Source organism: Triturus cristatus, chromosome 4_1 (assembly GCF_964204655.1).
Source record: "Triturus cristatus chromosome 4_1, aTriCri1.1, whole genome shotgun sequence".
In the NCBI taxonomy this organism is placed as follows: Eukaryota; Metazoa; Chordata; class Amphibia; order Caudata; family Salamandridae; genus Triturus; species Triturus cristatus.
The window spans coordinates 574,270,876-574,342,964 of NC_140585.1; positions in this window are offsets into that span (position 1 = coordinate 574,270,876).

Here is a 72,089-nt window from a genome sequence, read left to right on the forward strand (position 1 = left end):
TTATTGACGTAGCTGTCCCCGTGCACTCCCACAACCACCTGGCACACTCAGGCAGCAGTCCCACTGTAGCTCGTCGTACCTACTCTTGGACGTTCCAGGCGCCAGGCCCCAGCACCAGTCCACCGTAGCACATACACTGCTCGATATTTTCTCCAAGGTAGGAGGCTTTCTCAAACTCTGCCACGACTCGGAGCCACTCTGGGCTCCAACAGCGCCTCAGGCCCAGAGCCGCCATTTTTACATCTCCATCAGCAGGCTCCAATTCCGGGGGTCCAGCGACAGGCCCAAGCATCCACTGTAGGGCAGCAACAGGATCCAGTTCCCAGCATGGCAACATGTCTCATCACTGACTGCCTTAGCACGGTTCACCCTCCCTCACTCATTAAGCTGCGCAGGAGTGAGCATCACATCAGGCCACGCCGCAAAGGCCCCAGCCAAGGGTTCTCATGCCACTCGCTCTTAGGGTGCCATGATTCAGACAGGGGTTCACAGGCAGCCCCAGTGTTTTCAGTTATGCACACCCTCGAATACACGGGTGCAAAAACCAGCGGCTGCATTAGGATGCAAGAGGATTAGGCTCACCAGGTTGGAAGCTCCTCTAAGGCATGTCTAGGCCACCATCTTGCTTGGCCATGACCCCCTTATGATTTGATTCATATAAGAGGGTGTAGTACTCTGTAAGTACTTTGGGGGATATGTACATTAGAAGTGGTGGAGCATGTCATTAGCCTCATGGGCTTAATGACACGCTCCGCCACTTCGAAAAGCAAGACAGCACCAGATTTACAAGAATGTGGTGCAGCCTTGCGTTTGCCCCTACGATGGTGCTAAGTCTTACAACTTAGCGCCAACGCAGAGACCCTTGCACCCAAGTTCAAGGGTGTCTGTGTGCAGGGGACGATTGGTTATGTGTTGGAAGGTGTCCCCACCTGCACATAAACACTCCTAAAATGCCATTTTGTAACTTTCATGTGTGCTTCTACTTGCAGCACACATGAAAGTAACAAAATTGCATTTTTTTAAAGGGTTTGTTTATGTACAGGAAGGCACACCTTCCTGTACATAAACAAACCATGCCACTTTGCTTTTTCCATGTGTGCTGCACTTGGCAGCACACATGGAAAAAGCAAAAACGAGGAGAAATAATGCTTTTCTCCTCGTTTCGCTAACGTAAAACCAGGGTTATCCCGATCTTAATTTTTGCGCTGCCTCCTCTATACGCCACCCTTGTACATAGGCAACAGCATGAAATACAATGGGAGTTGTGGTAGAACACCCACCACATGCCCCTTTCACTCTAAAAATAAGTACGTTAAGTGGCTTAACGCTGCCTTGTACATAAGGCAAGGCCCCTATCGCCACGGGAACGTCACAAAAAGTGACGTTCCCATGGTGATAGGGGCTTGTACATATGCCCTTCTGTTCATTGTATCCTACATTCATTTGTCCTTTGATCATTCGTAGTAGATATAATGAGGGGACCTCTTCATTCAGGCAATATCAGCTGTGCCAAAAGTATCCCTACCCTAACCGACCTAACTGAATTGTTGGCCAGTATATTTCCTACAGTCTGTGCATCAGACTTTCTCAAGACGTATATCATATGTTGCCTTTCCCTGCCCCAATTCTATGTAAGGCCATTCCATAAAATGCCCTTTAAAGACCCCCAACTGTTTTTTCTATTCCTACTGTCTCATTGTTTGGTACTGTTCTTACTCCATACATCATTTTTGATACATTGGTCCTGTGGCAGTGCTTTGAAAACTTCACATTTAATTACTATGTCCTATTTTGCCTTTGTTAGGAGCAAAGTAAGCCTGCAGTCATTATTTTTACCTGTGAAAGCTGTAATCTCCACGAGGAGATGATAGTCTTCACCCCGCCATAGCAAGTTCATACTAAGAGTTGATTGCCTATGTATTCCTCTGTGTGATGGATATATGAATTAGCAGTACACACAGTATTCTGTCAAGCTAAACATGCCCTCGCTTTCAGCAAGTTTTTGAAACCAAGATAGGTGGCTCTCTGTTCTTGATCACAAGCTACTCGTCCATTCTCATCCTGCTTCTTTCTGCTTAATCCAGTCTTCTTTGGATTTAATGAAAAACAATGTACATTTACCATTTATTATTTTTCCCTTATCTGAGGATATTAGCATATGACACGTCTCAGCTGATGCTTTCTCCTTAGAAAGGAGTTTCACTGATTATAGCAGCTATTGCATAGTCCAGAAATAAGATGACCTTAGTGTTGTCAAGTTCATAACAGCTTCTTGAATGGGAATGCAGAAGAATGAAGTCTCTATCCTCATAGTTCAGAAGCCTGGGCTAGGGTGATGATCCTGGTGCAGGAAGCCTTCAAGAATATAGTGATGCCATTCCAAATAAAATGTTTATTCATCTTCAGATGACCTTTTTTTTAACGTGCCGTTGCTCCAGGTCCAGACTTGTACTGGGACCTTAGACCCTTACAGCAGGCCTACAATTCAAATAATGCTCCTGCGAGAATATACTTCACTATCCGTGACCTAATCTGTCAGGTCTAGACCTTGCTTATGGAGATCATCAGTTGCTTGTTGAAGAACTGCTATGGCTGTTTTGGTTTGCTGTTTGTTAAACTCTGCTCGATCTTTTCTCTGGTCTTCTCACAAAGGTCGCTGTGTCTATTTTCTTCATAAGATCCTCTCCCATGGCCTATCTTACAGCCAGGAGGTCACCATACCATACATGCACTGAGATGACCCTGGTGTTTTCTGATATCTTGTTAATATTCTTAGCAGTATCTCGTTATCACTGTAGGGAGTCAGACATTGCGAATTTGCTTATAAATACACAACTCCAGTTGTGGTACTTCCTTTGGCTGTTTGCTCTAGGCTTGGTACAGGTACACTTTCTTACCCTACCTGCCATCCTCAGCCCCACTACACTGCACTCACACTGTCATTCTTCAATGCAGTTCTAACATCTGGTGTTATATAATGTCTCACTCATATCACTAGGGTACTTTCTCTCTCCTTACTGTCACCCCCTTCATTCATGTCCCAGCTGAAGGTTAAAAGTGCAGCTCCCTGTGGCTGACAGGGATTGGGTCTTGCCCCACAGCTGACTGTATAAACCCACATCTCTGCACCATGTGCACCTTCAGGTGGCCCATCGTACGTCAGCGCTACCATGACACAGTGTGCCCAAAATTGCCGCATCAGTAGTTCTCAAGGTGGTGTTCTGGCTGTGCAACGATCTCTTTCATGGCCAAATCAGTGAACCCTCCATGTACAGCAGTACCCAGTTGCTATGTCTGTTCCTCAGCAGTTGCCAATCGAAGACGTCATGTCATCTCTCTTCATTCCCAGTAGCCATATTACGGAGTCTCACTTCCACTGCAGGCTTTTTTTGCACTTGAGCCTCCAGAGTCCACTTATGTTCCATCTGTCTATGGTACAAATAATTTCCTACAGCAACCAGGACTGAATATTTAGTAGAACTAGTAGTTGGTGCAGTTTCAGAGTTTCTACTTCCTACTCAGTGCTTATCTGGCAATGTCCCAATGGTTTGATGCCTAGAAGAGAGAGGGCTTCTTAACTTGCTGAGTGCTAGCCAATAGATCCCTTGTGGGTGTTCACTCAGCGGTACAGTCTGGACTCATCTCTATTCATGGTTGTGGGAAAAATTGGTGTTTATCAAGTCTGTTACACCCATACGTGCCAGAACCACAAAAATAACTGCTATAACCACAAATAGAAACAAAGGAAACAACAACTGAAAGAACCAAGAGACGAAATTCAAGCACAAATGCCAGAATCACACAAGCATACACTGTTTGTTTGGTTTTTGTACGTGGATCAACTCTCCTCTTTCACTCCTTTCAGCCAAATATTAAAATGCTTCATAAGGCACAATCAGGAGCATGGTATTTGCCAATAATTTATATCTGAAAACATGCCCTGAGATATCAGGATGACTAATATGACAGGTAAAATGAATTACAAGCTTTTCTGAAGGAAGTGCAGCTCCAATCATCCCAGCAGTGGCCTATTGTGGTGGATTTGCAGATATAACATAATTAAAAAACAAGGTAGAAAGGTCTGGTCAAAGGCCGGATTCAATGGCCAACTGCCATTGTACAGGTCTCTAACCAGCAGCCAACTGCCATTGAGCAGGCCATGTGCAAGGGGGGGTTGGATATCCGCAGAGGGTTGTGCACAGGGACCGGCAGTTTGGTTTACAAAACAAAACCTAAAAACTACTGAAACTTGCCAGTTAGAGTTCAGTGAACAAATTATAACTTCCACCACCGCCATGCACTGCTTATGGCTTTACATGCTATATAATGACATGTTAAATGACGGCAGTGATGACATCACTGACATCATCCATGATGCTCTTATTGACAGTACTCTATAAACTCATCATTTTGGAAAACAAATTGCTAGTAAAGTACCTACAGACAAATACAGCTTAAGATTTCTGTGCATACACATGTTGGTGCATTAAATGAATACAACTATTTACCTTGAGCGCACTGTATCGCCAACTCGGCGATGCAGCGCGCGCAAGGTAAATTGTTTTATTTAATTACTTACCTTACTACTGTCCATCGTATGTCAGACTCCACTACCCCCCGCCCCGTCCCACCTCCCCGCAGCACTCCCTCTGCGAGCCACCACTGTGTGTGTTGCATGTTGCAAGGGGGCCTGAGTTTGTGCTTGGCAGTCAAAACGGTGCCAGTGCAGGAGCAAAGGTGGGAGGAATGCATCGTATTCCTTTAAATACAGCGCATTCCTGCCTTTCCTCAGTCATGCAGCGCAGCAAGGTGGCCTGCTGCGTGACTTTGCCATAAATATGCCGCAAATTTCTAACTAAACAATTTGATACTGACTGTTCTACAACTAAGAGAGAGCCACTTGTGTCTTGATATGTTCTTGGACCTCTTGACGACTTGCCCTACCTTTGTAACTACGGTGTAGAAAAAGAATTCTGTTTTATCAAGAGCTATTTCCTCTAAGCAGGATTCTTTTTTCAAGGAACAACATATCTGAAAACAGCAAATCTGAGAAAACATTGTTAGCCAATTTACTTTTCTGGTTGGCCATTGTGGATGTGAACTAGAATATATGGAAATGTCGCTTTGCTTTCATGAATAGGAACCATTCTATGGGATGTAAATCTTCGACTCTTGCTGCTCTGTGCTGGGAGGTCGCACCCCTCCACGCATCTAGCTGCTAAGATTCCTCGATGAGTTAACATTCGGAAGCGGTATACGTGCCACTTCCACTGGTAGGCTTACTGCTAGTAGGCTATCACTGTCATTCATCCACGATCCTGAAATAGTAAGTACTAGCAACAGCTTTTATTAACTGCAGCGTCCCTGTGAAATCATGCAGAGAAAGCAATGGCCATCAGGTTGCAATGTGATCAATTTTAGAAAACTGTTCTTGCATGTCTCCCTGGTGGAATCTTGCTTGAATGGTCTGTTCTTAGGGATGTCACTTGGCATTGGGGGTTACAGCGTGATTTGCTAACAGCAGGCACCCTAATGACATCCAGCTAATAATTCCTTCATTGAGGGCTTTGCTTGGACATCATCAATCACTTCTTTTGACTTCTCTTGTCATGCCACTTCATGTAGTCTCCGTTTTTTCTGTTTCCGGACAAACAGGCTCAGTTCTCGCTAATTGTTGGCAGGCCTCTTGTCACGGTGTAATGAGGTAAGTCTGTTGATGAGGAAAGGCTATGAGCCTCTCACACCGTCCACTGGCACACAACAACTGCGTGGCGTAGTTTCTGCAGCTTTGTGCCAGACTTACCCTGAGTTACCATTTCTGCTCCTAAAAGTCAACCCTCCGGCCATTTCAAATGTCTACTGTAATTACAGAATGTTTTAAATCACTTTTCATTTTGGTAGATGTTCTGCTGCTAATTATTTCGACCGCGCTTGCTGCTTGCGGTTCATTTATGTGCACATAAATATAAAGTTGAATGAAAATGTATGCAATTGTGTAAGTAGTTTATAAACAGAGCCACTTGAAGGTTTGCATCTTAGGAGATTTACCTTAAGGCATGGGTATATATACTGCCCGTTACCAAATTGTGTGATCCTAGACATCTATTTTTTTTCACTTTCCCTCCTTTTTCTCATCATTATATGGAAGCGGACCTCTAAAACTTCAGTATGTGCGCTGTACACAACCTTCTCCTGTGTTTGATTTAATTACCTATAATGTTGTTTATCTATAAGAAGAATCCAGGCCACCCAGAGGGTGCACGTAACAACAGACTTACCTCTTAGTTCTCTATTGGTATTGTTGTCAGAGTGGGTGCAAGAATGAATCTTTCTAAATTCATGTTTGAAAACTATTATTTTTAAAATAATACTTCTCAATGCTCTGATTTAATCTCACATACTTAGGAGAAATGGTACTGCATGTTAATAAAATATCCTTTTTGAATTTAAAAAAGACTATCGTATTTTTACAGGTTTGTTGCAAGACGTCTTCACTTTACCTTTAAATAAATGCTTGCCTGTTTATTTAACATTTTTTTAACGTACCTGTTGAGTTGAGTAAACAGCAGCCCAGGTCTGCTGTTGACCCTGGGGGCAACATGTACAGGTCAAAAGGGCCGCATGTGGCCCCGTGCCATTCTTTGGGAGCTTAGACAGTTACTGGTGCATTTGTGTAAAAATGGGAATGTCAGGCAAAGAGGTAGCACTTCAAGGATGGACAAAAGGAGGAGCATGTAATGCACACCCCCAGCGACTGCTTTTACTTAGACCAGACCAAGACTAGCTTAAAACAATGCACTCTTTCTTCATTCCATTTCAAAAGTGCAGATACGGCCACGTCTAGCTTCAATACAACAGCAGCATACTTACCTTATAATTAACTTTTGAACAGCGAGTTTTGTCTGCATAGATGCTCTCAGTGAAAATGTCATTGTCCTTATTGGGTATACATTTCTGCATAACAGTCTAAGAGCCTGCATATTGCAATTTTAGTTTACAATTAAGTGTATATTTCAAATTTTAAAATCCTTTACTTACTTATTTCTAAAGATCAAGAGACTCATTTATGAGGCCACTGGTGCTGCTGGAAAGTCACTTTTTGTGACGTTCCGTGGCGCAGGAGCCTACTCCATATTTACGAGGCAGCACTAAGCCACTTTTTTGGCTTAATGCTACCTCTTAGATATCGTTCTGTTAACACCGTTTTCTGTGTTAAATGAGCATGCAATGGGTGTTGCTGGGGGCTTTCCCAGCAACATCCATGGCTTTTTGACACTGCCCCAGATTTACGAGCAATTGTAAATCTGAAGCAGTTGTATGTTGAATGTAGGGAAGGCACAGCGAGGAGAAATATCTTTATTTCTCCTTGTTTTTCCTTTTTCTTTCTGTGCTGCATCCTGATTGTTTTTGTGCAGAAAGGTTTCCTGTCCTGCACAAAAATAAACATTCCTGCCATGCGTTGGCGCATGGCAGCCCATTGTGCACCAGCGCAGGAGGAAAAGTACAGGAATGCACCGTATCTGGTAGATACGGCATATTCCTGTCCTTTTCTTTTGCCGGACGGCAGTGCAACAGGAAGGCTTGTGGTGCTGCCCTATGGCAAAACCTCATAAATGAGGCCCCAAGCTTCTTGGCCTGATTGCTCCTTCAGTTCCAAGTCCCTCTACCTACTCTGGCACTGGAAGAAAATACATAATTAACCCATATAATGCCCATGTACATGGGACTGGGTAGCACCACAGAATAGAGTTAATTTGGGAGTAATGGACCGCAGGTTTTGTTGCCCTCCTCTATATTCTGCTGCACACATTGTGCCTATCCCTTACTTAAGACCAAGGCTTTGTGAAAAGGGTCTAGATTGTTTTGTATCTGGAGTGGGATGCAGTGGTGACAGCCTCGGAACGAGGGTGGTGAGGATTGGGGGAAGAAAAATAAATTGAATAAACTTACCTTCAGCTGCCGCTGCAGCTGCGTCTCCTCCGCCCTCACTCGGCACTGCAGCAGGAATAGAATCACCCAGGCGCCTAAACTCTCCTAGGCAATTATGACTCTGCATGACCAGGATTGTGATTGGTCTGAGCGGCCAGTGGGGCCTGCAACCCAGCCATTTGAAGAACATGTTAATTGTGCATGACTGTTTGGCTGGTATAAGAGGGCCGTCCTTACAGTCATGCACATTTAGGAAGTGCAAACTACTTGTCACTCTGGTGAGCTCAGCCCTGCTCCAACCCCACCTGACTCCGAGTCCCGCAAGGAAAAAATAAAATGATAATAACGTCTTGTTATTATCATTTTATTTTTTCAACTGCTCAAAGAGCAGTGAAGCGATGTTCCTCTGCCTTAGTGGATAAGCCGCCACTAGTGGGATTCATTGATAATAATAATGAAATGAAAGCCGAAATATTGTGTTATTGTTTCGTATTCTGTGGATTTCCATGAATAATCCTTCATCCGTGCATTTCTTCTGATGCTATGTGTTCTGGTAAGAGGAAGGGCACAGAGGCGCACTACAACGAAGCTGAGGCTGAATGAGTAAAATGATACGGCCATATGTAAAAATGATTTTTGCATGCAGAAATGTATGTTCCAAGCATAAATTGCAATTCGGTAAGACGTTACTGATCGCAATTTGTGTTTGTGATTCGGAATTTGGAAGGGGCTTGTTTTGGGCGTCTCTTCCAAATACCGAATCTGAATGGGGTTTATATATATATGTTTTGACCCAATTTTGATCACAAAACATGACTCATTGAAGGAGGGGGTAACCCATTCGCAGTCCCAATGGGACTGCTTCCCCTTTGAGAATGGAAAGAAAAAACAAGCACTGCTCCCATGGACCACTGCCTGCTCTTAAAAGATGAAACTTAACTTCAAAGTTTAATTTTATGTGTTTGAAATACATCCCATTTTCCTTAAAAGAGAACAGGCTGCATTTAGCAAAAAAAGATTGCTTTACTAAAAAGCAATCACAGACATGGTGGTCTGATGACCCCAGCAGGCCACCATCCCTTTGATACTTATCATTACTAATGGGTCGCAAACTGCAATCTACCTCATTAATATTCCTAAGGTAGGTGAATTTGCGACCCACTAAGAATTGCTATTTTAAAGATGTAGGTTTTCTTACATCACATCAGGAATTGCGATTTCCTAATTGCAGTTTGATAAGAATCGGAAATAGGAAATCACAATTCTAGAGCTTTCTACATGTGGCCCAAAGTCAGCAATAAAAAACAATCTTTTTAGTTATTTGTTCAGTTCCACATAGTGTGGCCCAGGCACAAAGGGCATCATAGCATATGGTTAGAGTTGAAGATTACAGGAGAAGTCTACAACAACAAATTATCTCAGTAAAACGTATGAAGGAGAAATGAGTTAAAGTTACATTCATAAGGAATAATTGCAGGATGTAAACAAAGTATACAAGGCAATCTGGAGGCAGAAGTTGATGTTATGCATGCCTAATCAAGGCAGCATCTAATCAGTAGGTATTAAAAGAGATGCACTGGTATATTATGGAAGTAGAGAAAGAAAAACAGCTCACATATAAGAGGAGTAGGGGCACTAGAGAGTTGGGCGTACGTCCGTAGGTGGAAATACCTGTCGATCAGGATAGTAATATTGGTGATTGCCTGGGAATAACTGTAGCACTGATATCAATGTGTTTCTGGTTTCACTGTGTCTGAGCAGGATTCAAGACAAAATTTGGGTTTAGTGATTGTAAGTATATTTTACCAGAGCTTCTCCGGGTGCTTATTTGTACTGTGTGTATGTGTGTTTGAGTCTAAATATGCCTTTGGTGAGCAGAAAGTCACAGAACCAGTCAAAGCTGAAGCCCCAGTGATTGGAATGTTGGGGCTAGGGCTGAGGTGAAGAAGAATGGCTGTGTCTTCAGAGAGAAGTGAACAAGTGAGACCCATATTAGCAGCACTGAATGGCTCAGGCCAGACACTGTCACTTTTTTCCAGCGTACCTGAAGAAGCCTTACACATGTGCCTCTGGGTGCACTTCATGTTTGCCTGTCTTCTCTTGTGGGATTATTCCAAGAGACTCCAGCCACCAGTCACTAGACTATGTGTTTTGTCCCTCAGTTAAAATGCAATGACAGAGAGATAGGTCCTGTGGTGGTAAGTAATGGTAATTAGTGCCCACACGAACCATTGGTGTTTCCTATTTTGACAGCACTGAGATAAGTAGTCTGATTCCTGAGTGAAACAGACTGCATAAAGATAGGGCTGCCAGCAAGTTTATATCAATCATTTCGGTGGTTCAATGCTCTTATTCCATTCAGTAAATAACAACATGATGTTATGTACCCCGCCCGGATGGTTGGAGTAACTAGGAAGAAAATTGGCTTACCCTAAGCCTATGTTTGGCATATGTTTAACATGTATGCTAGCAAGCGGTTGAGCAGAGTCCTTCACCCAATCTGTCAAATTGTTAAAAGACATAACTTCTTGAGTGATAGTTTGTAGTTATTATTCTGCATTGTTCTGTAAGATGTTTACCTTACTAAATATCGTAATTGAAACAGAAAAAATGCTGTGTTGATATAAGTTGTTAAAAACGAAAAATAACAGAAGGCTGTACAGCCACATTTTTGAGTGGAAGATCTTTTGTTGCTAAAGAATGCATACTTATGTTTTTGACCATCATTAACATTTGAAACTCATTAGTGCACTTTGAGGCAAAGTGGCGGCACTTAATCGTACAACAAATATGCATTTACTCAGTATCCTTACAGCCCATTTCATGTATTACTTTTCAAAGGGTCCAGTTGAATCAGCCTCAGACTTCTGAGATAGCAAGACCCTATCTTCCGTTCTTCAGCTCTGAGTGTCATATATTTAAACAGGAATGACCTTCGTGTCATTTAATCACGCATTTCACAGTAGGGTGCATTTGGTAGGAAACAAAAGTGACAGGATCTGGGAGAAGAGTGCGTAAAAATATGCTTTAACTACATTTTGAATCCAGAAAACATGGTATTGATTCAGAGTTGGAGGAATGGAATTCAAGATCTTGGGAGAGCAAGTGGGAAAAGGCTGAGTCATGGTTAGGTGTACCTTGACTGTCGGGGTCCACCAGAAGCGTCTCTGTGCTTCAGAGAAGTCTTAATATACTTGCAGTTTTCTGTTTCTCTGAAACAATGGGAGGAACATGCTAGTCTGAAAATACTCCTTGACTCAATAGCTGACCATTAGAGTGGGATGACAACTGTGGAGATGTGTTGGAGACAAAAGGATAGATAAAAAACATTTGTATTGGCACTAATACATGTTCTTGGTGGTAAGTAAAGCGGCACTCGATTTAAACATCTTTAACACTGTAATATGAAGGCAGATTTGTGGAAGTTATAATGTGCAACCTGAATGGTGTAAAAAATTGCGTTGTATTTTGTTGTGGAGTTGATTTGTTCTGGCGTTGTTTGTTCTGCTGTGTTTTTGTGCTGATATTTAGCATTGCGTTTAAATGTGATCGTTGTTTTCTTTGTTGTTTTTATTTAGTTGTGTTGTGCCTTGTTATGTTTTTGATTTGCTTTGTTTTATGGATTTGTGCAGTGTTCTGTCTGTTGCTTGCTTTAGAGAGTTATGCAGATTCTGCACAATTTCCATTCTAAAGCAGCAAAATATAGTAAAGTTCCAATAACAAACAACCATATACAAGTAACTGAAGTAGTAAAATACCTCGCTGGAGCACTTCGAATATATATTTTGTATAACCAATTATATTGATGCACTTCAAATATTAACAAGTCATGCACAACTGTGACAGAGACATATCTTAAGACAGCGTGACAAATATACCAATGTAAATAGAGCTAGTTTCAGGAGTGGGAGATGAATTTTGGGTATTCCATCAAGAGGAGAGTTCCCATAATCCATTCACGACTGGACTACACTTTTAGGTTTATTGGCAGACATGAAGTATTTTAGAACTTTCAATGATCACCCCAAGTGAATCGCCAGTGAATGAGCCCAAGGCTATTCTAAGATTCATTCGATCAGTTTGAGTCTCACTTTATAACAATTGAAAAGCAGCAAATAAATAAGTTTATGGTTCAATAAACAAAGACACTTAAATCAATCAAAATGAACCTCAACAATATTTATGGCTGCTCATGTGGTAAAATTATTAAAATACCACAAAGTACAAAGATGCTTGTGTAAAGTAAGAGTACACTTCACATTGTACTCCTTTGGAAAAAAGAGACAGTGCTATCAGGGTGTGTGAGATTTACAACCAACGATCTTAAAGGACAGTCATAGTGGGTTTCTGCCAAACGGCAGTATGCCATTCAGCCTGGTATTATTGTGTGTAGCCATCATAATCACCAGAGCAGAATATATTCTGAATATGGAACTAAATATACTGCACCACATGACCACATGCAGCACACATGGCTCCACCATCACAAACGTCCCCGCACACAATTGCATCTGTCCAAAATATGGGAATCCAAATCAACTGAACAATGGCTACTGGCCAACAGCACTAATTCACTCAAGAAAACGTAGGAACAAAGATGTACTTCTATGATGTTTTAGGCAGATCTTTCACTGCACTTCATTTGGGAAAGATTGAGTATATAGACAAAATTCAGGAGACTAAACCCAGTGTCAGGACAGGCTTCATGGAGGTGCAACCGATGCAGCCCCCACATGGTGCTAAGCTGGGGGGGGGGGGTGCTGTGTTTAGAAATAATTTAAGGGTTTAAAAGCATGTGCTGCAAAGTTCCTTGTATGTCCACCAGTTTTCAGGCAGCAATACAAATGTCAAGATTACTCTAGTTATTAAAGTATCTGCTGGTGAGAGATCTTTTGTCTAGAGGCAGTGTAGATTCATCATAAAGTAGCTCAGAATGTTCATACACCTGCTGCAAAAAACGTGTACCATGCAGATCAAAAAAACGTATTTAATGTGGATAGTTCAGTGGGTTACTGCATTTGTCTCAGGAATCCTTTTATTACTTACATATGGTAAGGTACAATCCTTAAATAGTACATTGACCTATGAACTGTCATCAAAGAGCTGCATGCAAACTGCATGGCATAGGTTAGAACAATATTTTATTTCCCAGTCTTTAATTATCCTAATGTTGCTAAAAGGGTTTGTTTGGTGAGAAATACATTCTTATTAGTAAAGCCAACCGTAACTACTGTGGTATGCTTTAAATCCTGAGTTTGTGTTACTCCAGACCATACGCTATTAAAATAATCTACCTACTTGTGTTGATGGCATGTGATTTCCACATCGTGTAATCCTCACTGCTTTATTTAACATTTCGTTTAGACTGATTTACACACCTATGATATATTGTCTCTGTATAACATATGTGTTACGTAAAGCGTTTTGACACCCCCACACTGTTATGAGTAGCGCTATAAAACAAAGTAAATGCATATGAGAGGGGCAATGGAGAGATGAGTGGTACTGTTAAGGCTGGTAGTGAGGAAATCCATGGAGAAGGAGTTCATTTTTTGGGGGGGAAAAAAAGATAGGCACTCCGTGTGCCAATAGCGCTAAAGATGGCCCTGCAGGGGTTGATGTAACAGTAACAAGGTGATGGGTGGAAGGCTTGCACGGGTCTCAGCCACTTGATATTGCTCAGGGCTGCAATCCCAATCCCACATGTTTCACCGATCATGCTACCTCAGTTTAGACCCAGCCATATGCAAATAAGTCTTGACCCCACACCAATAGGAACATTCTATCTGCATGAACTGCCAAATAAGGTCCTGCCTGAACTAGAATATAAGCAACTTGGGACCGGTTTTACCCTGCTCATTAGCCAGGCATAGCTGGATTCCAGTGGCACAGTGAGCATGGGGTCCATGTCTGGGCATACCCGTTGCACTTGTGGCATCAACTGAGACAACAACAAGGTGATGGATTGAAACTGTGATTTAATCTCAGCCACTGGAAATCGCTCAGGCAACATCTCAATCCATCATGTTTCACCCAGCATCTCACCTCAGATTGTGCCCAGGCCCAGGGTTGATGCAAGGCAGGCCTTATAGCAGAATGTAACAAACATCATGAACAGGAGCTAGGGTTAGGAGCACTGTCCATGAGGTCATTGAAATGTGGTAGGATGCAAGATGCTATGCTAAGGAGAGGCTGCAATGCACACAGGAAACCTGTCAAAGGACAGCTGGGAAACCCCCATACAAGACAGAGAAGGTAATATCAACCCCATTCAAATGCAAGCTCTTGTAGGTCTTGTTGCAGCATATGTAGCATCCACAAAAGAAATTCATTAACAATTGCTAATGACTGGCCCTGGAACTAAGTTTGCTTGGGGCGTTATTACCTGAATTTATTAGGCTGCGTAAAGCCAAGCTTTTCCCACCCAGACATGGTTACTTGTAAAATTGGTTACAAACATAATTAGTCATACATAGAATCAACCGATACATTTCGGTGATTATTATTATAGAAAGAAAAACACCTCCTTTATTCATATCTAGGACTTTGACAAGTGTGGCCATGGTATGCATAGCAATATTCTGAAAACAACTATCCACTAGACAGCGAAAAAGCAAACATGGAAAAGTCAATGGTTCCCATGATAAATATAATCAATAGATATGTGCCATGTAGGAGTGCAGGAATCTGTAACGGGAAGTTGATAAACCATTACACTAAACTAACACATTATCGATGCATTTGGCATTCAGCAATACGCACGGGGGAAGCAACAATTCTAATTTTGATGGTGCTACAATTGGTCATTCGGCAGCATATCCAATAATCAGTATATTGAGGTGCACTTTTTGTTTTCACTCTACCACCCTCAACACCCTACTTATAAATCATACAAGAAATGATTCCCGCATATCATATATTACTGACCTACTACTATACGAAAGACAATCGTAACATAAGAAACACAACATGATTCATTCTTCCAGTTTCTGTAACAACTCCCTCCCTCGATTCCCACTTGACCTTATTCTGCTTTGAGCAGTAAAATATCTCTGTATCTTTCTCCCTCTCAGGATTCAGCAGATATGTCAATGCCCAGCTAAACAACAAATGCCCCATCCAGCACACAGCTATGTAATGTAATTCTGGGTCCTTTTATCCTTTGTACTTGGACATTTCCAAGGCTGCAGTTGTGCTAAAGATGCTTTCCATTGCCCCTATTTTTTTTTAATAATGTAAAAATGATGCCTAAGTTACCATTGACATCTGGTTCCTCTCTCCCTCTCCCAGACAAAACAGAGAACTGTAATGTCAGGGTGGTAGTTGTATCCGAGGAGAGAAGGGAGATGGCAAAGTCCATTGATAGAAACCCCCAAGGGGAGAACAAAAAATGGATACATTAGTAACGTTTCTCTACATACACCTCTTATGATTTAGGATTCTAATTTGCACAGTGAATATTATTGATTATTCATCAAAATTGTTTTTTTCGGATAGAGAAAATCCACATAACAATATACATCAAAAATGCAAACTTTGAGAACAAAAGCAGGATAAAAACATGAGTAAGAGTTAGTAGCGGTGAATACCAGCCAGTGCATGCAAAGTGTTGATGCAACAAAACTACATTATTACATAGAAAATAGGAAACAAAGCAGCGCAGAATCCAAGTCATAGACAAATAATGTTAAAAAGAATAAAAGAATTAGATACAAATAAAAATGCACCATAATTGACACACAAGAATTAATACTTCATTACTAAGCACCACGAATATGGGAAAGTCAGGCAGCGTTCAAAAACGTAGTCCCTGCTACCACAATCCCCTCACTGTTGTCGAAACGCAAAATGTGAGGTGAAGGTGCATTTTGCCAGAAACCCAAAAGTTTGCACAAAGGTTTTAGCCATTGCTTAAGTTGTTTGGCATAAGCTGGACAAAAGAAAGCTTTGTGGTGGAGGGTTTCTTCACTAGATTACAGGAGGGGCTACAATAATGCTTGCCCTACTTCACACAAAAATTGCTCACTGGCAGGATCCCATACCTCCATTTTGGATGGTCTAACTGGAGCCGCTCCAGGACGGAGTACTGCTACACAACATGCTGTGTATGTTGAGCATGACCGCGAGTCGGCGGACCATCAGTGGTGACGGGGCAGAGTGAGGCACCCGCGAGACCGGACTAAACCGCACCTAATCGACCTCTCATAGCAGCCCCTGGAAGGGGGTGCTCCAGTTGCCATGGCAGCAGGAGAGAAAGAAACAGCAGGACGTCCTGTGTATCACGGTGCGTACCAGCTTAGCCTGCGCTTCCAAGTTCCTGCCTCAGGTCTATCAGGCCGAATGTAGAGCACCAGCAGAAGGAGCGGGTGAGTGTGCTCCGCATTTTAAGCCCTGGGCCTAGCTGGCCCAGCGGGGGGCTCGTATCCAAGCCCAGAGACTGCACCTGACCCTCGAGGTTCCAACTGGACATCTAACAGGGTCCTTGCCCACTGATCTGGCCCCTGGAGTTTGTTTATGCCCCTGGTGGGTGGGTGGCCGCTTACCTGCTGCCTACTTGTTTGCCTGTCGTGTTGGGCACTGCAGCAGGGTCCTGATTAGCCGTAGGTGTAAGGGATAAGCTGTTAGAACTTGTTTGTGGCCATGGGAGCCATTAGAGACCCATGAGGTGGTTTTGACTGTACTTTACCCAACCTCAGCCACCCACTGAGATCATTATGATATCTGGGCACGGCTGCAGGAGTGGTGGCAGATACCTTTGCACCTGGTAGTGAGAGGTCAAATGCCTAGGGTTGAAGAGTCCCTATGAAAGGAGCAAAAACTAGCAGAGTGCCTGATTATGGAGTGGGCCGCTGATTAGAATCCAGTGGATCAAAGCTGAAAGATGGCATGAAGTCAGGCGAACAGTTGAGCAAGGATTGAAGCGACCTAGTTGTGGTGGCCAGTAGGGCTACCACTGACAGAGGGAAGATAGCGGTGTGTGGCAGGAGTGGCCACTCTAGGGTGTGGTGCAGTTTTCTGCCCGCTACTCTCTGCGCTACTATTTCTACGTTCAAATCACTGGTTTAAGTCACTGGTTATCAGTTGCCAGTTGCTACTCTCCATCTGGCTCCTCTGATAATCCGGAGGTTGCTCTGCAACACCTCAGTGGTATCTAAACCAGAGCCTCAAAAGTGCCAACAAAAGAGAGGCCGAGACCATAGGACCATAAAGATCCAAAGGAGAATATTTATGCAAAATTCAAATCTAATCCTCTTTGGAACAAAGACTCCTCCTCTATGATGTTGAAAGGAAAGATACAAATATTTATCCTCTGGGAAAAGAGAAGCCATCACAGGAGAAATAGAATTTGAACATGTGGCCAAGTGGATAGTCAAACGAAAACATGTGGCCCGAGGGTACAGATAGGCCTGGATCCAAGGGGGATAGGTTGATCTTGTTGCAGCTTGGGAGAGCGATGTCAAGCTAGAGCCCTGGTGTGGACTCTCTTCAGAAGGATGTCTTAAAACCTCACAGGGTACTTCTAGTTCACCCCCATTCTTCCTCTTCCCCATCATCCCTCCTCAGAGCCTCCTTTACCAGTCTCTGGTTGGTGGACAACTCCCACATAAACCCCTTGTGAGGACGCTTCTCAACAAATGACTGTAAAGGCCCGGGACAATGATAGAACTCTGCAAGATTTGGATCTAGATTTATGCATGAGATATGGTTTACAAGACAAGGGTGAGAATTTCCAGTATGTGGGCACTCCCCTTCTAAAGGCATCTACAGGGCAGCAACACTTTAGCATTACTCCATCAAACCATCCTTCCTTGATTTCTCACCTGTCTGCAACCCCAAACTTTGATGTAAGCAGTATACAGCTTTTCCATTCCCCAGATCAAGAGGTAAAGGTGTCAGCTTCTCTGCTGTGCTTGGTAAGACTTTTATCCTCAATTTACAGCTGCTAGAAGAATGTCTCGGTGGATCAGATTGCATTTTGGGGTACTAAAATGGCAGTATTGAAGGAACTGATCAGCAGCAAGAAGGACAAGGATACCGGCCTTGGAGAGTCAATTTGAAACGGAAGGGCCCTCGCTACCAGGTAGAAAGGTCTACCACATAGATGTTTGCTGTCAAAGTGTCTTTGGTTCCTAGGCAGGAAATCCACAATGTAGGAAGCTCACCAAAAAAGCCCCTCATATTGATAGTGCAGTTGACTCTACACGATTTGTTTTTGATACTACCCCAAACGAGAAGAGTTTGAATTAAAATCTCCAGGCTGTTGAGCAGGATCTTTTTCTGTTTTTAAATCTCGGTCCAAGCAGGAGTCACTTGCTGGTGCACCAAATACATCCCAGGCAAAGTCCGGGGAGAAGAAGAAAAGTCAATGAGGAAAGAAAAAACCTCACCACTGATCTTCGAACAAAAGACGAAGGAGATTACGCTTTAAAGAGATCATTGATACTTCACAAAGCACAGAGAGCATAACACAAATTCCTCAATCAGTCCAACTAGCTTTTGATTCCATCTATGGCCCTGCTAATGCATCGGATGAGAGACCTGTAGTGGTAACAGTAGGAGATCATGCAGCGCAACCTCCCTATATACCATCTTCTCTGAATGCAATGGCTGCTCCATTCTTGGAATAAAGAGGGGTCATCCAGATTTAGAATGGACACATACTATACAGTGTATTGTGGACACTTGCATGTTGGATTCCATTCCTCTTTTCGATGTAGATTTAATTTTAAATAGTTAGATCCATGCTGCTTACATTTATTTTGGAGTTTGGGATTTTGAAGCTAACCCAAGGTATTGAAATCAATTTGGTTTCCCCAGTGCCCTCAGTGTCTGATTTCAAATCAAGGGTGACTTTTTATTCTAAATTCATGGCAAATATGATATTAAAAATGTTTACAATGTACGGGGATCAATGGCATCTCAGTTTTAGAAGGAGAGGAGAGGCAAAATGTCAGTATGATCCCACATTTGAATAATGTTGTAGGCTATGGACAGTTGCCCCCCACCTCCGTCTCTGTCTCCTAGTGTAGGGACTCCAACTGATTACAAGGGGTTAAAAATTCACCTAAGCAAACATGGCAGGCAGGTATCCATCAATGAATCTCCCATCCAAGCAATACACGAAAATGACCCCTTTAGATGGAATGGGTTACCTAGTGCATTATCCAGTGCCTCCCCAAAGCAGCCATCTACAACAACAACAGGAATAAAGAGCAGCACAGAGAAGATGCATTTCTTGAGCTCACTAAAAGCAGATGTGATTTGTCTCAAGGAGACAGGGTGTGTGGGGGAGCTGGTGTGTGAAGATTACATCACTTTAGATTGTAAAGCGACACCATCAAGGAGATGGTATGCACAGGGGTGAATGGAACGTCTGCTGTCCAAAAGGCTTAATTGGATGTTATAAAGACTCAAGTAATCTATTTATGTCAGTAACTTTGTTTAATTCAGGAAGAGAACAAGGCACTCCCCCCTACAATTGATAAATGCTTATATCCCTCCAGAGGCCACTTATGATGGGCTCTTATGCAAGGCCTTTTACTATAATAAAAAAGCCTCGGGTCAGGATCGGCCTTCATATAATCTTGGCAGTGGACTTAAATTGCAAAATATCCAACTCTGCGCTAGAACAATTGCGTGATGTTGAAAAAGAGGAAATTTGGGGGGTTCCTCGAGCTCTAACAATTAATAAGGGAGGGAAAGATTGATTGCGTCAATGCTAATGGAAGGTTACCTTCGGACTCCCCAGCAGAGTATACTCATAAAGCACCGGGGGGGGCATCCATTCTGGATTATGTGGCACTTAATTTTGTTTATTGGGTGACCTAAAGGTCACAGAGCCCCTAGTTAGTGATCATAGCCTGTTAACCATTTCCTGGAGTTTTAATATGACTCCTATTAGCTCTTGGAAGTTGGATGGAGCCGCTTCCAGGTTCAACAAGAAAATAGGGAGAACACATTGGAACAATAGGATGATTGTGGCTTTGAAAGGTAAATTAGAGGCTACCCTTGATAATCTGGATGGTTGGATGGGAAATACAATAGAATAATTTAAAATTTATGAATCAGTTAGTATAATGTTAATTCAAAGAACTCTACAGGTAGGCCTAAGGTGATCCCAGTCCTCTCCTTATGTTAAATAGGGAAATTAATGTCCTAATTAGGAAACAATATTTAGATTATGACCTTGAAAGGAAAACTAGGGTGTTGTTATTAAAAAGGGGAAGGGGTCGACTGAACACCCACTTGAAGAGAGAGAAGAGTGGGTTAGGATCTGGATTAAACAAAGGGAAGCAGCAGTAAAAGGCCAGATGTACAACCCTTACAATTTGTGAGTTGCAAATTGCGTTGTTTTGCAACTCGCAATTTGCGACTCGCAAATTGTAATTTACGACAGTGTCTCAGACACTGTTTGCAATTCCTAATGGGGTTGCAATTTGCATGCCTCATTAATATTCATGAGGCAGGTGGAATTTGCTACTCCATTCAAAATGGCTAGCACTCCTGGGGATGGTGGCCTGCTGGGGTCAGCAGATCCCCATGTCTGTGACTGCTTTTTAAATAATGCAGTTTTTTTACGCAGCCCGTTTTCCTTAAAGGAAAACAGGATGCATTTAACAGAGAAAAATTAAATGTTTGTTTCATTTTTTAAGAGCAGGCAGTGGTCTGTGGGACCACTGGCCACTCTTAAAAAATATTTTCGCATCCATTCATTAAGGAGAAGGGGTCCCCAGACCCTTCCTTTTTGCGAGTGGCTTACCACCTACTTGAAGTAGGTGGTAAACTGTGAGAGTTTTGCAACCAGAATTGTGGTTGCAAAACAATTGTACATTGAAGTGCGAGTCGCTATTAGGAAGGGATACACTTGGCACGCTCCTTCCTAATAGCGAGTCACAAACCCTATTTGCGAGTCGATAATAGGTTACCGACTTGCAAAAAGGAGGGTTTGTACATGGGGCAGACCAATTTTGCTTTGCCAAACTGGCTGATTTCCTATTTGGGAACACATAAAACGGTGGTACTTTTAGATGCTAGTCATGGAGGGTTGTGGACCAAGAGCTAGATCTTTATCCTCAGCTATAGCGGAATCAAGATGGGTTAACTTTATTAAGTGCTTATACGCAGCAAAGGAGGTAGAGGTTAATAGACATACAGCAAATGGGCACTTCCATTTGTATGGGCCACCCTCTAAAAAAGAGATTGAGTCCATAATCTGAGGAATGTGCTACTTGATGTTGATGGGGCAAGAGGAAATTCCAATTTCTGCAAAAAATCAAAATGCAAACCTGTGGAGTAAAGTCCTTTAGCTGTTTTTTAAAAGCTTGTAGATGGGAAGTGTTATAGTCCCACTTTTGAAGAAGAGAGATTGTAATCTGCCAGAAAATTATCATCAGATCATCCTTCTTAATGCAGCAGGTAAAGGCTTTGACAAATGTTTACTGACCTAGATCTATGAATGGGTGGAAGAAAATAAAATCATCCTCATAGAGCAAACAGGGTTCAAGTGTAAACATCGAACGATTGACGATATAACTGCCCTTCAGGTGATGAATGAAAAATATGCTGTAACAAGAGGAGGAGTGATGTATGCAGCTTTTGTAGATTTCACCACAACTTTTGAGAAAGTAGATTATCCTTTACAATGGAGTAAGCTTTAAAGTTTGGGTATGCCAGGTACCCTTTTAGATTTAGTTATCTCCCTCAACTCCGACACTTGGCTTAGAGATCTCCTGGGTGGTGATAGGGGTCTGTTTCAAGCTATCCCAAATCTAAATGGGTACAAACAAGGGTGCCACCTAGCCCCACTTCTTTTTTCCTGTATATCTCTGATCTACCTGATCATTTGGCTTGGAGCAAGGGTATCGCTCCGTTAATTGAGGGAAAGTCTATTGTTTGCTTATTATACGCAGACGACAAAAAATATTTTTGATCCTACCCTCAAAAGGGTTAAATAGTCTTCTGCAGGTACAATTTGCTGATACCCACTACCTGAAGATGAACACAACTAAAAGTAAAATCATGTACTTTCATGGGAGCAAGATGTCGAAATATGGAAACTTTGCATTGTCCTTTGGAGCCCAAAGCTAGAAATTGTGAAATTGTATACTTTCTTGGGGAAGATAATGTGTGGGAATCTAAGTGTAAAAGCACATATTGAAAATAACATGACCAAAGCCCATTCTCAGGGTAAATGTTTGGGTGCTTTTTTTCAGGGCTACTAGGAGAAGACACTTTTTTTAAATATGATGTAAGGCTGAGTCTTCAGAAGCTTAGCTTCATTTAACACAGCTCTCCCAGTGGTGGACTTAAAGCTGGAATTTGGTGTGAGAAGTGAATCTTTCTAGGGTCTCACAGGGTGGTTCACCGGTCTGTGTGTCTAGCAAAGACTGATGATGGCTCATTACGGTTCTTTATAAATACATTTTGAGTGGCGTAAAAGAGAATTCTCTAATCCAAAGAAATGTTGCTGTTGCAGTTGTATACTGCAACTAGATCCTCTTTTTGTTTTCACTTTAACAACGCAGCAACTAAAAGTTAGATTGAAACAAGCTATATGGTCCTTAAGTTTTTGCCTAGACATGGAGGCTTGTATTAGGAAAAGGGGTTGTTAAAATGCAATAGACTCCTGCATGGTATATTAAGTGCATTGCCTCATGGAATAAGATGTTTTTGGATTCTCTTGAGGCGAGGTATGCTCCAGCTAAATCCTCTTTTGGCTAAATGGAATGGTTCTTCGATGGCCTGAAATCTGTGCCAAAATAGCTCCCAGGATCTCAGTCACTTCCTTTTTATCTGCCCTGCTCTATTGTTATGTCAGTGGAATTAGCTGAGGCCTACATGTTAGCCACTGTCCATTCTATCTGTCTCAACAGTTTTATAGTCTTTATCCACCACAGAAGGAAATGTTCTTCCATAGACAGTTTAATTTTTTGAAGCATTTTCAAATTTGTATTAACGTTGCTCTGGTTCAAATGAAACCAAGGATGAAAGTGATAACTAAGCTGGAACCCTGCTACTTCCATCTGTTTTATACACCTGCCTGCTGTTGCTAATGGATAAGGACGATTTTATGTTGAGACTTTTGTGCATTTTGCACTGGAGGCACTATAGTCATGTTATGTACTTTTAGGTGCAATGTTTTGTCGTGTACTGTGAAACTGCCTAATATGTATTTTAAATTTTGTTTACTTTTAATGTGATTTTCAGGTTTAATGTTTCTGTGGTTTTAATGTACTATTGGGAACAAAAGATGCACATTTAATTTGCATTCTTGTGAATATATGTATTTTGAAAAAAATGTATGTGGACCTTTTTGGAGTTCTGTGACATAAATAAAATTAAATTTGAAACTTGAAACCTCTATTTTAAATAGAGTTGTAATGGGGTAGAACCAGGCTGAGTGTTGAAACTCAATTCATAGGCAGCTTTAATCTTTATATCCAAAAACGAACCAGTCCTGCTCCCTGCTTTGACACTTTTCAGTTCCCTCAGCCACAAATGCTCCTTTAAACGTTTTTCAATCAAGGAGAGGGAAACAGACTTAGCTGTACCCGGTGAATCCCAAAGAAAGGACATATCTTGTTGGTAAAGCATGGACTTAATATAAGCAAATCAGGTGATCTTCTCATAACCCAGGGAATGTAAAGGTGCCTTAATCGAAGCTCTGTAGGATTCCAGTTCCACCATAATATGTCTGGCCGTGATCGTGTGATTAATAGGGTAAAAGCCCATGTCTAGTAGCTGGGGAAGACGGGGGGCACTCTTTGGAAGATTAAGGACACTCCTCACAAACCTTTTTCTATTTTACAGAGTTCAACAGACCCTGCGTGTCCCCAGAGTTTTGTGCCATACATAGCTGAGCTTTCCACTTTAAGATTATAAATCTCCACCACTGGAGCAAGAGACGTGGGCATTCTTGCACAGTTTAGAAACAACCCCAGCTGGGGGCATGGCTTGGCGCCCGAGGAGTATGGGGGCACACGGGTGAGGCTCTACGGCTCACCTGGAAGACTCTGCGTTTTCGGGCAGCTTTCCTTTCTGCTGGGGACGTGTGCGGATATCTGAACATTCAGGGCAAGATTTGAGACCCTCGGAGATTCTCCATGTGACATTTAGGCAGCTTTATTGATCGCAGCAAGTTCTCTCGTGGCTCTGTTTCTACCGCTGCCGCCATTTTGAATTTATCGCGCGATCACGAGTCTCCTCACAACAATGCCATAATGAAACCCCAATTTATAAGACTCGCCTGCCTTCACTCCTAGCATGCCTTGACTGGAAATTTGATGTTTTTCATGTTGAAGTTGTGGCATTCAGCGTTGCGCCTTACTAATTGAATCCTGCTTAGGCACCTACAATGCAATGTGCAGAGCAGCCATTTTATGTTCAATAATAAACCTTTATAGCATTTCTTCAAAATACTGCCACAATGTTACCGCAACTTACAATAATCGCTTGCCTCTGCTCCTAGTACATCCAGGAATGGAAAGTTGCTGTTTTTCATGCTAGAACTTTGTCACTCAGTGCTGCATCTCACTAATTGAATTATGCTTGAGCACCTGTGATGCAATGTGCAGAGCAGCCATTCTGTGATTATCAATAAGCCTCTACAGCGTGTATCTTTATTTATTCCCATATTACTGTTTTGGAGGAGGCACGAAGTCTGTTTCAATGATTGTTCTGTTCAAATAAAAAGAGACTTCCTTGCTCAAACATTGAAGGTACATTCATATGTCGTTGCATTGATTCTCTTCCTCACGGATCCTCCTCCTTCTGTGTGATTTTTACTTCACTGTGCTTTATTTTCAGTGCATCCGCATCAGTAAGGGGTGTTTTGAGCGTGATTTATGGGCAGAATAAAGGCACCACACCCCTCACTTTCTAAACCAAAGCACATTTTTGTAAATAATTCTAAGATTTTCTCTGAGTTCTCCAAATTAGAGGATTTTCTAGCATCTTCTCCTCAAAGTTTGGAGATAACAATGGAGCCTTCCCCTGCAGTTCTAGGGAAATCTAATACTAAACAACTAAAAAAGGACCCTCCATCACCACCTAAATCAACATCGCTAGTGTCCATGGAGTTATTGTTGGAGGAAATTAGAGCTCTTCGACCCTTCATGGAAGATACTAATACCAAATTGCAAATCTTAACGGGCAAATGGTCTCAACTTGAAACAAGGGTGTCTTCAGTTGAACAAAGCGTTGCTTCCTTAAAGGAAACCTGTGTCAATGTTTCTCAACTCCATTCTCAAATCTCTACACTTCAAAGACAGGCTGAAGACCTGGAAAACCGCAACAGACGAAACAATTTACATATTTATGGCTTGAGAGAAAGACTTGAAGGATCTGATCCTCTTACCTTTTTCAAATCATTCCTCCCAAATTACTTCACATGCCAGAAGGAACGATGCTCAACATTCACCAAGCACATCGGCTGGGACGTATTCCATCTCATGCTTCACCTTCGCAAAGACCAAGAGGAGTCATTTTATACTTCTTGGAATACACAGACTTATTGAAGGTATTATCAGTGGTCAAAGCTTCTCCAATAATTACATTGTCAGGCTCATCTTTGTTTTTTGCACAGGATTACGCCAAAACTACTGCTAACCAACGTAAGGCTTTTCTAAACATGAGAGTTGATCTTCGTTCAATAGGAGCCAGATACGGTCTTTTTCACCCCTGTCTCTTTAAAATTACATACAATAACAGAACAATAACGTATGAAGATCCGCTGCATTTACAAAGCTTCATAAACTCGTGCAAAATGACTGCTATGGATTCCTCTGGCCCTTCTTCTTCATTTAATGCTTGACACTGCATTTTTTCCAAATAGATTGTTTGGGGTTCGTTCTCTTCCTTATAATATTTGGTAGTTCAAGAATTGAATGTCCTTGTGTACATTACATTTATTGCTGTTCTCACCAAGGTTCACATTTTGCAAATTTGTTCATTGTCATTTTTGGTTATTCCTGTTATCGTCCGTTCTAGCACTTTTTCCTAACTTTTATTATTTTTCGTCTCCACAGATTTTTTACCCTTGTTTCGTGGTGTCTTCTTGGTCTTCCATTTAGCCGACCCTGGGTGTGTAGTCTATTCCATGTGGTTCCACCCCCCTCCCCGTGTCTACCTGATCTCTCCTTATGTAGGTATGTTATCTTCCTACATTTTTACCCTACTTTTGTTCCTAATATTCTTCTTATTCTTTTTCTAGGTGTCGTTGACTTCTTTATTCCCTATGACATTTTTCACCTTGTTATCTTTCTTTCTTCGGTTAAATTCAATATTGATGTTGTTAATCTCCAGCTCTTATTTTTAATCACTTCTGTTATCTTACAATCACTTTCCTATGTTTTCCCTTTTAATCACAGCTCAGCTATGTATCCTTCCATTTTATTGCTTTTTCTAATCAAACATGCTGTCTCCCTTTACCATTTTCTATGCATCTTTCTCTCCTTATTCTAGTCATGGTATTTATGTATATGATATTTACCTTCTCTCATATTTACTCTAATTGCTTCATTGGATAATTATTGTTTATTTTCCTCATTTACTATTCTTCTTAACCTGCTATGCCGCTGAAGTTGATATCGTGGAATGTTAGAGGACTAAATTCCCACATAAAAACGACAGAGAGTCCTAAATCATTTGGCTAAATTTTTACAAGAGACTCATCTCACGGAAAATGAGTCATCAAACTTAAAAAGAGGTTGGGGGGGAAATATTCTATTCCAAGGGTGATGGCAAACATAATGGAGTCATGATGCTTTGTCGTAAATCACTTCAGTTCAAATTTATTTCACAAGATTCTGACGCAGATGGTCGGTGGCTTGATGTTAAACTGATGTTGAAGGATGCTCCAGTCTCTTTTTTCAACGTTTACACCCCTACTGGTGGTGACTCCTCTTTTTGGTCTTCAGTAGCTGAGAAAATCACTCTTTGCATGGAAGACAATTTTATACTAGCAGGTGACTGCAATCTGATTTTTGATCCTTTTATAGATTGAAATTCTAAAATTTCATTCATTCCCAATAAATCACACAAAACTTTTAGATGCACGGAGATTGTGTAACCCAGTCACAACAGAACATACTTTTTATTCCCCAGTGCATCACTCTCAATCACAAATAGATTACTTTTTTGTATCTCATAACATATCGCAAGCACTTATGAGCGTGGAAATAGGACCTATACTATTATCAGATTATGCTCCTATTTCATTCTACCTAGACATTTTACCTATAGCCAATGCTTCCAGAAGATGGCGATTTAATAATTCTCTTCTTCTGAACCCAGCATTTTCCTCCTCATTTATCACCTTTTTTGATTAACTGAATTTCTACCTTTCTCAACTATTTGGGATGCCTTTAAGGCCTCAGCGAGAGATTTTATTATAAATTGTGTGGCCAGAAAACGTAATATCGCTCGCAACGATACGCGCACCCTATTCCAAGACATTAAGGGACTGGAGCATTCTTTTTATACATCTAACTCAAAGGACGTTCTCAATGCCCTTATAAAAGCAAAACTACAGTTCAACAAGGAATCAACAGATAATGCCTCATTATATCTATTGAAATCTAGCGCAAAATGTTATGGTGGTAAAAATAAGGCACGTAAAATTTTGGCCAACTATTTGAAAACCAAACACAACAAATTGAATGTTGATTCTATTTATGATGAACATTCTACCTTAGAATTCAAGGATGCGGAAATTTTGAATGAATTTGCATTGCTTTACAAGTCATTATACTCTTCCGAAACGAATCCCACAGACCTCATGCTGTCACAATTTTTTTCAACCATACAAACAACCTTGTAAACAGATGTAACACAACAAGAACTATTGGCTGCACTCCAACACCTCAAAAAAGATAATGCACCCGGACCAGATGGATTCACTGTCAAATTCTTTCTCCATGTTTCCAAACTATTACTACCCAAATTACACCTTTTGATTAACTCCTTTTACTCTCTAGGGAAATCTGAAGGCTCCTTCTCAGAAGCACACATATGTCTAATACCCAAAGAAGGCAAAAATTTGAAGTATTGTAAAAATTATAGACCCATATCACTTGTCAATATAGATTACAAAATGTTTTCCAAAGCACTAGCCCAACGTTTAGACTTTCATCTACCAAATATATTAGTCAAGGAATAATCCGGCTTTTTGAAAGGACGAGTAATCATAGATAATACAAGAATCTTTTTTAATATCTTACCTAAAGTTCCACATTTAAAACACTCCCTTGCAGCTATAGCGCTAGACACAGAAAACACATTTGACAGAGTTGAATGGCAATACTTATTTTAAACCCTCAAATGGTTTGGTTTTGGCCCAAAATTTACATCCCTAATCTCACCATTATTTTCTTATCCACGCGCTGCTGTATGTGCTAATTGTCTAAATATCATCAATTTTTGATCTTGGCAGAGGAGTGCGTCAAGGTTGCCCTTTATCCCCTTTTCTTTTTAATTTGGCCCATGAACACTTTATCTAAAAAATTAGTCAAAATGCACACATACAGGGTTTTGAAACACCTACAACTCATGTTAAACTTGCAGCGTATGCTGATGATATTTTGCTTTTTATTTCAAACCCTAGTGAGTCGCTCCCTGCCTTCCTAAAAGAGGTTCAATCCTTTTCATTAATCGCAGGGTACAAATTAAACAGTGATAAATGTAAGATCTTACCCTTGACTAAGTATACTTTTAAAGCAGATTTCAGTTCATGCATTCAAAATTCTTTGGAGCTTGCAACTAAATGGCATCCCCTTTATCTATCCTGGTGGGGCCGCCTTGATATATAAAGATGATGCTTTCTCCTATAGTTGTATATACCATTTCCAATATTCCAGTTCTCATCTCTGCTAAACTATTCAAATCTGGTACTTTAATACTTTCTTCCTTTTGATGGAACAATAAGAAACCCTGAATGTCTATTTCTAAGCTAACACGTCCTAAAGCTGAAGGGGGAGTTAATTTTCCCAACTTCTCTGCTTATCAAAAAGCATTTTTATTATGACAGGCCTCATATTGGCTGATTGATTCTACAGCAGAATATCCCTTAGGGACATCAGTTGAAAATCTATTTCTGTCCCTGTGAGCCAGAACGCGAGACAGACCGGAAGTGGAGCGGGACTGTGCCGCGGAACATCGCACAGGAAACGGGAGACGGTCTAGCCTCGAGGCCGCCCTTAGAGGAGGAGCCAGCCAAGGAAGAGGAAGCGGGACGCTTGAAAAGGACAGAGAAGGACGAGGAAGGACGTCGGATGCGAGGAGTAGCGGGAGGAGCAGTGGCGAGCGGAGGAGCAGCGGTGAGCAGAGGAGCAGCGGCGAGCGGAGGAGCAGCGGCGAGCGGAGGAGCAGCGGTGAGCGGAGGAAAAGCGGTGATCGGAGGAGCAGCGGCGAGCAGAGGAGCAGCGGTGAGCGGAGGAGGAGGATGACGAGCGAGAGGAGAGACAGCAGCGGGGGAAGACAACGGAGCCGGACGCACCAGCGACATCCTTACTGCGATCAAACCCGGTGGGCTGCAAGGAGGAGAAACCACCCCGGGTCCCAGCGCCGCGGTCTGGAGAACGGGCCGTGGCTCGAGGCAAGTGGCTCTTCGGGGACCTTTTGGGTGGGGGCGGTGGGGAGGTTGTGAAGGGCTGTGAAGCACGAGAAAGGTGTAGAACATCCCCGACCCCGCACTTCCCTTCCTACACGTCCCTTTGGTGAAGGTAGCTCCGTAGGACACCCTGGTAGCAGTGACTCAGACCTGTTTTCTTTTCTTTCTTTTTCCCTTCACCCCCGAGTATATCAAGACTGAGGACCCTGAAACGAGGAGGCGCCAAGAAAGCACCCTACACATCCAGGGAGGAACCTCGGGGAATACCTATTTTGTTTTGTTCTACACTGCTACAGATAGGAGACTCTCATACCAGTGCTTGGTTCTACTATGCCTAACCGCATATCTGTAAATAAACCAGAGTCAAAAACCTATTTAGTAGTATACACGTCTTATTACTGACCATAAACCCCCCATTAGGGACCGCAGACTACCACAACTTGGTGTCAGAAGTGGGATATTCGCCGGGTGTCGACAATGACCCAACCCGTGCCTAACACGATAGAGAGCATAATAAACCAATTGGCGGAAGGACAGAGGCACCTACAGTTGGCACTAGAGGAACAAGCACTGGCAGCCCGAAAAGATAGGGAGGTGTTGCATGGCGCTTTACGGGATCAGGCCGTGATTCTTACATCGAACCAGCAAGTTCAGGACACCGCAATTCTAAGATTAACTGACGCCATCATCAGTGCTCGAGTCCGCCCTAATGTCCCCGGGTCGGTCCTCCAAAAGTTCCAGGAAGGAGACGACCCCGACTACTTTTTTGTAAACTTCGAAAGGGTGGCCACAACAGCGGCGTGGCCCCCGGAACGCTGGAGTCAATACATAGCTCCCCTGTTGGCGGGAGAGCTAAAAGCTGCCTATCAGGCCGCCAACCCCGCTGGAACAACATCCTATGAAGATGTGAAAAAAGCCATCTTGGAAAGACTCGGTTGTGATCAGGAATACTATAGAAACAAGTTTAGGAGGGAGAAATGGAACTCTGGGGATAACCCACGTGCACTGTACTATAGGATCAGGGATATGGGGAACCGCTGGCTAACACCCCATGTGTCCACAATGGAGGAAGTGACGGAAAAGATATTCTTGGAACAATTCCTGGACGCTCTGCCCCTCACTACTCGTTCTTGGATAAAACAGCACCCAAATCTCAACACCGCCACGGCAGTCGACCTAGCCTGTGCCTTCCACAGGTCACCTGAGTTTAAGGCAGGAACATCCCGGAACCCATCTATTCCCCCTAGAAACCTCCCCAGGCCTGAGATCAAACCCCGTGCCCAGAATAGACCGCTTCCCCCTCTCCCGAGCTTAGGAAATCAGGGACCACAGTGTTTTCATTGCTCCGAGTGGGGCCACATAGCTCGACAATGTCCACACAGACCCTCAACCGTAGAACCCATGGAGGTAGGATATACAAGGGGGCGGATATGTGTGGGAGGTCAGGGGGCTCCTAGATATAAAAAAGAGATACTCTTAAACGGAAAGAAGCAACGAGCGCTGTTAGACACTGGGTGCCACGTGTCCGTGGTGGATAGGTCACTAGTACCCCAGCTTCAGTTACGAGAGACAGACACAGTACAAGTCACCTGTGTACACGGAGACACAAAGACCTATCCGGTCGCAGAGGTACTACTGGACATATCTCATGACCCACAAATACGGCGAGTAGGGGTAATACCGTCCTTACCAGAGGCAGTCATAATAGGAACAGACCACCCCAAGTTTGAGCAGTATCTAAATGAGATACGAAACGAGGGTACTTCATGGTTACAGGAAGCACCCTTTAGCGAATGCGGTCTAGAAACAAGGGCAGGTAAAGACATAAAGAGCAAGACAGAGAAAAGGAAAGCAAAACACCAGTATGCAGAGGCGCATGACCCATATCACGCATTTCCTATCTCCCTTACAGAACCAGTGAAGACGGTCCCGATTAGCTTCCGTTCAGCACAAAAGAGACGATCAGACCCTTATCCATGCTTGGGAAGAAGCACAGGAGCAGAATGATGAGAAGGCAGGACCTTATTTCTTTGTGTCTAAGGGACTTCTGTACCGTTCAGTAAAGGATGGGGACAGGGTCAGAACGCAGCTCCTGGTGCCTTCTGTTTTTAGGCCTCATGTCATGCAGTTAGCACACAACCATACAGGGGGTGGGCACTACGGGAAAGAGAGTACCCTGAAGTATCTACTGGGCAGATTCTACTGGCCAGGGGTCTATAAGGATGTAGCAAAGCACTGTGCGTCCTGTGTTAGGTGCCAATACTCAAACCCCGAAGGGATTAGAAAGGCCCCACTTCGTCCTTTGCCCATAATAGACATCCCCTTTCAGCGTGTCGGGATGGACTTGGTAGGCCCACTCCCGCCCTCTGCCAGAGGACATAAATACATCTTAGTCATTGTTGACTACGCCAGCAAGTATCCGGAGGCCTTCCCATTGACATCCATGACTTCACCTGTCGTAGCTAGGGCCATGATTAGTTTCTTCACCCGGGTGGGATTTCCGGCAGAAATCCTCACGGACCAAGGAACTCCTTTCATGTCATGATTAATGGCCGAAGTATGCAAAGTGTTGGGCATCCACCAGGACGTCGGTCTATCACCCCCAGATGGACGGTCTGGTGGAACGTTATAATAAGACCATTAAAAGCATGCTTCGCAAGGCCATATCCGAGACAGGAAGGGATTGGGACCAGCAATTACCGCTAGTCCTATTCGCCATTAGAACACATGAACAAAAATCAACGGGGTTCTCCCCGTTTGAGTTGCTATTTGGTAGAAAGCCAAGAACCCTGCTAGACATGGCAGCCGAGCAATGGGAGTCAGAGGAGGAGGAGGGACAACCCCTACCCAAATATGCAGCCGATTTAAAGTCTGCTGTTGAGAAAATATGGGGTCTAGTACATGAAAACATGGAAAAAGCACAAACCACCCAAAAGCTCTTTTATGACCGAAATAGCAGACTAAGAGAATTCCTCCCCGGAGATAAGGTACTCCTATTACTCCCCTCTACAGACAACAAACTCCTGTCCAAGTGGCAAGGCCCCTATGTGATCGAGAAAAAAATCACTCCAGTGACATATAGCGTCCTTCAACCGCTCAGAACAGGGGGCAAACAAATATACCATGTCAATCTGTTAAAAAAATGGGAGGAGTCCACAAACCCAGACGGACCTGGGCCATCGGTTCTCACGATACACACAGAGAGGCCTCTAGAGATAACCACCGCCAACACACACCCGACCACGAGCACTAAGGCCCCTGAGGGCAACATCATGTCACCTGACCAGAAAACCCAATTAGCTTCCCTACTAGACCGTTTCCCTGGTCTTTTCTCCACCACCCCGGGGCTGACTTCCATAACCCAGCATGACATTGTGTCCTTGGACGACCAGGTGGTGAAGCTAAAACCATACCGAATACCCGAAGCACGAAGAGAAGCGGTAGAACAAGAGGTCACAGACATGTTGCAGGCGAACATAATAGAGCCCTCTACAAGCAACTGGTGTTCACCAATAGTGCTTGTACCGAAACCTGATGGAAGTATACGTTTCTGTATGGACTTCCGTCAAGTAAACAGTGTCACTAAATTCGACTCCTCTCCAATGCCTCGTATAGACGAATTAATCGAGAAAATAGGGAATGCCAAATACTTGACAACCCTTAACCTGACTAAAGGTTATTGGCAGATACCCCTAACACCACAAGCCAAAGAGAAGACAGCCTTCTCAACGCCATCAGGGCTCTATCAGTTCCGGGTACTCCCTTTCGGCCTCCACGGGGCACCCGCGACATTTCAACGTCTCATGGATCGCATACTGAAACCACACACAGGTTACGCAGCAGCGTATTTGGACGATATATTCATCTTCAGCCCATCATGGACAGAACATCTGAGACATTTAGCAGAAGTGTTTTCAGCCATTCAGGATGCCGGGCTAAAAATAAACCCAAAGAAATCACTGCTAGTGACTGATACAATCCAATACCTCGGATATACGATAAAAGGGGGCCTGATTAATGAAAATAGAAGCAATAAAAACCCTGCCTCAACCAAAAACCAAAAGGGATGTCCGCTCCTTCCTCGGGTTCCTTGGGTACTACAGACGGTTCGTCCCTAACTTCTCTAACTTGGCAAGCCCCCTCACGGATCTACTAACTAAGACATATCCCTCCCGAATACAAAACTGGACAGAGGTACACGAACGCAGCTACCAAGCTCTAAAAGAAGCCATATGCACAGCCCCTGTGTTACGCTGCCCAGACTTCAGCAAACACTTCGTCCTACAAACAGATGCATCCGGTATTGGTCTGGGGGCTGTGCTACAGCAGCTGGACTCACGGGGGGATCTCAAGCCGACCCTCTATATCAGTAGGAAATTGTTTCCTAGGGAGTGTCATTATTCAACAATAGAGAAAGAGTGCTTAGCAATCAAATGGGCGGTGGAAGCGCTACAATACTATCTATTAGGGCGTCGCTTCACCATACTCACCGATCATGCCCCCTTAACCTGGCTTGTGAAACATAAGGATTCCAATCAACGAATACTCAGATTGTTCATGTCCTTACAACCTTTCTCTTTCCAGACATTTCATATACCCGGAACTCGGCAAGGCTGCGCCGACTACCTGTCCCGGAATCCCTCCACTGAATGGCCCCAACGTCCATTCCTAGCGGGGGAGATCTGTGAGCCAGAACGCGAGTGGAGCAGGACTGTGCCGCGGAACATCGCACAGGAAACGGGAGACGGTCTAGCCTTGAGGCCGCCCTTAGAGGAGGAGCCAGCCAAGGAAGAGGAAGCGGGACGCTTGAAAAGGACAGAGAAGGACGAGGAAGGACGTCGGATGCGAGGAGTAGCGGGAGGAGCAGCGGCGAGCGGAGGAGCAGCGGAGAGCGGAGGAGCAGCGGTGAGCAGAGGAGCAGCGGCGAGCGGAGGAGCAGCGGTGAGCGGAGGAACAGCGGTGTTTGGAGGAGCAGCGGCGAGCAGAGGAGCAGCGGTGAGCGGAGGAGGAGGACGACGAGCGAGAGGAGAGACAGCAGTGGGGGAAGACGACGGAGCCGGACGCACCAGCGACATCCTTACTGCGATCAAACCCGGTGGGCTGCAAGGAGGAGAAACCACCCCGGGTCCCAGCGCCACGGTCTGGAGAACGGGCCGTGGCTCGAGGCAAGTGGCTCTTCGGGGACCTTTTGGGTGGAGGCGGTGGGGAGGTTGTGAAGGGCTGTGAAGCACGAGAAAGGTGTAGAACATCCCCGACCCCGCACTTCCCTTCCTACACGTCCCTTTGGTGAAGGTAGCACCGTAAGACACCCTGGTAGCAGTGACTCAGACCTGTTTTCTTTTCTTTCTTTTTCCCTTCACCCCCGAGTATATCAAGACTGAGGACCCTGAAACGAAGAGGCGCCAAGAAAGCACCCTACACATCCAGGGAGGAACCTGCTACAGATAGGAGACTCTCATACCAGTGCTTGGTTCTACTATGCCTAACCGCATATCTGTAAATAAATCAGAGTCAAAAACCTATTTGGTAGTATACACGTCTTATTACTGACCATAAACCCCCCCATTAGGGACCGCAGACTACCAGAGTCCCCTTTTTCTTTTCAAGAATATCTCTCCTTTTCCCGTAAACCCCAAGCATTGTCCACTCCTTTATTGAAGCTCACTTCCAAACTTCTTGTACCTCTCTAACCCTCAATTCATGACACTCTTGATTCTTTTCTTGCCTCAACCATATGGCACAATAAAACTTTATTGATACGCAATAGACCCTTTTATTGGAAAACATGGAGACAACATGATTTAATATGGGTCCACCAATTATTCTCAAACTCAGAATTTATTTCTTTTTTTTCGCTTTGGCAGCTATATAATCTACCCACCTCATTCATTTCTAAATACTATACTCTTCGAAAAGCTGCGCTTGACACATACACTCAGTTAGCTAGCAAATCTTCCACGACTCATACTGATGATTTGCTTTGAGATAAGTTCACTCTTTTACACACTCAACTTAAGGCATCCACTATATATACTTTTTTACAATCTACAGGTCTGATAAGGCAAACATCCAGCATTGAAATCGCTCGGGAGAAAGATTTTAATACAGTATGGTCTTTACCAATGTGGAATAATATTTGGACTAAAATACGTAAGTCCTCATGGACAGCTAGCCTAATACAAACACTGTTTTACATATATAACAGGCTTTTATAATGTCAGCATATCTTAAATAAAAGATTCTTCACTGTACCAGATACTTGCTGGTCCTGCACATCTCCAAACGCTGATTTGTTTCACATGCTATTTTCATGTTCACCAGTGCAAAAGTTTTGGAAACGTGTCTGGTGTCAAATTAATTTATTTTCGGCACCAACACCTCATTTTCTGTAATAAACATCTTTTTGGGACGCCTTTTACAAATTTGGAATAATTGCGCAATTACTATCAAAATTATCGACTTATTAATAGCGGTTGCTTTTCAACAAATAACAAGAAATTGGAAAGATTCCACGAAAATTTCCTACAAAGCCTGGTGGTATAATGTTTACCATAATCATAGAATAGATACAATTTTCACCTTTCCTATACATATGGCTACAAAGCGAAAACAACTATGGTCACCTCTTACAACGTTCCTTGGTACTTGTGCCAAGCAACATTCCTTACCGCATCCTTCCCAACAAGAAGTAGTTAAACCCCCATAATGTTTCTAGCTGTTCTCCTAATTTCTACTTGAATATGTATTATATTATTCCTTATCATTTCAATGTTGTGGTTTTTATCTTTTCATCCCACTCATGTATTTATGCTGGATTACATATGTGATGTATTGATTCATGATTAATTATATGTACTGTATATTGACACCTCTTTACCTTTAATAAAATTCTCTTTTGAAACTCAAAAAAAAACAACCCCAGCTTCTTGTTAGAGTTTCAGTGCACTTTTTCTTATGTGTGTTGACCAGTTCATTTCATGATTTAAACATTCATCCAAGGGGAAACAGCCTTTACCATAAAGTTTTTACTTTGTATACCATTTACCACGCATGTTTTACATCATAAAGACTGTTGTCATGCATGTCTTTACAACGCAAGACATTTACCACGCATTTTAACAGTAGGTGGCAGTGATGCACCTCCTAAAGCTTTAGAGACATGTTTTGTGGTAAATCTCGCTGCCTCAGTAATCCACAGTTTGGAAATCTCCTCCTAGAAAATGAGGCTTGAGTCAGCCAGACAGAAGTTCACAAAAGCTCTCAGAGTGTATTGAATGCGCTCCTGTTCCTGTTTACATTTGGAAGCTAAACATAGGGAATACGTACTACCAACATTAAACTGCTTCCTCGCTCCTCCCTCTCTGAGCTATAGAACAACAACAGGGTGCCACAACATACAAATATAAATACATTCAGTGAAAAATAACTACAATTACACTCTCTAATGAATTCTGAAATCGTATCTTAATCAGTTAAATTATGATCTTTTCAAGAACAAACCTAGGTAGCATTCTAATCCCATCCGCACACAAACCTGGCAAACTTCCATTTGGCATCCATTGAAGATGTACGCTGGCAGTGCCCTAGTCCTTTCCTAGAAAAACAGGTGTTTCCAGAAAGCACTAGCTTTAAACCACAATTATACTTTTTTAGGGATGCAGTAATAGATGTGAGTAATTGAAGAGTGATTGGGGAGAGGATTTAGCCTAACGGGTAGGGCGGTCGACCTCAAATCTGGAGAATCAGGTTCGCGTCTCGGCAATGATGCTGAACATCCTGTGATTCTGGGCAAATCACTTAATCTCCCCGTGCCTAGCAAAAAAAAATAAAAAAAATGTATGTGTCCTCATGTAAAGCAACTGGTGCTCGTGTAAAGCCCGAAGTGATACCTTCGGGCAAGTTCACACTATATAAAACTCCGTAAAATAAAAAATATGAATGATAACATGGACACTTCTAATATTTGCAGCTCAAAATGCTTTTAAGATACTGATGTAGATGCTGGTTGTTTGTTTGTATAGTGTCAATTGACCTTCTGTGGCTGAATCAGAGTACTATAGTGTACCGATTATTTAGTAATGTAAAGAATTTATAATTGTCAACGGTGTTAAAGACAGAAAAGAAATGTGCCTTAACCAAGTGTGAAGGGAAGGTTTCAGTGCAAACACAGACCACCAACGTGACTGCTAATAGATGACTTATAGGAAGAGAGAGGAATAATATGCATGGTGAAAGCGTTTGAGCTAGATGTTTGCATGGCAAGTGTACTTTTAATGCTAACAGATGTACATGGGTGGTTAATGGTATGCGTGGTTAAATATGTAATGTAAAGACTTGTGTGGTAAAACCACGCTTTGTAATGTCATACAACCACTCCCAAGTACACAAACTCCTGCACTTGTTCGAATGCCTGCAGACCACGTAAAGTTTTGGATATTAACAGTGTTTCATCTGCAAAAAACCGTGTTGCGATTTCATGGGGGCCCAATTTAGGTGTATCATTGCCAGGGAAATCAAATGTTTCAATTAAGTCAATAATGTATAGCATAAACAGTGTAGGGGTCAACACACAGCCATGGCGAACACCAGGTTAAATTTTAAAAGGTACGTTCTACCTAAAACGTTTTTTTTTGTGTTTAATATGGAAAAGTAATCCTTTATAAGGACGAGTACCCTCACTCACCCGAGGGTGACATACTTCATCATGGGGCTCCCTCCTCACATCGGGGCCGCAGGGTCCCCACCAAGAGCAGTGGGTGGAGAGGAGCTGAGGTGTTTTATATGGGGGATATCACAATGAAGTATTTGTGGGTGAGGGGCAGAGTGCAAAACTAAACTGAGTGAGACGTTAAAACTATCTCAAGGGGGGGAGTCGCGCGCACCTGACGACGGAGCTCCACATCTCACCGGACTTCCCGGTTTCTTTTGAAGCGGTTCTAGCGTCTTCCCTCTCATCATGTCGGCATATTCCTAAATTGGAATGTTTGCTCTTCAGGAAGAGACTTTCTTCATCCCTCATTCTCATGGAGAAATGACAGAATTTACAGATGACTCTCTCTAGCTGCCTAGCGGCCTGCCATTTTATTTCTCTCCCTGTCATTTTTTTCTTCAATTCTCCTCAGATGGCACCCTGGAAGTCAATCTTTTCGATGTTTCCTGTATGTTATATACATTTTCTTTGAATGAGCACTTTTTCAACATTGGAGACCCCACTATCTGTCGAAATTGCTGTTGTTTGTGAAGTAGTTTTGCCCACTCTTGGATATGATGCCTGCCTTCACAGCCTCTTCCTGAGCTTTTCATTCCTCATTTCATTGGTAGGAGCAAATACTTACTTCATCATACCAAGAGACTGAAGTCAAACGCTCCTGCAACTTGTTGCACCAACAGTACTACCCCTAACAATTCCTCATACTCACTTGAGGTATCGTCGCACGGGACTTGTTCTACTAACACAATAAATCTTACAGCCATGGCACATAAATCACAATTACCTTCAGCTACTGGTAAGAGCCTTAAACAAGATCCTCCCTCGCCTCCTAAGTCTGTTTCTCCGGTTTCTTTGGATATTGTCTTGGAGGAAATCCGCGACCTCCGACCCTTCGTTGAGGAAACTAACTCCTGCCTACAAACCTTGGACAATAAATGGTCATCTATGGAGTCCCGTCTCACTGTGGTGAAGCAACAGCTTAATGAGGTACAGGATTCATCTTCTAGAATTTCCTCTTTGGAGAAGGAAGTCTTACAGTTGAGAAGATGGGCTGAAGACTTGAAAAAATAGAAATCGTTGCAATAATCTACGCATATACGGTCTTCCTGAGGGCCTTGAAGGGGACGACCCCGTTGTGTACTTTACTTCCTTCTTGCCACAGTTTTTGGGTCTTCCTCCTTCAACCAAACTGAATATACAACAAGCACATAGACTGGGTCCACGTTTATCCTCCTCAGCTGCTCTATCTAAACCTCGTGGAATAATTATTTTATTTCTACAATTCTACAGGTGCTAAATGCCGCTAAATCCAAAAAGCAAATATCTTGGAATGGTACAAAAGTATTTATTTCTCAGGATGTATCTTCAACAAGTGCCAAACGACAAAAAGAATTCCTGGATCTTCGTCCGACTCTTCGCTCCTTGGGTGCAAGATATGGTTTGTTCCACCCATACCTGTTTAAGGTCACCTTCTTAAACAAGACTACCCCTTTGAGGACCTCAGAAGATTTATTCAATCTCATTCTACTGCCTCAATGGAGATGGCTCCTCCTCTTTCTGGAACTTGACTGTAGTGCTCCTTTTGTTATACTACTGCATTGAATTTGCTGTTATAGTTCATGCTACTTTGACTCCATTCTTCTTCTTGCTTTTATACGCATAACTCTTGTTTCCTTTTACAGGCTCATTGAAAGTTTCCTATGTTCCTCTCCATGTTCCCGCTCCAGTTCATGTTTAATTGATGTCCTGGTGTGGTGTGTTCCCCTTTGTTGGGTGTGCTGTTTCCGTTGTCCGTTGTCACCTCTCATCCTTCACTCTTGTTCCTCGTAAGGAACGTATTACAGTCGTTATCTTGGCATGTACTGTCTCCTCTTATTCTTTCTCCCCTTCCTCTCTTTCTTCTTTTTCGTATCTTTCCCCTTTCTTTTCTTGATTGCTTCGCATCCTTCTTCTTATGTTTCTTTCCTCATGTGACTTCTTACTATCTCTCCCTTTTCTCTTCTTTTATCTCTTACTCCATAATTTTATTGCTGCATATATTGTTCTTTATGTATTATTGATGGTTTTGCATTCAGAGTTATTTCCTGGAATATGAAAGGTTTTATTAGCCCAATTAAGAGACAGGGAATGCTATCCCATCTTGCCTCTTTTAACCCTGATTTGGTTCTCTTAAAAGAGACCCACCATACAGAATCCAAAGCATTAAAATTGAAAAAAAGTTGGGTGGGTTCAGTTTTAGTTTCCCCTACTTCCACTTAGAAAAAACGGTGTTATAATTTTATGTCACAAGAAATTTAATTTTAAAGTTGTATCGCAAGAGATCGATACAGATGGAAAATGATTGTCAGCTAAGTTGTTAATTAATAACATTTATTTGACCGTATTCAATGTTTATGCCCCTACCCAACCTGATTGTTCCTTATGGCCTCTGATTACACAGAAATGTATTCAGTTTAGAGATGATTTCTTTAAACTAGGAGGTGACTGCAATCAAGTTGTTGACCCCTTTCGTGACCACCAATCTCAGGTATGCTTCATTCCTCATAAGACACATAAATACTTTCTCAACACTATCTCCCAAACACACCTGGTAGATGCTTGGAGACTCTCTCACCCCGATACTCTTGACTTCTCTTTGTAATCTCCTCCTCACAACTCTCTCTCCCGTTTAGACTATATTTTTCTCTCTCAATCTTTATCTCAAAATCTATTATCTTCCTCTATTGAACCTATTGTCATTTCTGATCATGCCCCAATTGTAGCTGATCTTGATCTGCTCCCTCCACATCCCAGGTCCTCCAGTGGCGTTTTAATAATTCTCTTCTCCTTGACCCACTTTTTTCTTCCTCTTTCACTCTATTCACGAATGAATTTTTCATCCTAAACAGTGACCCCAAATCCCCCCCATATATTATGAGACTCCTTTAAGGCTACAGCGAGGGGTTTTATTATTGACTTTGTCTAAAAAAAAAAGGAACGTTTTCTTCAGCAACAAAAAGCTACCCTGCACATATTAAAGCCTTAGAACATAAATTCTATGCCTCCTCGGTGGACTCGGTCTTACCAGCTCTTATCCATGCCAAATTAGCCTTTAACAAGACCACAACTAATAATGCGTCTTCCATACTTCTCCGTAGCAGTGCTCGATAGGTGGACGGAATAAAAGTGGGTAGACTTTTAGCGAACTATCTCAAGTCCCGTAAAGACCGTACTCTAAAGATACTCTCTATTCCTCAGAGGGCACTCCCATTAACAAGGATCAGGACAATCTTAATGAATTTATGCTATTTTACAAAAATCTCTATACCCCAGAGTATTCAATATTATCTTAATAAACTTCCAACCCGGTCTAATGATCACCTTAATCTTTCTGAACTTGAATAAGATTTATCCCCTAACGAATTATCCACTGCTTTAAATGCTTTAAAGAAAGGGAAAAACTCCGGTCCAGATGGTTTTTCAGTTGGATTTTATTTGCATTTCTCTAACTTATTACTCCCTAAACTCTTAGGTCTTTTTCATTCATTCTTTCTTTCCGGTAACACAAACAGCACTTTTCAGGAGGCCTCGATTTGCCTCATACATAAAGAAGGCCGGGATCCTATGTTTTGTAAAAATTATCGCCCAATTTCCCTGGTTAATGTAGACTACAAACTATTTGCCAAAATACTTGCTTTGCATCTAGACCCTCTTATGCCTTATCTGGTGGGTAAGGAGCAGTGTGGCTTTGTCAAGGGCAGATTAACTTCGAACAACTTTCACCTTTTTCTTAACGTTTTGAACAAAATCTCTTCCCTCTCTACATCCTTAGCGGCCATTTCTGTTGAGATGAAAAAGCATTTGATAGGATTGATTGGTCATTTTCCTTTGCATATTTGAAGTGGCATGGTTTTGGGCCCAGGTTGATTTCACTTATTTCTTTATTATATTCTGCCCCCAGAGCCTCTGTGTTAGTCAATGGCTGTGTTTCTTCTTATTTTCCCCTGCAACGTGGAGTCCGTCAAGGCTGACCTCTCTCCCCCTTCTCTTTATCTTAGCTCTCAAACCCTTCTTATCCTCAATTCACAATAATGCTTCTATATCTGGTTTCTAATATGGTGAGCAACATTTGAAGATTTCCGCTTATGCGGATGGCATTCTACTCTTTATTTCTGATCCTCAAGTTTCTATTCCTCCTTTATTACATGAATTCTCTTCATTTTCCCTTGTCTCTGGTTACAAAATCAATTCAGATAAAACAGAGATTCTCCCTCTCACAAAATGTTGTCTTTCACATTCCTTCTCTTCCACCGGTTTTGCATGGAATAGTTCCAAAATCAAATATTTAGGTATGTGCTTCTCCAACTCCATTGCCTCTTCTGTTAAATTAAATATGACTGAGGCTCTATCTCGGATTGACAAACTACTCTCTTCTCGGAATCCTCTCTTTCTTTTGTGGGGGAGTTGGGTAGACTCAATTAAGATGATGATTACTCCTATATTGATTTATGCTCTTTGCATGCTTCCTGTCCATATTCCTGCCTGTTATTTCAAAAAGATTGAGTCTTGCCTTTCTAAATTTCTTTGGAAAAACAAAAATGCCAGGATCTCCTCATCCTTTCTTCGCAAGCCAAAATCTAATAGGGGTGTGAATTTTCCGGATTTTCGTATTTATCATAAATCCTTTTGCCTCTGTTAGGCCTCAAAATGGCTCCTTTCCGAGCCTTCCCCTTTCACCCCCTATGGCTTTCCATTGAATGTACTTTGCTATTACCCATCTCTTTAAAGGAAGTTCTAGCCTTTTCTGCCAAAACCCCTCATACCTCTCTCCCCTTGTTTAAACACATTTGTTCCCTGTTCAAGCCTTTGACCCAACCAAAATTTGTCTCTAGACAATCCTTTTTAGAATTTCCAATTTGGCACAACTCCCTTATTACTATTACTAATAGAACCATCTTTTGGAAATCCTGGAGGTTAAGGGAGATAATCTGGGTTAAAAATGTATTTGATGGCTTGTCTCCACGCTCATTTCCCTAATTTCAAGCTACCTTCGATTGTCCTCACTCCTTCCTACAGAAATTCTCTATTCTAATGGCGAATATTCTTGATACCTTCTACTCTCTTCCCTCTCTCCCTCCTCTCTCTGACCGAAATTCTCTTCTCAAGGTTCTCCTCTCTTTACCCAAGGCTTCTCTCATTTATAAACTCTCCTTAGCTCCTAATCCTGATCGTACTAAAACTAAATTGGAACGTGCATGAGAATCAGATTTGGGATGTGTATGGACCATCAACGTTTGGGACAAACTCTGGGCCCACTCTCTCAAAATCTCTTGTTCTGCTTCTCTACTCAATCTATGTTTTTCCTTTTCCATAGACTGTACTTCACTCCTACTTCTATTGCTAGGTTTGCCCAATCTACTGATACAAATTGCTGGACCTGTGGCTCTTCTAATGCTGATTTCATGCACCTTCTCTTTCTTTGTCCTTCAGTTTCTCACTTTTGGGGGAAAATCTGGTCCTACATTTCTCGCATGTTTAACATTCTCATTCCTTATTCTATTCCTCTTCTTTTCTCTGGGAGTCTGTTTGATTCCTTAGATCTACCCACTCACAAACATGGTCTTCTTGACCTTATGTTAGCTTTAGCTTTTCAGCACATAACTCTTAATTGGAAAATGCTTAAAAAAGCTTTCTGTCCAACACTGGTGGAATAGTCTCTGCCATTTACACCGACTTGACATTGCTTTCACCTCCTCTTGCAAGCCGTTAGTTAATAGGGAACTCTTCTGGTTGCCACTCACTACTTATTTAGATAAACTGGCGTTAACAGATAAATCTTGTTTAAATGCTGAAAATTTCAAACCTCTTTAAACATTTATTTTCTCTGTTCTTTTTCTTCTAATCCTTGTTGTCTTATTGTATTTATTAATTATATTATAACTATTGTTCACATTCTTTTGTAGATATACAATGTCACATTTTACCACTTTGTATGAGTTGCTCCTTCCCCCTCCCCCTTTCTCTCCCCTCCCTCCCCCACTTCCTTATAAAATTTAAGCAGCTTTCTTTTTTCTCTGTATTGCTGGCCTTTTGTGTTTTCTGTTATTATTCAAATAAAGCTTTTTAAACATAAAGAAAAAAACTATCTCAAGGGACTCAATATCTTTATTCAATAGTACCCTTTGATAGGATTAAAAAGTGAGAAGACTGGGGGTTCAGAGCAGATATTCTCTTCTTAATGGTCAAACTGTTTCTGTCTTTTTAGACTCCAACCGGAGTTCTTACGCATGTTTCAAGACCAGAAAACAGCTCACGTCACTCTGCATACAGTAAATAAAATTATGAAATTATGAAACCCCCACGTCCAACTTGGCAATTGGAACACAGTACTCGTCCGAGTTGTCTGTGTGTAAGGGGTCCAGACAAGAGGCCATTATAAGGGGGTATATCTGCTCTGAACCCCTAGTCATCTCACTTTTTAATCCTATCTAAGGGTATTATTGAATAAAGATACAGTCCCTTGCGATAGTTTTAACGTCTCACTCAGTTTAGTTTTGCACTCTGCCCCTCACGAACTTATACTTCATAGAGGTATCCCCCATCTAAAACACCTCAGCTCCTCTCCACCCACTGCTCTTTTTGGGTAGTTGTAGCCCACATCTGGGACCCTGCGGCCCAAAGTGAGGAGGGAGCCGCTTGATGAAGCATGTCACCCTTGGTGAATGAGGGTGCTCGTCCTTATAAAGGATTAATTTTCCTTATTAAACACAAAAAAAAGCTTTTAAGTAGAACGTATCTATTGTGGGTTTTATATGTAGATAGGGAGTGATACATTCTTAGGTAGGGTTATCTCCCTTGCATCCCTAGTGTGAGTTTGATTCAATGTTAAAAGGGTCAGTGAGTTCACCATTGGTACCATAGCTAACCCTGACTCTATAATGTGTATGAAGCCTGATTAGAACAGACAGAAGGTTCAGAGATGCCCATCTCCTTCAGAACCTCCCACAACTTGCCTCTGGGAATGGAATTAAAGGCTGATTTTAAATCGGCAAAAAACTCATATAAGTGGTCTATGTTTAGCATTATGGTTTTCCATCAGAGACAACAAAAGCAGAGAACTCGGTCCACCATGCTGACCCTCTTTCTAAAGCCTGCCTGGAACTCAGAAAGAATTAAACTTTCCATGATCCAGTCCGATAACTGCCCCAGAATGAGATGGGAAAAGAGTCCCTCAAGTCATCTCGACTGCCTTTTTTGTAAATAGGTAATATCTCAGTGGTTTGAAAAGACCCTTGGATAGGGCTACCTTCCAAAAAAGTGCAGAAGAACAGCTGGAAATATGAGGCCCAAATCTGAGGTTCTGCCCTAAATAAGCCCCAAGGCATAGGATCAGGATCCGGTGTTTTGTGAGAGGGAAGAGCCATAATTGTCTCCACAGAATCCTTATAATCAAAGGTCAAAGGGGCACTTTCGCCACCAGGACAGGGAGTACAATTTTTCGTTTCTCTATTCCCACAGATCGACTTGGCTGCATAGATGTTCAAGAAATGGGCCACACAATTCTGCGGTTGGAGATTGTAATCATTACTGGTAACAGCAACGCGGTTACCATGGGCAACTATCCCCCAGAATGACTTTGTATCCCGTGTACTAGTGGCTGCAACAAGGTCCTGGCACAGCTCACGTTCCCAATCCAGTTTAGCCTGGGAGAGGGCTTCCTTATAATCCCTTCTAGCACTAGGGATGGCTTGCCTGTTTCAAGCTTTCAGACTTTGAATAAGAGTGTGTCTTAATCTCCTACAGTTAATCCATACACAATCATGTACACACTAGAAGCTGGTACTGATAATTCATTTTCATCCTTTCTTATCCTTGTCCATACAAGAATTTTACTTTCTGTGCTGCTATATCATTTACTGTTTTTGACGGCTTTAGGAGGTATATGGCCTATTTCAAAAAAGCAAAAAAACAAACAGCTAAGTGAAGACTACTGGAAGCAGAACTGAGCTACGTAATGGTTCAAGAGATATTGCTTTACCTGTATTCTACCTTTGTTCTGCTATGTGCTTTGAGTATTGTATTGAATACATCTATCACAATAGTGCCTCTTTCAGCAAACAGATTTGTGAATATGTGTCAGACTCCGTTGTTGTTTCCATGGGAGAAAGGAGCTAATGGGGATCAACCGTGGGTTTTTGAGTTTATTTGCACTGGTGTCCTGGGATCTGTCTTACTATGGCTTTACAAACTGGGTCAAGTGCAACCCTTTCTTCTCTCAACTCTCACGATAGCGGGAGAGCAGTCACAGGCTTCTTGTGGAGGCGGTGGAAGGGGGTGAGAAGAGCTCAAACTTTAACCATCAACCAACTAACTTAAAGATGTTATGTGCAGTCCAGTGCTTATCTTTAATGGAAAAATATGTTAAGTTTACAGCAGAACTAAACACTATGCAATTCATTTTGTAAATCCTACAGGGTTGCAAGATGAGGTACATCTAACAGTGAGTCACTACAGCTCCTTTCTTCTCGGTGCCCACTCTTCCTCCTGCTGTGGTCAACATCCCCTATTTACTGTTTGAAACACACCACATGGTTAGACAAGGATGATGCAGATGACTCAAGTTGTCTCACAGGTTAAATGATCAACTCAGTTTTCATCGCTTCAGCATAAGTGTTAAGCAGATAAATCTATGTGTGTGAGTGTCTTGATTCCAGATGCAGGCTAAGCCTTGCGGTTTATCTGCTATTTAATTGTTGCAGAGCGGGCAGGTTGGCAGATATTCACTCTCCTGTCCTCTCTGAGTCAGCCATAATGGCAGCCTCACTCAGAACAATGTACGCAAGGGCAGAATCTATGATGAAGGCCTGCGCAGCAACATTCATTTTTGGCAGTGGCTTTTCTTCTTTACCAATGCAGTCAGGTACACAGATTTTGTAGTTGCAGCATCCAGACCCATCTCATTATCTCTTTATAGCAGTTGTGACCTCCGGGCCATCCGTGGCTTTCTCCGTCAGTGATGATGCAACTTTCACTCTCCTGATCGGCAGCACCAATCTGTCGAGCCATGAGGATGCCGTGTGACGCAGGAATGCTTGTTCTGGTACACTCAAGGGGACTCCTTCATGGCAAGGGGTAACATCTGGCTACACTCTCTGGAATCATTTCTTTCTGGTCCTCACATCAGGAACACACTGGATCTTTCCACCTGCTCAGACAACCCCCCTGCGCAACTAGGTGCACTCCTGTTCTCTCTCAGCAGACAGAGAGGCTTCAAGGCAGATTCTCAGCTCCTCTTGCAGAAAGTGCAGACTTCAAATAATGTCCGCTCTCACCTCTGGGACACTGGCTGTCAGGCAGACACTAGCTCTAGTGGCACCGTAGCTCTTTGCATCTTTTGAAGAGCGCTCCCTTTCTTGGTCAAGAAAAATTATGGACATAAATAAAGTGATGTGATTTCGAACCCACTTTTATACATATTTGCCAGACAGGGGACACAGACCTATTGTCTAAGGGCTCAGAATCGGTTGGGTTGGTTCTCTTTCAAATGTCATTTTAAAGCCACTTCTCAGACACAGCCTTTGTGCACAGTGATGGATGTCACAGCAGGTACCAATAGGGCTGACTCCAGGCAGGAGCATCCAGAACAGGAGAGAATGAGATATCTGCACCTGGATGTCATAAGCCTTTCTCAAGCAGCAATCAGGGATAGATAAAAAAGGAAGGCAATGCCTAGATTCTTCTTTACTGTGAAAAACAGCAACTGTAGTCTCACGCATACTACCTTCTACCAAAAGTAGAGCTCCGGAAAAATTAGCAGCCCTCTTTTACCAAGGTCCTCAATGAATTTCTTCTAAAGGTAGCCTTGTCTCCCTCAATTTAGTGTCTGGGTCCCCACCCTGCTGCCACTGGAATAAAGGCAGTACATTTATCCTCTGGAGAAAGATGTCCTCATTCTCCATCTTGTATAATCTTAAACTAGGGGCAGATTTATACCACAGAGTCCTACTATCATGCATGTGTTCCACACTCACTGCACGTATGTGAACTCAACACACACATGGAATGTCTGTGGAAGGTTCTGGGTTTCAAATAACAGAAGAACTTTACATGAGAGGAGCCAGCAAGGTTCTCTCTCCTTAATACAGCAAAAAAGGTCTGGTTACACTGTAGGTTTAAGAATACACTATGCCACCACCTCTGCTGCATGTGATGTATCCAGGGCACTGAGAATAGTCCATTGTCTCCTAAGAGTGCAGTGCTTGGTGCAACTCTGTAGGTCACAGAACGGGCTCTGGACCTCTCATTACAAGGGACAAGCCTCAGCCTCTGTGCACAAGCTATATTAACAAGACACCTGAGCCAAAGTAAAAAAAAGTCAGGGTTCACATGCAGTTGGGCTATCAGGGCCCCAACTGCATGTGAAATCTGCCCTGCATGGGGAATGCCAGTTCCCCATGCAGGGTACATTTTCATACCAACAATAGGTATGTCACACTCACAACAGTAAATGCATCAAATGTATTCAGGTATGAGTAATGTAGACTGTTCAGTATTCTACTGCCCACAATATAGGTGTACACTTAATTCTAATGTGGCCGGTAGCAGTAGTAGAGCAATTTTGCGATCCTCTGGAACACTGCATATTTGTTCAAAGTCACTCGTAGTTATTAGTATTAAAAATATATATTTGCAATGAGGACACATTTGTTTTCAACAATGAAGAGAACTAACAATTTGAAATGCCGCCCTTGCATTGTTATAATTTGAGAGGAAAGGACCCTTTAATTTTTGGCACATATTAACTTAAAGAGGAAATGAATTTCGTAAAATTATATTTTAGTTGTCAAACCCAAGTGAGTCATATAATGAGGTGAAACATTACCAGCTCTTGAGCTGGCTACCCCGCACAGGTCCTGCAGCCCATGAGGGTGGTCCATCTCACTCTGCGGTCTAGGCAGATCCCTTCATCTGAAATATGAACTTTTATGAGGCTTGAGTTCTTCAGCGTTTGCAAGTCTTGAGAAGGCCAAAAATATTATTGCTGGTTTGGAATATAGCAAAAAACTTTAATAAACAGCAGGTTAGATTTCACGTCAATTCTTGCCTGTGGCTATTCACGGGAAGCAATTGCAGTCTCGAGGGATTGCAGATACACTTTTGCATAAAGCAAAAACAAATTGACGCAATCCTATAAACGTATCTATTTTCTTTCAACGTGCAACAAAGAATCACTTAGATCACCCAGTGGGAGAAGCATTCATTGCCCAGACCGGAGTTTAATCTGCAATTGGTCCAGCATTTATGTTACTCTTAGAACTGCCTTCTCGAAGTGCCAAGTATAAGTGCATTGACATTGAGCAATACTTAGTCCGGCAATCCCCTCTCCACAGAGCTCATACTGTATTGTACTGGCTCTGCATTCAGCTGAGAATGGTACATGAAAAGTATGTGTCTGGTTGTCTACCTCTGTGCTTTCATCGAATACAAACTAAAGAGTTCTAGCTTCGTTTTTCAGATGTTGGCTTCACCTATTTTGATGGTTTCATTATTGTCTTGGGTCTTTCGTCAGTTACACTGGAGCTAGATAGAGAGTTTCAGATTATAAACGTCACTCTACCTGCGGCTGCCGTCAGTAATCAGCAAACTGCATGCACTCATCATTTGAATTATACTCACTGCACCCACAGAGTTTCGACACACTCGGTTGATACATCAGTCGGGTAACCGGGTCCCATCTCTCTCCAAGGAAAAGTTCTCCAAGCAAGGGGGCCCATCCCTGCAGGGTGGCTTCACGGACACGGGCATGGAGCACCAAAAGCAAACAAAGAAGTGAAGCCCAAGTAGAAATCTCTGGCTTTATTGCATTGCATGGGTAGCAGGACATCTCCTTACGCGTTTCCGGCGTTATTTCTGGCCTTGCTCACAGGTGAGGTGAATCTTTCATTAGGTAAACCCGCACGTTTTAAACCACAATGGTCACGACCCGGTGCAAACCTACAATGTCCATAATGCACCCTGAGGTAAGTATATAATACAGCTTGCTAGCGTCAAAGAACCACAGTTTGCTGACATCATTGCATATATAAATATATATATATATGCTTTTATTTCCTTCTTCTAAGCTTTTCAGTTAGTCAGCATTTCTGAACCATCTACCATTGTAACACAGAAAGATACAGCTTTGTCACAAATAAGCAGCTGCAATTAAGCAGTACTTTGCATTTCCGAACATAATAAATTGGGCTTCGAATATGATCCGCTGCTCAAGCAAGTAGCTCCGCCTTCAATTGAGTAAAGCTTTGCAGGGTCCATTACCTCATTCACGTGAGCATATCCCCTTTCTACCTTTTCTGACCCAGACAATTTGAGACAGAATTAGGTCCATGTTACAATGTGTAATCATATTTATTGGTTGATCTTTCCATAAGTCCACAAGTTCAGACGCGGGCGTGCGTGTGTAAAGAGGTTGCGCGAGAACGGATATTGTAACCTAATCCTTGAAACACTCCCTCTTTGATTGTCCTGTGGGGATGCTCCTTCATAAGACCCTCATAGATTTTACCACGTGAGTCTGGCTTCTGCTAGCTTCCTAACTTGCCTACTACACGTACCTCACACGCAAGGCTCGTGTAAAGGCAGGTGTTGATGGGGAATTATTTTTAAATGAGCATTTATACAAATACTAGAATAGGAACATTCCCCAGTCAGGTGTCTGCAGCATTTCCAACAAAAAAAGGGAGTCAAGTAAAAAGGATGGCCCAACTTCTTGAACCTGAACAATGTCAACTAATGCATCCCCTGCCACACGAGTTCGAGTTCCCTAATTGCATTCAGTAGTGAGTTGTGGCCTCAGCGTTCCAAAGAATCTCATCTTTTAAAATGTGGTCACCTGCATTTCTACTACCCTCTGGAGCACAGAGATGGGTGTTACTGTGCACTTCCCCTCACAGCAGAAACCAGCAAACCAATGGCGGCAAGCCATTCCGCACCATGGCAAATGTTGACATGTGTCACTTAGGGATCTCTATTCATTCAAGTTGGCCCTCTAGCCTCCCTACTGTAACTCCAATGCTTGTGCTGTAATGACCTTCATTACATTTGCAGTGCAATTTCACCTGTAAAAATGGTTTCATGAGGTCCATTTTGTGTTGTTTTTGGGTTGATAGGTCGTGCCATGTTAAGATACATGTTGTCTCCAATGAGTCAGAGGGTATGTAGAGTTGCTTGCAATGTCGCATCTGAGCTTAGGTTGGGAGGATTCCAGGAAGACAGTAGCAATGTAATAAGACCCAACCACATCCTTAGCCATATACTGTAGAAGAGGCCCTGCAAACGAGCAAAAGAAGAAGGTGAAAAAGGCAAATGGCTCAGGATATTTGAGTTGTTGCAAAGTCTGATGTACAAGCCTACTGAAGATCTCCAGGCTGAAAAGACAACTGAGTGTAGTAACCGGAAGAAGATGTAGGACTCATGACCAGGAGTCTCAATTACCTTAAAAGGAAATTACCAAAGGCATATTCGAGAGAAAGAGGGACGCAGAGAAATAAGGAATACGTTCCTGTAACACTTCTAGAATTATGCCAATCTATACACTCAAAAATTAACCAATCACAAGTGTACTATGCCTTAGAGGCAAGGCCTCAACCACAGTCCATGGATAAGATTGTAACCTCATTCTACAAATACATAAATAATCCAAACCTATATGATAAAATACGAAGGCTGAGGAGATAATGTGTCTGGAGATTGAAACTACAGGAAGCAACAAAATAAACCCACCTGGAGGCAGAGCAGGGTACAGGAAGGTGACAAAATGTTATAGCCGGAGAATCTAGAATTGCAAGAAGAGAAACAGGGATTTATCATGTAAGACTCCAGCATACTCAGCCTGGCTATGGACCAGGGAGTGAAATGGCATCTTGTTGCCTTTTATAAACTAGGTCAATGAAAGACAGCTACACTGTGCACTGCCCTAAGCACGTCCCCTTTGTGTACTCTTCTGAATGATCATGTCATTGGTTAATGCAGAGCTGGGAAGCTAAAGGGATACCCTGAGGTAGAGGAGGGGGTATCCACATGCTGCACGGAGACACCCACCTACCTTTGGCAGAGAGGGGTAGAAATGTGCAGCACCCCTTCACACCGAGAAATGAGCCCTTGGTGTGGCAACTGATGCTCCTCGCACCATTGCAGCCCCTTCACTCAGTCATTGGCCAAAATGGCAAGTGCAGGGGGAGGCCTAGGGAATGTGTGGCTGTTGCAGTGGGGACTGGGGTGGGTCCACAGCAAAAATACCTATTATTCTTGAAGAGGGTTCAGTTAGCTTGGAGGAACCCGGAGGCATTTGAGCTCTAAATATTAGGAGTTCGAGCATGTAATACAGAAGTGATTAAACGTATCACATAAAAGTCTCTATATTTCACAATAGCGAGGGCAGAATAAAACAATGATATTCTAAAGCATAGCACATAGTTGGCAGCTGCTAAAAATAACCTGAAACATAAAAGGTAGGAGCAAAAATAGGGATGAGGTAGAGACTCATGATGAAGTATTGGTAACACTTGGGTTTACTGAACAGGGATTAAGGATTTCATTCTAGTTCAGCAGAACAACGGCTTTGGGGTGGAAACGTTGGCCAAACAGATGGTTGTTTACAATCTTTTCTCAAATGCCGGTGATAGGGCATCAAGTGGATCTCCATGGAGGAAAGAGAACTCCTGCTTTCTCTATAGGTGGATATGCCTTGATTCTTGAAGATTTTGGTGAAATATTAACACCAGTGCAGCCTTCACGTTAAAGTCCCCACATGAAAGTTATTGGAATGTTATTGTATTGTAATTGCATTTATATAGCACTTTCTACCCCTGACAAGGCATCGAAGCAATTTTTTGGTGAGTAGCACACTACTCCGGAACCCATAAAGGATTAGTGGTGAATTAGTATAGTGAAATATGAAACTAATTTGAGTGGTGGATATGTTAGTCAGTTATTTGGATTGAGAAGTATAGCAGAATAATAGAAGAGGGGAAAATGTTTGCATTTATATAGCGCTTGCTGACCCTGGTGAGGTTTTGAAGTGTTTTCTCGGCAAGCAGCATGCTACTCCGGAACCCATAAAGGATTAGTGGTGAATTAGTATAGTGAAATACAAAATTAATTTAAGTGGTGAACATGTTAGTCAGTTATTTGGATTGCAAAGGATAGTGGAGGGATGTTTTGGAGTGCATAGCAGTAGGAGGAGGCTTGGGATGACTAAAAGGGAGGTGGAGGAGGAAGAGTCAGAGGGAAGGGTTTAGAAAGGCTTGTTTTGGGTGATCGGAATAGGACAAGGGGTATAATAGGGAAAAGTCTAGAAAGGGTTATTTTGGGGATCATAGTAGTAAAGGTAGAGGATATATTGATAGAGGTATAGGGTGAGAAATAGGGTACTACACGTGAAAGAATAGTGAAAATAGGTCAGAGAGTTGAGGTAGAGGATATATTGAGAACGCTATGGGGTGAGAAATACGGTAGTGCATTGGATATGCTGAAAGAAAAGTAATAAATAAATAGATCCATATGTACATGAAAGGTATATAGATGTATATGTAGATTAAAGGTGCTTTAAATAAACTCTGGCTTTCAACTGTTGTTGACTATAGACAGCCAACTCCCCTTAGACCTATATTATTTAACATAAGATTGTATCTGTGCATGAATCAATACGTGCAATTAATCCATACGTGATTAACACACATAAATATACTATTACACAATATTTTTCTATTTTTATTCAAAATGTATTTTTTTGTTAAATGAATTTAATTTAACCAATGAATACATTCATATAACTGCTATAAGTCAGTTTTCATCATTTTATAAAACAATACAATTCATTACATATTGTGAAAACAGCATTTGTTCAAAACACTTAAGTTTTTTAAATATATATACACAACTGATAGTTGTAATATGTACAAATAGCAACCCCCAACTCATAGAGACAATCAACACACCAACACATACATAACTCTGACTCATTCGCAGTCACACAAAGGCACATATACTCAGTGGGTTCAAGGAGCATGTAGATATAAGGACATCTCCAATCTTTGGTTCAGATGACATCAACCTAAGTAGGTATGGGCAGATATGGTCTACGCGCGTTTCGGTGGAAAAACACAACACTGGACCACCTTCATCAGGACCTCACCCAATTAGGGTATAGTGTCTCCAAAGTTTATGCAACAGGAGGATACCTAGGGGACAATAATAAAAAGTATATGTATATTTTTCCATTAAAAAAAAAATATTATACATCATCACAATAACTCATGCACAAGGTAATGGTCATTAATAAAAAAAAGCTACAAGCGGTGTATCAGACCCTCTAGTAGTAGACAAATATAGGAGAAAAGAGAAAAATGAAGAGGGAGGAATGAAAAAAGAAAAGAAAAAAGAAGAACCCTTGAAGATATGAGCTTAGTGCACCCCTAGGGTTTCTAGCGTGTGGCCCATAGTACCGCAATCAAGAATCCAGTGTTTATAGAGAGAGCTGTCCCAGAACAGACGTCCCAAAGTGAACACCTTTTTTGTGCTGAAAAGACTGTGGTCTAGGGTGTAGTGAACACCCAGAATAAAATGCATATTAGCAAATTAACTAACTGAAATGTCCCTTACTATTAACAGTTGGATACAATATTCGAAATCCAAATCGGTACCACTGATTCTTTTACATCTGAGATGAATCAGAGTACTGCAATAGAAACAACCAAAAAAAAGGGGCCATATATATTATAAAGCCTAGTCTTGTCCTATATCACTTTGGGGTATCGATAGTGGTGATCTAATGATGTCTTTTACCTATTAGCAAGGGATGATCACTTTCTTTCTTAACAGATCTATACAGCTTTGGGACAATTTCCGTACATTTATTCCATAACCAGGCTGTAAGTAACTAGAAAAATTATTCAAAATCATCAATTAATAAAACAATCTAAAGGTAGTAAATCCTACCCAAGCTATGTTATAGGGTGTGACCCATATTGACTAGCAAGGCATCAATATTAAAATACTCACGATTGTATACTTTGCAGTCCAATGAAATCCCATACACAATTACTGAGTCGTATAGTGAGTAGTTTAAATGGCTGAAGATTAAATAGATTGATACTGTGCCCTCCGGGCCAGGGCCCCCATATTCTGACCTACAATTAAAGCATATAATTCTTCTATGAGTGTGATGTCTCTAACGATGAGGCCTAACCATTATTACCCCCATACTCCTCTTAGGCCTAGTTTATAAGTTGCCGGTTAAAAATGCCATGCCAGAGATAAGCTACCTAGCAGTGAGCTAAAACAATGATATTGGCATCTCAAAAATTATCAATGACGTGGTTTAGATGTTGTATCACGAAGAGGTTTTTGTTCTTGATATGGGTCCGATATCAGCCCTACGTAGGGGGCACATCATATCCCAAACTAAACTATTCACCCCGAGACGGTGGTGGCGTGACCCTATAATTGGTGGGCAAACCTTTCTCAAATGAAAAATATGCACGATACGCATCTATAAGTGAGAATACAGGCATAATGTTACATCACTCAAATATGAGGGAAAATGGAAAGGCTTTCGCCACGATGATAATTAAAAACCCGGCAAGTTCACTGAGAAACTGGGGATGCCGCCAAGATGTAATCGCATAATAACGCCGCATCAGAGTACTCACCTCCTCTCTCAGATTTCACGTCTGCTCGTCCAATGCCTCAGCGTCCCGAAAGCATAAAGTGGAACGCAACGCCAAACCCTCCATTTATCCCAAAAAATGGCGGGGTGTGCGTGAGGTAGAGGCGTAATCACTATTGAGGTAGGACTGTAAAGATTGCAATGATTCTTAGGCAGGCGTGATGGCCATCGAAATAGGACTTACGAAGTAGAACGTTTCCCTAACCTGAATATAGTAGATGACGTGACAACTGTTGCTGTACTTAATTTGTGTTTTTTTGTAATTCAATAGTGATGCAATTGTAGATAAATGGTTATGCTAAAAGATTTACTTATTTATGTAGTTACTTACATATATGTTAAAAACAAAATAATGTGACTATCAATAATATGCACAATTGTTAAGCAGAGCTAACTAATATCTACATTTTTGAAAACATAATCATTCCACATGTTTATACAAAGCAACACACATATAGAGGTACATATCTATAGTACAAATAAATGCTTATATAAAGAGGGATATGCTGTATATTTCTGTTTGCGTATATGGTGGTTATATGGGGAAGAGCCAATTCATGAGTAGTTTTCTGAAGATAAGTTGGTTATTCGTGGATTTTATGTTGGGGGGATAAAAGAGTTTGATAGTTTGGCTGCTTGAACACAGAAGGATGTGCCGCCCATGTTGTTTTTTCTAGTACTTAGGGATCTTAAGGCAAGGTGCCACTTTAGAGCCAAGGTTCCTTTGTTGAATGTGTTTGATGATTTTATTCCTAATGGAGAACGGTCCCGCTCCATGTATTGCTTTGTGGGGTATACAAAGCAGCTTGAACGTGGATCTTCAGGCAACCCGTAACTAATGCAGGGCTTTCAAGGTAGGGGTGGTCTTGTGGTTTTATATGTAATAGTAGTCTGGCAGCTGAGTTCTGAATCCGTTGTAGTCTTTTCATGGTCGTTAAAGATGATCCGTGGTAGAGGCTATTGGCGTAATCAAGTTTGGACAGAACAAGGGAAATAGGCGCCTGGACCTTGTGATGAAATCCCAAATGGGGGAAGATTCGTCACAGAGTTTTTATAGTAACAAAACTTGATCTTGCTAGTTTGTTCACTTGGGCATTCATTGATAGCTTGCAGTCCATGATCAATTCGATGTTTCTTACTTCCTTTGATGCCTCAGGCAGTGTTCCCATTTCATCAGGCCATGCAGTGAGCTGGTCATAATGTTTCCAATCGCCACACATGAGTATTTCCATTTTGGAAGCATTCAATTTGAGATGTCTCCATGTCATCCATTGAGCCACAGCTCTGAGACAACTGAAAACTGGTGAGTTTCCAATGTCTTTGGGGCAATCCAGTTGAAGGAGTATTCGCATGTCATCTGCATAGTTATAGCATGTGAGGTGAAATTGATTGATCAGTGCCGGTAATTACTTCATGTAGATGTTGAAAAGCATGGGTGAGATGATAGAGCCTTGAGGGACCCCTGCTTTCATGAAGTACAGTTTGGATGAGAAACAGGGGCATGGTAGACATTGGTTCTGTTGCAAAGGTAGGATGTGATCCAGTCTAGAGCAGGACCTTCCATGCCGACTTCGTAGAGTCTTTGTATCAGAGTGTCATGATCAATCATGTCAAACGCAGCCAAGATGTCCAAGAGAAGTAGCGCAACAACCCCGTTGCGGTCAACTTCATCAGGTCATTCCGAATGGCAAGGAGGGCAGATTCTGTTCCTCTTCTTGGACGGAATCCCATTTGGAAGTCTGAAAGTATTGGGTTATCTTCAATGAATTGTGACATCTTGACAAATGTTGCTCTTTCTATCAGTTTGCCCACGAAAGACCCAATTGCGAACAGTCTCTAGTTATCAGGATTCAGCGGGTCCAAGTTAGTTTTCTTCAGTAATGGGCGTATGTATGACTTTTTGAGTTCTTCTGGAAATATTCTAGTAGTTAAGGAATTGTTGCTGATTCTTCTTACTGGAGTGGCAACAGATGTTGTGAGAAGAATTGTCTTGAAGGTTTGCAGTGGACACGAGTCAGAAGGGCTGCCGGCAGGCCTGCTTGCTTTGATCAGGTCCATAAATTAATTGTGTGAAATGTGATGGAAGGAACAGAGAGGCTGGGCTAGAATATTCTTTGTTTGTTGTTCAGAAAAGGTCAGCACTGGTGCCTTGTCTTTGTTTTAAGTATGAGTCCAACGTGTCTGCTTTGGCTGTGTAATGATTTGGCAGTTTATTTGGGAAATCTTGAGTAATGGGATGAACTCCTTCCAGGGAATTTGGTTTCTGAAATTTATTGAGAATTTAATAGAATTATTTATTTGCACATTTAGCATTTTGAATTCTGTCTGAATGGTATGTTTTCTTAGCTTTTTTGATAGCTGACTTGTATAATCTGTTAATTTTTTGTAGGCGAAGTTTGTCTTGATCGGTGTTTGTTTTGAGCTAGGCACATTGCAGCTTTCTAAATTGTTGTTTTATCTCTTTTATCTCTGTATTTCTCCAATATGCTTGTTTTCTTTTGTTCTGTTGTGAGGTTTTTAGTGATATCCGGATATTAAAAGCTTCCTGTAGCCACTCATATAGTTTTTGAACAGAATGTATTGTGTATAGATCTGTACCGGATGTTAGTTGTGTTTCTAAGTGTTCTAAATTGAGTTTGTTCCACGGTCAATAGGTGGATGCAAGTATGATGGTTTTTGGCACGTTGCTTAGTGTTTTTTCATGTTGGAAAGCAAACAAATGGTGGACTGACCATGTTAGTGGAGTCATTGTTTGAAAGGTAACTAGTTCTGTATTTGCAAACATGACATTTAGGATGTGCTCAGTGATGTGTGTGGGTTTGTGGACGATCTGATGCAGGTTCAGTGCATCTTGGACAGTGATGATTGTTATTGCTTGTTGCATATTGGGTTTGTCAAACCAACTGTGGAGGTCACCCAGAACCCAAAGGTTGGAGTGTAGTGTTATCAGATTTGAAACCGTGTCTAGAAGGAGGAGGAAGTTACATGAGGAAGGCAGTGCAGGATGGCATCTGGTGAAAAGGGCCTCACAACCTTTTATGGAGATGTCGTCAGCTTTAGCGATATTAAATGTTTGTCTGAACACAACAGCTAGGCCACCTCATTTTTTACCTATATACGATTTTGGGTGATCGTTTGCTAGCCTGGAGGAATAGCTTCATGGAGGACAGGAGCCATATCATCTCTCAACCATGATCCAGTTATAAAGAGTATGTCAGGTTTTGCATCAGCGAGAAGGTCGTAGACATGATGTTTGTTTTTAGAGAGAAATCGAGCATGTATTAGTAGGCAGTTTAGAGAATGCACTTTGGCAATAATGTGATTTTGTTTTGTAGAAGAATGAGCAGTCTTTTGTGGGCTTGCAGCAGATGTGTCCTTAGGGACTCATTATGATGTTGGGCGGAAAGCCTCTGCACAACAGTTCGAATCTTCATGACTTCGGAGCCCTTCTGACTGATTCAATCAGTTTACAGTCCATCCGCCCGATTACGATGTTCGGGGTTGGAATGTAAACCAGCCGATCATTACGACTTGGTTCTGACTGACTAGCGTAGTGTTCCTGTTGGTCGGAACCGTACCGTAACCCCCAATGGACTGCGTTTCCGCCGTTGGGATTACGATGTAAGTCAAAAGGTCTTTATTTCGATTTACAACATAAAAGACATGCTATACATATAAAACACAATCCATAATAAATTGTCCTAGTATAGTCCATAAAATCCATAAATAAATACATACTAAAAACAAAATAAGAAGTTATTAAATACAATACAAAGACTCACGACTGATGCAATCAATAGTCGCTAAAAAAAAATAAGAACAAATTTCCTAACATAATGAACAATAATAATAAACAATATGCTAAACCACCTGCAACATTATGGTGCCGATTCCGATCCGTTAAAAAAAATTACCGTACGACTCGTATCCGTATTTTTTTACGTACGAGTCGTACAAGTACGGTACAAACGGCCAAGTACGATTCGTACGTGAAAAATATCTACGAATAGCGTCGGGAAAAGTCTACGAGAGTGCGTCGGAAAGTTTTTATGTCCGAATATCGGCGGGAAAAGTGTACGAGAGTGAGCCGGACATTTTTACGTGCAAATCGTAAAACACAAGTCCGAGCGCGCAAGTACGATCCCGACCCTCCGTCTGAATACACAATCGCACGTAAAATGGCCCGTACGGAGCCAACGCTGTAGCACACATGTACACGGGTAAACTCATGCCCGTGTACGAGCCGTACAGCCCCCCCACCCCCAAATATGTCAGCACCGTAAACCACCCTGTCCGCACCGTACCCCAGCCCCTCAACTGTACGCGCCGTACCCCCATATACGGGCCGTACCCCCCCATGTACGTGCCTTACCCCCCCTGTCCGCACTGTACCCCAGCCCCACACCTGTACGCTCCGTACCCCCATGTACGCGCATCACCCCGCAAGTACGCGCCGTACCTCCGCATGTACGCGCCGTACCCCAGGGCCGCACGTGTACCCACCGTACCCCCACCGCATGTACGAGCTGTACCCCCCATGTACGTGCCGTACCTCCGCATGTACGCGCGTACCCCAGGGCCGCACGTGTACGCACCGTACCCCCACCGCATGTACGCACCGTACCCCCCCATGTACACGCCGTACCTCCGACCTCCGCATGTACACGCCGTACCCCAGGGCCGCACGTGTACGCACCGTACCCCCACCGCATGTACGCGGCGCACTCCAACACCGTACCCGAGCACCCACACCCAGCATCGTGTATGTACGGATTGTACCTACACGAAAAAGACTCATACAGAACCAGGACACTGTAAAACAGTACAAGGAGGGTCAATTCGACTCGCACAACACCACAAAACACGTCTACAAGACAAAGTACATCTCAATGACTGACCTGGCACATCCAAACAGGCAAACAGAGGCCCCAAATCACAACCACCTCTTATAACACACCCACCAAGATTCAAACACAGCCACACCCAAAAATTGACTAATAAAAAGGGCCCACACACACAACCCATGAGCCTTTGTAACAGACCCACTGCTGCCAGACCCCACAGAGAAACAACTCCACATTACTCAAACCTTCACTACACCTTCACTCACACACCTTCACACAACCTCCTCCACAAACATCCCCCTCTTCACATTCACACACACACCGTCACATTCACACCCACACACCCACAACCATCCACACCCACACCCACACCCCACACCATGCCCACAGACAAGAATCCAAAGTTCACAACGGCGGAGCTGTACCTCCTTGTCAACAAAGTCATCAGAGTCGAGCCACAGCTGTTTGGAACATTGGTCAGACAGACCAGCATATCTGAAAAATCTGCCATGTGGCAGAGGATTGTCGATAAGGTGAATGCTGTTGCGCCCATCCGAAGGACCAGGCATGAATGCCAAGCCAGGTGGTACGATCTGCGCAGGGCGGTCAAGAGGAAAATGAATGAAGAATAAGCCCAGAGTAGCATCACTGGAGGTGGGCCGCCCCGCAGACCCGTACACTACCATCCCTGGGAGGAGAAGGTGATGGCCCTGCTACCGCCGGTGGGAGTACACGGAGTCGAAGGAGTCGCAGAGCCTGGTGAGTACACAAACAACTTACGTAACATGGGGGCAATGGGGTCCACACCACATATACACCAAATGCACGCAACTTCCCCCAAGCACTCACCGCACACAACCACACTCAAAAACCACGCTCATGCCACTAACATCTCCATGCACCCTTCACAAATCAAGGCAAGGCCATGTCCAAGGCTACAACAACCACAAACACAAGACTGGATGTCCGGGAGGCTGGGAGGGTGGGCCCCACACAACACATTGTGGAAATGAGACGCAGACAACAATGCCATCAGCCCATATGGCATATGTACATACCCATGCACAATGCACAGGGACTGGCAAACTACTGACAAGGTAGCTGACACTGGGCCCTGCTGTATGCAGCACAAGGCCCTCCTGGGACCACTGTACACTCAATCACCAACTCCACAAGCACAGGTATCTAGCACAGGAACTCACACTCACTGTCATGCCAGCATGCACCATGAGGGGACAGACACATCACCTGGGAGACCCAATGACAACTCACACTACACACAACAGCAGGCCTGTCACACCCCCCCCTAACACAAGCACACACCCCCGGGGCAGGCAACGGATTTACACACTCCCACAATGGACATGTGACACAACAAGACCAATCCAGAGCCAAATAAGCATCAGAGCCAACAATCTACAGGTCAAACACTCATGAGAACATCCCAATCTGTCCCCCGCAACATACCCATCCCCAAGTGGACATTGAGAGGAATGCTAGGGACATCCAACTACCTGGAGGAACTGTGTCAACTTGAATATGTATGAAACATAGATGTGGCATGAAACACCATTAACATTGTCTCTCTCTCACACACAGGGAAACGTCGTCGATCTCCCCCCAACACTGGGGGGGAAGAATAACAGTCCCAGGCTCCACGTGAAGACGATCCCACTGGCAGCGACGACTCTCACAACTCCGTGGATGACCCCGACCAACCTGGACCCTCTGGTGCCCAAGTCCCTGCAGCACCTGCGTCAGGTACATCTGTGCCAACCACAACCCCCATTCCTGCCACATCCCAGGACACACCCAGGAGCCCTGCTCACACTGAACAACAGAGCCAGTCTGACCAGGAGGGACAAGGTTCTCCAGGCACCCAGGAGGAGGCAGGCAACCCTGCAAATGCCATCCCTCAGGGGTCCCGTAGACCCGATGTGCCCACAAGGGCAGGCTAGGCTCAAGAGGGCAGGGGTGGTGGGAGTGGAGGCAGGCGGAGGCGCGAACCTGACCAGCCAACTCAGGACACCGGTATGTCACACATACACAACATCCTGTACTCATACCGGCGTGACACCAGAGGCATCAACCAGGTCGTGTCAAGACTCTCCGAGATGCAGGGGACCCTCGATGAGATTAGGAACCTGCAGGTCGAGCATCATGCCAGTCATCAACATCACCAAGGACGGATGGAGGCAAGACTGGCTTAGCTCCTGGCGGTGCACAGGGACATGAGCCAATCACTCTGTCAGATCGCCCAAAGCATGGGCAACCCTCCCTGTGCCACCAGGCATAGACCAGCACCAGACACAGGGAGAGAGGAGGAGGAGGAGTGTTAGACGGACCGGGAGGGTCGGCCGAGGACAAGGGGAGAGGTCTCCGAGGAGAGCCGGCTCCAGCGATCGTACAGATAAATAACTTCCCCCCCACAGACAGATACCACACAAGGAGATGAGTTAGCGTTCTTTATAAGCACTTCTTACGGTACGATGGACAGGTACAAGGAGGTCTGGACTCAGGGGTCCCCTCGATTCAAGTCTCTCAAGGTGGGACAAGGGGGTAGCGGGATAGTCTGGTTACCAGTTTGGTAGTTGAGGTGGTATGGTGGGTAGCTCACAATCCTCGAGCTTGGTGGTCTAGTGGGTACGGGCCGCGGCAGCGCCAGCAGGTCCCAGTGAAGATGGTCGATACACGGTCCGCGGCAGCGCCAGCAGGTCCCAGTGAAGATGGTTGAGGTACGGTCCGCGGCAGCGCCAGCAGGTCCCGGTGAAGATGGTCGTTACAACGGGCCGCGGCAGCGCCAGCAGGTCCCGGTGAAGATGGTCGTTACAACGGGCCGCGGCAGCGCCAGCAGGTCCCGACGAGGATGGATGTTGCAGAAGGCCGCGGCAGCGCCAGCAGGCAGGACGATAGTTCACAAGATAGGGCTACGGCAGCGCCAGTAGTCCGTCAAGGCTGAGTTCTCTCGGTGTCTCTCGACTCCAGGATACAACTACCTCCTACTCCGGAGCTGCTCCAGTTATAGGGCAGGTGCCCTTTGATGTCCGGACCCTCGCACTTGGAGGTCGGAGGGTCCGAGATGAAGGTGTCCAGACACCCAGCGGGGGGTGGAGCCGGTGCCTGGGGGGAGCTGGAGGCGATCGTCACCTGGCGGGGGAGAGTCCTTGGCTCTTCGTTCTCCCATTGACCTGCCAAGTGGTCCGCTCACCTCCTGGGTGGATGGTGGTGCCGGGATGTCGGGACTGGCCAGGCCCAGGGTTAGGGTCGGGGGGAGGCCACGCGGCCTCGTGGCGCAGGGCCCAAGATGGCGGCTTGACCCGGCCGAGGGAGCCGGTGGTGGCTTGGGCCCGTGATACATGGAGGTCCAAGGGCAGGAGTCCCGTCGGGAGACGGGGTGCGGGTGATTCTCGTGGGTCACGCCTGGTGGGTCGGGGCTTGGGCCCTGTCAGGCGGGGAGGGAGCAAGCCCTTCGTGTGGCCTGTCCAACATGCGTCCCCCCCAGCTGAAGGCGGGGAGAGTCACCCATCTTCTTGGGGACTCTCCTCGTCGAGGCGGAAGAAGCGTGACAGGCCATCTGCGTTGGCGTGGTCTTGGCCCGGCCGGTGCTCCACGGTGAAGTCCATTCCCTGCAGGGAGATGGACCAGCGCAATAGTTTCGGGTTTTCCCCCCGCATCTGCATCAGCCACTGCAGGGGTCTATGGTCGGTTTGTACCCGGAAGTGGGTACCGAAGAGATAGGGTCGGAGCTTTTTGAGGGCCCACACCACTGCGAAGGCCTCCCTCTCGATTGTGCTCCAGCGCTGTTCTCGGGCCAGGAGACGTCGGCTGATGAAGGCCACCGGCTGGTCATGACCCTCGGGGTTCACTTGGGAAAGAACCGCTCCGATGCCGTGGTCGGAGGCGTCTGTCTGTACTACGAATTCCCGACTGTAATCGGGGGCCTGGAGCACCGGGGCGGTGCACAGGGCGGCCTTCAGCTTTTCGAAGGCCGCTTGACAATCGGGGGTCCAGTTAATCCGCTTCGGTTGGTTCTTGGACGTGAGACCCGTGAGGGGCCCCACAAGGCTGCCGTAGTCCCTCACGAATCGCCGGTAGTAGCCGGTGAGCCCCAAGAAGGCTCGGACTTCGGTCTGGGTGACGGGGGGCTGCCAGGACTGGATGGCAGCAATCTTAAGTTGTAGTGGGGCCACCAGCCCGCTCCCCACCTGGTGCCCCAGGTAGGTCACGGACCCTTGACCAATTTGGCATTTGCCGGCCTTAACCGTGAGGCCGGCCCGCTGGAGGGCCTGTAGGACCTCCTGGAGGTGGAGGAGGTGGTCGGACCAGTGGCGGCTGTATACAGCGATATCGTCCAGGTAGGCAGCGCTGAACTCTTCGAGCCCCGCCAAGACCTGGTTCACAAGACGTTGAAATGTAGCGGGGGCGTTCTTCATGCCGAAGGGCATGACCTTGAAGTGGTAGTGGCCATCGGGGGTAGAGAAAGCGGATCGTTCCTGAGCCCGGGGTGTGAGACCGATCTGCCAGTAGCCCGCTGTTAGGTCGAAGATACTGAGGTAGCGGGCGGCCCCCAGCCGGTCGATCAATTCATCCGCTCTGGGGATAGGATGAGCGTCGGTTCGGGTGACAGCGTTCAAGCCCCGGTAGTCGACGCAGAATCTCAGTTCAGGTGTGGTGCCGGGGGCAGCGGCTTTGGGGACCAATACAACCGGGCTGGCCCAGGGACTGTCCGAGGGCTCGATGACCCCGATCGTGAGCATTTTGGCCACTTCCTCTTGTATGCAGGCCCGTACCCGATCTGGTACGCGGTAGGCCCGGTGTCGGATAGGGGGACTGTCCTCGGTGTCCACGTCGTGCAAGCACCAAGGGGTGACCCCGGGAGTGAGGGAGAACAGTGAAGCGAACCGCAGCAGGAGGTCCCGGCAGCCCTGGCGTTGCTCTGGGGTGAGGGCATCGGAGAGCCGGACCCCGTCCACGGAACCGTCGTTCCCCTGAGTCTTCAGGAGATCCGGGAGGGGTTCGGAGTCCTCCTCTGCTCCACTGTCTGTAGCCATCAGGAGGCTGAGTTCTGAGCGCACAAAGTGTGGTTTGAGTCTGTTGGTGTGGAGGACCCGAAGGGGGTTCCGGGGGGTCCCCATGTCGATGAGGTAAGTGACGGGGCTTTTGCGCTCGACCACTCTGAAGGGCCCCGTCCACTTATCTTGCAAGGCACATGGTTCGGTGGGGGACATCACCCACACTTGTTGACCAGGTTCGAACTCGAGGGAGGAGGCGTTGTGGTCATACCATCTCTTCATGTCTTCCTGGCTGACCTCGAGGTTCGCCTTGGCCATTTCCCTGAAGCGCCGGGTCTGATTACGCAAGGCCAGGAGGTACTTGAAGACGTCTGGAGGGGTCTTCGGGGGGGCCATCTCCCAACCTTCTTTGACTAGGCTGAGTGGTCCTCGCACAGGGTGCCCGTACAGGAGTTCGAAAGGGCTAAAACCGAGGGACTTCTGGGGAACTTCTCGGTAGGCGAAGAGGAGGCACGGGAGTAGTACATCCCACTGGCGACGGAGGGGCTCTTCCAATCCCCCAATCATCCCCTTGAGAGTGCGGTTGAATCGTTCCACTAGCCCGTTCCCTTGGGGGTGATAGGGGGTCATGAATCGGTAGGTGACCCCGCACTGTTGCCAGAGGGACTTCATGTATTTGGAGATGAAGTTCGTGCCTCGGTCGCTGACGACTTCTCGGGGGAAGCCCACCCGGGAGAAGATCCCCATTAGGGCCCGGCCAACCACCGGAGCTGTTACAGTTCGTAGAGGCACCGCCTCGGTGTAGCGGGTGGCGTGATCCACTAGTACCAGGATGAACCTATGTCCTTGTGTTGTGCAGGGGTCCAGGGGCCCCACAATGTCTATTCCTACCCTCTCGAACGGGGTGGTGACCACGGGGAAGGGTTGTAGAGGGGCCTTCAGCTTACGGCCACTCTTCCCGCTGGCCTGGCACGTGGGGCAGGACCGGCAGTGGTTCAGGACGTCGTTCCGCATCTTCGGCCAGAAAAAGTGGGTCACTAGGCGACTGTACGTTTTGTCTTGGCCCAGGTGTCCAGCCAGGGGGACATCGTGGGCCAGGTTGAGCAGGAAGTCTCTGAAGCGGAGAGGTACCACCAGTACTCGACCGGCCCCTAGCTCTGCGATTCTCTGTTCGCTGTATAGCAGGTCGTTCTCCCAGTAGACCCAGTGAGTTCCGGTGGAGTCCCCTGCGCTCTGGGCGCTGGCTTGTTGGCGGAGTCCCTCGAGGGAGGGGCAGGTCTTTTGCTCCTGGCGGAACTGTTCTTGGGTGGGCCCCCCTTCTTGACGCCACTGAGCCAGGCCGGGGACGTCCTGGGGTTGCGCGTCCCCTTCAGTCGTTGGTTCCGGGGGGTTGGCCTCGTCGTTGTCTTCTACTGGGGCGACCGGGGGCGGAGGTGCTGGCCATTCCGGTTCTTCTGGTCGGGGAACGGCACGGGTGGCCATGGACCGGGTGGTTACGCAGGCCCAGTCCGGGAGGCCCAGCATTCCCAGGTGCTCTCTTCTCTCGACGGTGGCCCACGGGGAACTCTCAAGGTCATTCCCCAGGAGGCAGTCCACGGGGGCATCCTCCCGGACCGTCACTTTCAACATGCCGGAGACCCCTCCCCATTCGAAGGGGACGCAGGCCATTTGACACAGACTTTCGGAATTGTCGGCTGAGCGGACGGGGCAGAGAATGTTTGGCAGGATCTGGTCGGGTTTCACCAGGTGACAGCGGACGGCCGTCACACTGGCGCCTGTGTCACGTAAGGCCTCGGCCCGATGCCCATTAATGGTCACCCACTGACCGTATTTCCTGGTGTTGGCGGGTAGGGGAGCCCGCGGGACTATGTCTTTTCCCCCTAGGCACGCTAGAACCATGGCGGCCGGCTCCCACTCTTGCTGGGCCGGCTCATACTCTTCCTGTTCCTCTGATAGTCGTTCTTCCCCCAGGGCGGCGGCAGCGACCTGGCGGGGCTTGGGCGTTTGGTTCTGCGGGCAGCTCGGGTCATTGGCGTAATGGCCGACTCGCTGGCATCGGTGGCACGTGACATTGGCTCGGAACCCTGGACGCATCGGGGGGTTTCCCCGTCCGGCCGGGGGCGGGGTGCTGGCCACGGGGGTTGCCGGGAGGGGGTCTCTCCCTCGCCCCTGGCCTCCTCCTCCTCCCCGAGGACGGTGCTGGCCTTGGTTGCTTCGGTTCTGCTCGTGTGGTCCTCTCCGGCCCACTCGGGTGCTCTCCCATCGGTCAGCTTCAGCGGCGAGCTGCCGGGGGTCAGTCAATTTACTGTCGAGGAGGTGTTGCCTGAGCTCGACGAAGCAGTTGTTCGACAGGTGTTCCCATACCATAAGGTTAAAGAGTTGTTCGTAGGTCGTTACATGGCTCCCCTTGATCCAACCCTCGAAGGCTCGGCTGAAATAGTTTACGTACTCCACCCAAGTTGTACCCGGGATCCGGGTGCAGTCTCTGAACCTCTGGCGGTACATCTCGGGTGTGAGGCCGTAGCGGGTGAGGAGGGCAGCCTTCATGTGGTCGTAGGACGACATTTGGTGATCTGGGAGCTGCAACAGGGCATCGCGACCTTCGTTGACGAACCTCCCCCATAGTCCAGCTCCCCAATCACTCCGGTCGATCCGGTGGGAGGTCATGGCGATCTCGTAGGCTTTGAACCACTGCTGTATGTCGTCTTCTCGGACATACTCTCGGACAACATCCTTGGGGATGTGGACTTTTTTCTCGGTTGCCCCTGGGGTGTGCGGTCGCTCAGGCACCCCCGGTTCTTTATTCTGTTTCCGAAGTTCTATTTCCGCCAGTTTGCGCTCGTGTTCGAGTGTTATTCTTTTTTCCTCAAGCTCTCTCTGTCTCTGTTTTTCTTCTCGTTCCTCTCGGAGCCGCAGATGCTCTAGATTTAATTTCTGCTCGGCTAATTTTAGTTCACCGTCCATCTTGAGTCGTGCCATTTCCAACTCGTGTAATCTGTTCCTTTCTCTTTCCTGGATCTCCTCCTGCGAGAGGCCCGTTCCCCGCTCCTCTGGAGCCGTGGCGTTCCCCTCTGGTGCGACACTGTTTTGGTCGGGTGATCCGGGGACCCCAGTTTCTGCCCACGACTCAAGGGCGCGCTTCAAATCATCTTTGGTACTCAGGCCGGTGGTAGCAATGCCTAGTTCCATGCAGAATTGTTTAAGTTCGCGGTGGCTATATTCTTCCAACTTATCCATTTGGAACTTTTCAGTGGAACCGCTATCTTTGGCTGACATCGTGGTTTTGTCGTGGGGTGAGCTACTCTCTGTACGATTACGCGTTGATTCGGATCGCGCCGCTGGCCACCAATGTTAGACGGACCGGGAGGGTCGGCCGAGGACAAGGGGAGAGGTCTCCGAGGAGAGCCGTCTCCAGCGATCGTACAGATAAATAACTTCCCCCCCACAGACAGATACCACACAAGGAGATGAGTTAGCGTTCTTTATAAGCACTTCTTACGGTACGATGGACAGGTACAAGGAGGTCTGGACTCAGGGGTCCCCTCGATTCAAGTCTCTCAAGGTGGGACAAGGGGGTAGCGGGATAGTCTGGTTACCAGTTTGGTAGTTGAGGTGGTATGGTGGGTAGCTCACAATCCTCGAGCTTGGTGGTCTAGTGGGTACGGGCCGCGGCAGCGCCAGCAGGTCCCAGTGAAGATGGTCGATACACGGTCCGCGGCAGCGCCAGCAGGTCCCAGTGAAGATGGTTGAGGTACGGTCCGCGGCAGCGCCAGCAGGTCCCGGTGAAGATGGTCGTTACAACGGGCCGCGGCAGCGCCAGCAGGTCCCGGTGAAGATGGTCGTTACAACGGGCCGCGGCAGCGCCAGCAGGTCCCGACGAGGATGGATGTTGCAGAAGGCCGCGGCAGCGCCAGCAGGCAGGACGATAGTTCACAAGATAGGGCTACGGCAGCGCCAGTAGTCCGTCAAGGCTGAGTTCTCTCGGTGTCTCTCGACTCCAGGATACAACTACCTCCTACTCCGGAGCTGCTCCAGTTATAGGGCAGGTGCCCTTTGATGTCCGGACCCTCGCACTTGGAGGTCGGAGGGTCCGAGATGAAGGTGTCCAGACACCCAGCGGGGGGTGGAGCCGGTGCCTGGGGGGAGCTGGAGGCGATCGTCACCTGGCGGGGGAGAGTCCTTGGCGCTTCGTTCTCCCATTGACCTGCCAAGTGGTCCGCTCACCTCCTGGGTGGATGGTGGTGCCGGGATGTCGGGACTGGCCAGGCCCAGGGTTAGGGTCGGGGGGAGGCCACGCGGCCTCGTGGCGCAGGGCCCAAGATGGCGGCTTGACCCGGCCGAGGGAGCCGGTGGTGGCTTGGGCCCGTGATACATGGAGGTCCAAGGGCAGGAGTCCCGTCGGGAGACGGGGTGCGGATGATTCTCGTGGGTCACGCCTGGTGGGCCGGGGCTTGGGCCCTGTCAGGCGGGGAGGGAGCAAGCCCTTCGTGTGGCCTGTCCAACAAGAAGGATTCGTCTGACGGAGCGTCCCAGGCATCGTCAAGGCCTGCATCTGAGGGTCCCCGGAGGAAGGTGGGTCGTCCACGGAAAAGACCGTGAGAGTCAGCGGAAGATCCACATCTCCCAGGTCACCTGGCCTGGCACCTTGCCCTCTGGCGCAACAGCAGCACCTCATCCAATGACATTCTCTGCCACATGGACTTGCTGGTCACAGTCTGACCAATGATGACCAACACTGTGCCCTGGACTCTGATGACTTCCAATGCCAAGGATACCATCTCCCCCTGTGAACTTTGGATTCTATTCCCCCGGTAGAGCACCTAATTTCATCTACCAAAACACGTACCCCACCGCAAATAAATATATCACTTTGGTTATGAGACGATCCTGTCATTTTGCATTATTCAACGACATATGTGTGTGGAAATGTCTAACTATGCCTGAGTGTTGAACTAACTCCAGCCATCCATACCCTGGGATCAGAGTCTGGTACAGGACACACATGGGTCACAAGGTATCATTCAATGTAGGCATGGAGCACAACATTCACCTGTGATGGCCTCTGGCTGCTGAGGGGGTGCTTGCTAAACTGTGCGGAGAGACCTATTTGGGAGATTATCATCAAGGCGTAGAGGTCATGGCTCATGTGGAGGTTCCCGGGGAGGGAGTCCCAGGTATGTGTGGCCAGGTGGGAGAAAAATGTCCTGTATGCTGGAGTACGGTGGATGTGAAGAACGGTGGCCAGGGCAAGGTTGGATGCACGGAGATGGCCCAGCGGGATCTAGGATGACAGACGTACAAGGTTGGTTTGGGGTCGGGGTTGTGGACTGCCTTCTGAGTGTGGGTGGGAAGTGTGGAGGTCATCCTGCAGCAGACAGTGATCTATTGCAGCTATCTATGGTGGACGGGGAGGTGGCTGGGGCGCAGGGTGTTGAAGCTGAGGTGTGCAGATGCCCTCTGGAAGTGGACCAGTTTCCTGGGAGTTTGGATGTACTTGCTCCGTAGAGGGCAGGGCAGTATTTGACAGGGATGTTGTCATGGACCTGGGGGATGGTCTGTCTTTACTTGGTGTGGATCTATCTGTGGATCATGTGCATAATGCAGAGGGTGTTGCAGCATGAGGAACAGATGCTGTGGGCTAGCATGGCATATGTGAGCGAGCCAAACATGATGCACACCATCTTGTGTGTGTGGCCACTGGGTGCTTGTGCAGGGCTCTTGTGGGTGGGACACAGGCACTTGACCCAGCTGGAAGGGGACAATCCTCAGATGATCACCTCAGTCCTGTACAAGTCCAGCCCCAGGTGGCTCGTGTTCAGCCATTCATCAATGGATCTCATGCATACTTCAATGATGGAACTGCCAATGTCTGTGTCTTTGTTGAGGGTGAGGAGCACCTGGCTGTCAATGTCATACGAGCTGATGATGAGGTGCTGTGCGCATGTGATGGTGGAGAGGGGGGTCCTTGACACTCTGTAGATTGACATGCTGAGAGATGATACCTGTGCCATGTCCCAGACGATGACACCATACTACATGCTGAAGCCTTGAGTCCCACTCCCATGCCCTTGCTTGGCTACAGAGCCTGTGGGGAGTATTAGGGACGTGACCTGGTTGATGTGACAGGGCCTGAAAGGCGGGGCAGCGCAGTGTAGGCAGTTGGAGTTGCACACTCAGCATGCAAAGGTGTTGTGTGTGTGCCCAGGGTATGTCTGACAGCAGACGTTAGATGTGCGGATGGACATAGCTCGGAGTGTGGCTGATACATCAGACTGTAGTGTGG